This window comes from Stegodyphus dumicola, chromosome 9 (assembly GCF_044657685.1).
Source record: "Stegodyphus dumicola isolate Sdum_Otavi_A_Nest chromosome 9, ASM4465768v1".
NCBI lineage: Eukaryota > Metazoa > Arthropoda > Arachnida > Araneae > Eresidae > Stegodyphus > Stegodyphus dumicola.
The window spans coordinates 158,612,518-158,684,606 of NC_140776.1; positions in this window are offsets into that span (position 1 = coordinate 158,612,518).

Here is a 72,089-nt window from a genome sequence, read left to right on the forward strand (position 1 = left end):
TTAGTAACATTGATGGATATTTTTCCCTTATTAGAACATAGTATTTGGATAAAGCAACATATTCTGTTAGTAAAATTAACAAATACGTCATAAACCGTGTTACTGAATTATTCACCTACCATTGTTTGAAGCTATTAAATGATGGATTGCTTTTATTTTGAAGAACACACTAACAAGTTATTGGATTTCCCAAACACAAAAGAGTTTACAACAAGCGTGAAATTTTATTCAAGCTGTTCCGAAAGCGAGCTAAAAAATAGCATATGTTGTGCTTGTAACGGAAATTAAAACAAAACAATCATGAAATCATTCTTTTCAAAAGCAGTGTAATCCTTCATTGTCAACTGATCATCAAACGCTTTTGTCAGCTCAGACACCTGCCGTGTGTGACAGAGATTAATAGCACATCTAGCATATATGGTAGCTGTCTGAAAAAGAATGTGTTTTTTGCGCTCTTCAAGAACCTACCGTCGAAACATTTCCGCTTATAAATATTTCCTCTTTGTAGAGGTTAAGAAATCATTTGTTGCCAAACTTAGAAACAAATTATGTTGCTTAGCGGCAAGTAATTTTAATACATTTACCGTAAGATAATTCTTTCCAAAACATACTGTTACGTTCTTTCTCTCTTCACGTATGTAAGGATACGGGTTCATGGATGGGGTAAATAACGACGACACTTGATGAAGTATAAAAACACAATTTATTGGCCAGTATTATTCAAGACAACTCCAAGGGCAAGTTTATAGTCGTCGAAGAATTACTATAAACAAGCTCACACAATCAGCGACACAGCCTTCACGCTATCATGCTATAACGGTGGAGGCAGCTTCACGGCAAAAGCACCAGAGTACAGCTCCCGACTCTCCTCGGTCGTTCTCGGAACTCCACGTACTCTCGAGACTCTCCACGCTACAACTCGCGATGCACTTGATGATACACTAGAGTACAGTTCCCGACTCCTCGGTTCAGGCGTTCCCGGAACTGAACAGTCTCTAAGACCAAACTCGACGATGCACTAACTCGCGATTCTCTAAAAGACTCTCTCGATGCACTCGACGACCAACTCGGCACTCGCTCACTGACTGGCTATTAATTCGCTAGACGAGACACTACCTACGCACGGATTAACTCTTCGCGTACCAGCAGGGTTTATACAGCTTTTGGCTTGTGTCCGAGCACATTCTGGGCTAAACGAGTAAGAATTCGTAACAGAGGTTTTCCATCCGTCTATGGCATATCGCCAATTTTGTCGCCAAATATCGCCAAATGGACAATTTTTCGCTAAATGTGGCAACTTTCCCTTCCCTTGCATTTTCCTCGCAACCCTAGACCTGCTTTGCCGGGAAGCTATCTTATCGCGCCTTGACATTTCGTAACAATTATTTCCCGTCTTGTAGTGCAAGTGCTTAGCACGTCTAAAACGCAGTCAGTGGTTGGAATATTGACATGAACACAATCCATTTTCCATGTCCTGCTTTGAAAAGCGTAGCAAGTTTTACGATGGCTCGTCTGACCTAAGAAATTCTGTGTGCGATTATCTCGATTTCTTTTTCTAGGTCTCGCATAACTTAAAAACGAGTAGCCGCAAAATATTGAAATTTTGTGTACGGGACTGTTACAAGGTGTAATTGTTCTCTTATCATTTTCGTTGCAATCAGCAGAAACGTTTGATTAATATAATAAGAATAAAATGAAGCACAGTGATATATATATACTATATTCCCACCCTGTAACCCGGCTCAGTATTTTAATAGGTAGTTGAATTATGTTGTTCTTATACTCTGGTTAAGATTTTTATGCCTTTAGATTATTTGCCTGCAATAGTTGTAATATGAACAATTTAAACGTTTAAATGGCGCAAAGTCTAACTTGGTCGCCTTTTCTTTACATTTGAATATCTTAGTAGAAAAATTAATTCAGTCGGTTCACTAACTTCAATATCATTTTTCATAATGGGACCAAATGTTAACTTTCTATTTAGTGCACCGGAAAGGTGATCTTCTTGCCATTGGCAGAATTACTCGTTTTCCGCAGAAATTGCTAGTGCTAGTTTATTGTAAGCAAAAGAAATTTGACGTTGATATCGCATGAATTCCTTGTACAGCCTAATAATTATACAAAATTTTTGCTGCATTTCAGTTAAGCATTTTCTCTTGAATTTCATTAGAGATATATTTCTGATTTAATCAGTTCAATTCTCACTTCATTGAAAGGAGGAAACACATAAAAATTCGAAACTACTTCATTAAAATTTGTAAAATGTAGAAAAATCTAAAACACGAAATACAGTTTAAAAAGTTAAAGAAACAATTTTTACAATTAAAATTAGAATTTCTTTGGAAAAATAAGTAATTCTGCGAACAGGCAGGAAAACCATATTTTAGGTGCACAGAATTGAAAGTTAACATTGGGTCCCATTATCCAAAAAGGCTCTGAAGTATGTATTAAATTATACTGGATCAAAGGAAGAATATTAAACAGAGAGTTTTTCTCTGCAACATTTATTCACAAATCCCAAAGACGGACTACTATACATGCATAAAAATGAGGACATAGTTTCTTTTACAGTTAAACACTGCCAATATTTATTGGCAAGCTGAGAATACATAATCAGAAATTTATATTTAACATTGTAGAGACATTATCTTATTTTAAAGCAGGAAGACGTGAAAATGTGCAATGCCTTCTTCATGACTCGAACTTGGACCTTTCGAATACGCCCCAAATATTCTACTGTTACATCACGAAGGCATGCCAGAAAGAGGGAGAAAACACCTTATATATTCCTCCTTTTTAAAGAGTGATTGGGGATTAGGAGACCCAATCGCAAGATCCTGAAGATGAGGAATTATTTTGCACCACCTTTTAATTCGGAATAATTTGCGAATGTTGCTACTGTAGAGTCATTAGGTTATTTCGATGCAAGCAAATTTTATAGGACTCGAACCTGGACCTCTCAAATACGCGCCGAGTGTGCTACCGTTACTCCACGAATGCATGCTGGTAAGCGGGACAAAATACCTTATAACATACTCATTTGGAAGGCTGGACCTGATAATGAGAGCATTATGTGGGGAAAGGCGATATTTCCTTACATTTTGCCCCATTTAAAAATTGCCAGGAGAAAGTCAGGAAAACTAGCCGACAAAATTTAGGTGCCGATTAGTTATCGTCTACCACGATTTTTAGCTATGTTAGTATATCTAGAAACTTTGGAGTTGTCACAGTGTGCTTTTGAGAACTGCTGCAAAATTTAGAACAGATTGCCAAGTTATAGTATACAAAAAAGGACATTAATACTTAAATTTAATTTTAATTTAAAAATGTCATCCAGCTTCAGAAAACGCATACTGAAATATATAATAAGCATATCCTTGCCTTTAAATGCTTGTACGTTATTCTAGCATTTACCTCTTACAAAACACGGTGAAAACCTCTATAAAGAATGTTGTTTTTATTGCCCATTAAAGAAAGTATTACAGCAAATAAAAGTTAATGCAGCATATGAATGTTGACTTTATCTAGAAACACTAAAAGCAAGTTCATGAAACGTTAAATTCTTTATTGCTTAGAAACTTTCTAAAGGCACTGTTGATATTCTAAGTTTACCTTTTCTCCGACAGAAATAAATCACAGAGAAATAAAATTAAAGTAACTCCTATCAAGCAATTGGGTGAATAACTGACTTATACAAGAAGAACTACGACGTCTTTACTTTGCTGAGAACTGAAGGAAGTTTTCTAAGAAAAATAACTTCACATGTTACATAGACATACTCAATTAGAAAGCTTCACCACTAAGGAATTCGTTATATGATACTTTTCAGAGGAGAATATATTTTTCTGAAAGGAAGAATTTATGAAACAGTTTTAAAAACGTTTCCTTTAGTTTGCAAGAATAAACTTGGGAATTTTTAATTACTTATTTCACGGAATCATTCTTAATAAGAATTGTCACAGTCTTCTGCACGCCGGTTTGGTATAAATGGTCTAGTTAGCAACTAAAGAGATACTTAGTTTGAACCCTGGCGAAGGTAAAATTGGTTTTTCGAGTTTCCCGATTCGAAAAAGGTTAAAAAATTTTTACAGCCATTTCAATATGTTATCTAACATGATATATTTTGAACAAAAACTAATTTAAGTATGTGAAAGAAAATATAAATTTAGGTAAAAACTCTCAGACTAATGTAAATTTTGCATTAAACCGAATGAGTTTCAAAGGTGATGGACCAGCGATCTTTCTCACAGCAGGGAAAACTTTCCGTTTTAAGGAATAGGGCTATATCTCCTAATTAACATAAAATATCCTAGCCGTTGCTGAATTTTGCGCATTGTAATTTGCATCTAACGCACTTGTTCTTTTATAGATTTTAAAAGCTGCTCACAACTGACTTGTCTTTAACTGAAAACACGTTTCTCTTGCTTTCACGTGCCACAATTGGGAATAAGATTGTGTTATAATAAATGGTGTGTTGCGGTGAGGATTAGCAAATGTAAATCAGACGAATAGCTTACTTAGTAAATCGCGTTGTGTAGCAATAACCCATAAATACTTACTAACGTGCAGATCAAAATGTGTGATCTAGAAGGAAATATGAAATCAAAGTACTTACCCCAAAGTATGACAACTGTTTGTTACCAAATCAATTATATTTTATTCTTCATCTTTGATATTGAAATAGGCATTATTATAAAAAAATCTATCAACCAGACAGACGAATAAATTTGAACATCAAGCACGAGTGATGGGCATCAACAGAATTAACGCTGCATTCAGAATAAAGTCAATCTTTCTGCATCAGCTCAAAACAAAGTCTTGGCGTAAAAGGAATAATTAAATTTTGATAGCAGTCATTAAGCGTTCTTGATTAATCTTGATATTTCTGCATTTTGTTCTTTCAATCAGGAAATTTCAGATCTCACAAACAAGTTCGCCCGAAGAGTTTGTATGGTTTATATTTATTTTAAATAACATTTATTTTAAGTTTAAACTATCTTTCCTGTCAAGCCTTACTTTCCCCTGGAATTGCCAATGCCAGAGTATGTAAATTTTAGTAGAACGCGCAAAATATTCAAAATTGTCAGCGGAAGTAATCTGAGTTAAATAGAAGGGAAACGAGTTCGAAAGTGTGCTTTCTTGCTTCACGAGCGTGGAGGTGGCTAGTTAGAAATTGAAGAACCACGCGTTTCGGCCTGTGTGCTTGCCTCAGTAGATAGTTAAATCTTTCAACGTAATATTCAGAAGTTTGCTGAATTGTCAGCGGTGTTTTAGAACGCGGTTAGGTTAGTTACGTTTAGAGAGCCTCGTAGTTAGTCACTTGTTATTATTCTTTTTTATTTTCTTATTTTTATTTTACCGCCGGATCGGCGTAGTTTGTGAGCGTCAAGAGCACGCATCTGTAATTTCTAAAGTTGAATAAAAAGATAATAAACCCTTCTCAAGACTTTGTACACTTTCCAGTTCATACCAGTCACCACTATTGTTGCGTGCAGGTTGGGAGCGCGCAACATTACAAGTTCTCGAAAGGAAGAAGAAGCTGAACAAAAATTATTTTCTGCAACAATGTAAAGGAAACAGGCGTAATTATTATCTAGAATCTTCATGTAAAAATCTCACTATAAAGGATTTTCATGTAAAGCAGACAGCATCGAAGGAACAGCAAAGAGAAGCAGGAAAATGGCACATCGCATTGGCCAGGGAGAGGACAGACCGAAGCCCGTCCTACACCCTCGAACGTAAGCAGCAGAAGAGCCAGAAACCGGTTGTTGCAATCTTTTTCGTTGTTGTCCTTGAGCGGTTGCGGACAGCACACCTGACGCTGAATAATGTGGAGGCTTGCCTGCACAGATTGTCAAACAGAACTTTTATGAGCATCTCAAGGGCAGGGTTTGTAAGTAGAAGAGGTGAAAAATATGTAATGACCTCACCGGGGCTCGAACCCTAGACCTCTCGAATATGCGTGGTGTGTGCTTCCAGTTACACCACAAAGGCATGTCTGAAGGAAGAAGAAAATACATCACATATCAACCCTTTTAATGGGTAACTGGGAATAAGGGGGGCCAAATCGCAAAACCCTGGTGGTGACGAATTATCGTCCACCTCTTAGTTCATGCGCCACTTGTAGAGTCATGAGGTTATGTTTGAAGTAGGAGAGGTGAAATATGTGCAGTGCCATCACCGAGACTCGAACTCTGGACCGCTCGAACACGCATGGAGTATGCTTCCAATTACACAACGAAGTCATGTGGAAACGAGGAAAGATTTGAAATAATGTAAATAAGAGAACAAGCCTGAAATGAGAGAAAGGGGATGGAGGTTAGAATAGGTGAACACAGAAATAATAATGAAGGATTAAAAGAAATTGTACACATCCATAATTAAATTATGGTATACAAGGGTAAAACTTATCGGATCATTTCGAAGAGTATTGTTTACTTTAAATTTATCTTGCTTCTTCTGTTCACTTTAAAAATATCTTTCTTATCTATATTTTCTTGAATATTCACCATATCAGTCTAAATACTAGGTTTTAACGATTTCCGATAGAATTTGCATATAATTGATATGATAAGCCGGATAAACATTATATGCGGCTTAAACACGCTTAAAATACTGATGTACAGAATAATCTTTCGAGAGATTTTGCTAGAAAAGAAGAGGAGTTAGAGACTTGTCGATCTGTCCTTCAAGGTCTTTTCCATCCAACTCTGAACAGAGCCTCCGCTTTCTTACGGGTGTAATTGGCTCGCTCGCTGTAGTGCAAGCAGCAATTGATTCACTAACTGACTGATAGATATGGTATTTTTCCGACGAATGCGTTATTTTGTACGTGCCCAACCATTTGAAACAACGGCAACAATAATAAATCCACGCTACAATAACTATATTCTACGCTCAAAGTCTTGAGTAATTTGAGAGCAACATAAATTCTTTCTGATAACTTTTTTTATTTTTAATAAAACAGTTTTCTTTATTTTAGTTATTTTCTTAATTTTTAATAAAACAGTTTTGATGCAATTTTTTTATCTCATTATGTCTGCAAATATTTGGATCATCAGAATAATTAATATAAGGTGCTTCAAACACCAAATATCATTTGTTTTGGTATGGAATATTAATTTATGTTTGTTACCTTAATTACTTAAATATATCTTAAATAATTTAGAGCAAATGCATTATTTTTCTATTTTTATTTTTGAGAAAAGAATCATAAACAGTGGTATTTCAAAGTATAGGTATGATTGTCCTCATAATGTTTTCTACACGGGGAGAACTTAAATACCAATAAAAAAATTCTGAATGCATTTTTGGTTAAAAATAATTTTTACGTCTTATTTCCTAATTGGGAACTTTTTTGTTATTATGATTCAAGATCTAATTAATAAGTCATTTTCAATCGAAAAATAAAACTTATTTTAGCTTAAAATTGTTCGCTTTGATTGTAAATGTTCGATTTGAGAAGCGACGAGAGGAAACAGAGAAATTTCATGTAAGATATACGGATTGTTATAATATAAAAACTTCAGAAAATTATGCACAAAAAGTGTAAGCTTTGACGAACGTTTAAAACGTATTTTACATTATTCTTTAAAAATAGTAATTGGTAGAGTTGCCAAATTGGCGTTTATAAGCCACATTCCTGAATTGTGGCTCTTTCACTCCGAGAGCCTCTTATAAATGTCTGGATGTGACACAAAAATCCTATAAAATATGCTTTTCATTCCATATTTTTCTAGAGATATTAGGTATTTTTGGACTTAGGCAAGATGAAAAATTAGCAAGGCCTTCGCCGGGAATCAAACCGCGGACTTCTAGAATACCGGCCCACCGTGCAGAACCACTACACTACGAAGGTACGCTAGGAAGGTGGGAGGAATACCTTATATAATCCCCCTTTTAAAGGGCGACTGGGGTTTTTAGGGAACTCAATCGCCAAATCCTGGGTGAGGCGAATCATCATCCAACACACTTTTAGTTCGTGCGCCACTGTACAGACATTACGTATTTTTGGAAGTAGGAAAGATGAAAAATTAGCAACGCCTTCGCCGAAAATCGAAAGGCGGACATCTGGAATACCGCCCCAGCGTGCAGAACCACCACACCACGAAGGCACGCTAGGAAGACGAGAGGAATACCTTATATTTGAATTGATTTTTTTAACAACCACTATTAGTATTGTCGTAATCGACAGGATATCGTGCTTTGCGTTTTCAGCTACAGAAAAAGCGAGAACGAAACTGGATGTATCTAAATCTTACAGTTGTATAGTAGGAAGGAATGCTTAAAAAGAAAACTTAAAAACTTCAGCACGTAAGAAACATCTAAAAGCTACTTAAAAGCATTAAATAAATCAAGATTTATGTGAAAGTTTTCATTCACTTCAGTGAGTATGCTAGCAATTGCTTTTTCGCTTTTGTTGAAAATTGGCATGGTATTTCCTGTTGCGAGACACTGAGAAAGGGAAAGTTATACATTCATAAAATTTTGACATAGCAGTCGGAAGATAAAGTATTTCTTCTGCAGTTGTCTACTTCATGGTTTATTTCAATTCTTTTGAGCTTATTCTCTTATACACCAATCCCTAATACCAGACTTCTTAGTCCTCCCTGATGTTTTCTCAAAATTCCTGGGAAATATTGGCTAGGAACTGTACTTAGGCAGTCTCAATTATGGGGACGCATAATTTGACTTCACCGGACTAGAGTCCTATTTCAGTCTAAGGCTGGTTCAGGCTTGGCAGGGATCGTACTGGTACTGTCCTGTCTGTTCCTGTTGCTGTTGTGGAGTTAGATCGGAGATCGTGGGCCAAATCCCGGGGTTTCTCAGTTCTCGTGACGGAGACTGACAGAGTAGTCAGAAAGCACATTTTTGGCGGTTGATGGCGATTAAGTGGTGCCCGGAGGCAAAATGACCAGACTTCTGAAATTTAGAATTTCAGATACCATTTTGGCTCCCGTGAGATTATTGAGCTTGCTTTTGCATACTCTCTTTCCTTTGTATCAGACTTCTCATGTCCCAGGTATCAGATTCCTTGTTTATTCCCAAACGTTTGTTGAGCTGTTCCTCCATACGCTATTTCCAGTAAGTATACTGGATTACTGATAATCTGGGTTTTACGTTTTTATGGTCTTCATATTTATACTTATTTTGACGGTTTTGCCATTGCTATATATTATGTATGTGGGAAGAGGTTAGGTTTAATAGTAAAGAAGGTAGTGGCATTTTATAGCGCAATAGTTAACAAGATGATGATATGCACAGGATGAAATGAAGTAAGAGGAAACATGAGGTAAAAGGTTCAGTTCATCATAAAACAAAATAGCATTAGGTCATCGAAGAAGCAGTCACAGTCCTTTTTGTTCAGTCACGTCGAACTGCATCGTAGTGCTTCCTACGTAGCGGCTCAACCCAACACCTTCTAGAACTAACTAGTTCTAGGAGGTGTTGCCCAACCTCATGTCTCTCAATCCTCTCACGCGGAGAAGGACGAATTTTATCTCACAGCTTTCGGAGTCATCTAGCTGCTGCTACCGTTGCCAGATGTGGGATGATGGAAGAAGTTGTAGAAGCGAAGGACCTTATGTATATATTTCATTTTTATTTTTCTGAGGTTGCGGCTAAGCTACCTAACATCGTCTCTCCCACCCTCGAGAGACCTCTTAGCTCTTTGAGCGGTAACCACTGCCCTTCAAAGAGCCAAGTACGGTAAACTCCTTTCTATTGAACGTGTCTTACTCACTCGTGTGAGTTGTTTTCAAAACTGACCGTTTCTGAAGTTCTCTTGTAGCTCACTAAATGGCAGTCAAGAAACATAAGCCAGTAGTTGATGCAGCAATTCGTCTTCAAGAAAATAAGCATCAGCCATCGAAGGCAACATCACGATGATGATGTAAACTCTGCAGCACCAAGAAAAAAGCCTGTATAAACAGTGTGGGAATGCAGCACATGCAAAGTTCCACTCTGCTTGAAATAAAAAACGTTTTCCATGAATACCATAGAGACTGATTTGTAGGAATGTGTTCTGTGGGGGATGGTCACTGACACTAACTTCCAGAAGTGGTCATTTTTTTCACGCGTCTTGAAGAAAATATGTGTAAATGTCGCAAATAATTTCATATGAACACCTGATATAGTAAATAAAACAAGAGTTTCCCTGAAAAAGTTAATTGCCTTTTCCTGGCCCCTAAAGAGTTAAGTGGTATTCTTCTCTGCCAAGGGAATACGATACCTTGGGTCGACTGAGTTTTACGTCCGATATGACCACGTAGGAGCAATATATATAATTCCTTTATATCTCACAGTTGATGTTTCGAATATCAGGTTTCTTTAAGATAGGGTGATGGCGGTACGTTGCACCGATGGCACGATTCCATGTATTGGTTGTGTTTGTTAATGTAGCATATTACTTACTAACTACACATAGAACTAAAATTCATTTAATATAAACCTATGAAGAGTTGCATTAACAATACATGACAACATTGAAGGTATAGAAACAATTATTGTAGGTTATTGTCCTCATTATGTAAGGATCTTGCTAATGGCAAGAGTTCCTGTCGTTCAGCGTTTAGAACATTTTGAGTTTTTGCTTTGTCTCAAACAGTTTGCAGACTGAATTAGTCATGCTTACTTAATTTTTTCATTTGTGCCTTACTTTTTCTGATTCATTAAAGCAGAAACGGTATTTAGAGGAGAAACAGGATTATTGGTCCTTCAGCCTGCTTAAAATCAAGAGGCTTTGGTGGCAAACACAATGTAGTGTTTTGCTAAAATCACTTGACACTGCCCGTGAAATTCTGATTCTTTAATGCCGAAAGGAACCGTAAGTAAACACATTATTGCTTCTGCAATATCAGAGTCTGTCGTTTCACGCCTCGTAACAGCTCAAACACTGGGACCTGTGGAGAACGCACCCATGAATTTCTTATCCTTGTGTGATGCAAAGGTTTCCATACAAAGGTTTCCGTATTAATATGCTCCTACAGCTCTTACGTTCCAGATTCATAGTTGGATCTGATGATTTTGCGATCAGGAAACGTTCAAGAATAAACATTCTAAAATTGCGAGCTAAAAATTAATCTTTCAGCTTCATTATTATAAATGTATTGTAGGTTTCAGTTGTTCAACAGCACTCTAGTATAGTGAAAATTTTGTATTGAATCATAATCTTGTATGTTCATGATTCAGAATGTTTTAAGTTAACAGAATGGACCTACTACGCGGACGCGTAAGTCTTGTCGATTTAAGAGCTGAATATGCATTTTAAGAATTTATGAACTTTATTTATATTCTTCCTTCTTCCAACATGGCTTCATGGTGTAACTGTTAGCACACTCGGCGCGTATTCGAGAAGTCCAGGTTCGAGCCCCGGCGAGGGCACGGCACATTTGTCACGTGTCCACCATCAAAATAAACTAATGACTCTACAGTGGCGTCCGAACTAAAAGGTGGTGGATGATGATTCTTCACCAGCAGGATTTAGCAAATGGGTCTATTAATCTCCAGTCGCCATTTAAAAGGGGGGAGTATATGAGGTATTTTCTCACTTCTTGCAACATGCGTTCGTTGTGTAACGGTTAGGAAACTCGGCGCGCATTCGAGAGGTCCAGGATCGAGTAGCGGCAAGGACATTGCTCATTTTGCATGTCTCCTGCTTCAACGAACGTAATGACTCTACAAGGTTTAAGAAAGTGTCGATATGAACAATTACAGTTTCTTAAGAAATTTTGTATATGTTTCAATATCTTCCGAATAATGTAAGAAACACACTAAAAACTGCATTGCTTTTTTTTCTAGTTTTATTAGTGTTGTTCTGATTTAATGGGACATTTTGTTTGGAAGGCTGATAATACTTTTAATATTAAATGTTGATTTCTTTACAAACTATACCTAATTAAAGGAAAGTCTTTGAATAATCGTCAATAGAATTTAACTTATTTGATGTATGAAAACACCTACGCTTATAAAAAGGATGTGATATGCTAAATGTTTCCCAACTGCAGTATTTTATTCCTTATATAAATCCCATTTTCATTTCAAAATCTAAATTTCAAACACCTCTCTCTTAAATTTGGATTTTATGGGAGAAGAAGCGCAACTTATTTATCTCTTTTAACAGAAACACTGAAAAACTCTTATTTCTTTTTAGTTTGATGTTCAATCGTGGTCTGCATTTTCTGCAGTAAAGCATCTTAGTAACAGTGTTTTCGCTGGCGATATTTTTTGAAGAAGAAAGTGTCAGGATGAAATTCCCTTCTCTGGCACATCGAAATAGTTGTTAAATATAAGGCTTGAGTAGTCGTAGTTCGGTCACGTATACAACTTATAGTAGAGCCAAAAACATTCAAGGAACGTAATAAGTATCTTTTGAAAATAAACACCTGATGCCCAACTTTTATCAAACTTTGTTCTTACTTTTCGTTTAAAAAGAAAAGAAAGCTTTCAAAATATTTTCCCAAAGATTATGTTCCCAAGAGTGATAACAGGTCAGGGGAATTAAAGTTTGCATTTTGGAGATCAATAGTTTCTGCTTCATTCTCAGAAAATAGGATTTTTACCGACTGAAATGTGTTATTTCGATACGTAGGCCGCTTCATAAGAACTGGTGATTAGGCCATAATCCTTTGCAAAAGAAATCTTAATGTTATTTCGCTTTTACAAATAGTTTCATACATGTATACTCAGTCAAATGTAACATAAAATGGCTGGTTTACTCCTATTTCCCACGTAATTTTAGCTCTCAAAATTGTGCACAGAAACCGACTTATTGCCTTGAAATACGTATTGCTTTTATATTATTTATTTCAGTGTAAAATTGTAGCATGATAGTTCTGCATTATTCCTCATTCTTATTATAATTTATCATCATCTTTCTTATTTCCTTGCATGAAGTGTAACCGTGAAAGTACTGTAACCGTGAAAATTTCGAGTATCATTTTTCTACAGAAATAATCATTTTGACCGTTCCCGAATTCATTTAGACATATTTTAGTACCTTCTGTACACACGGGCAGAATAAATCTTTTTTCCATAACGAATTGTAAAATGGATTTAAAAGCGATTTTTTTTCTGGACGTCTGTACGTAGCTATGAATGTACGTACGTACTGTTATAACATCTAGTTGTGCACCTCCCTTTTTTATTGCAATCGGCAATACAAAAAATATATCTCTACATATTAGCCCGCTTACATGGCTTTATTTTCACAATCGTTGGTCGTAGTAATGTACCTCAAATTAGAAAAGTGTTTTAAATGATGTAAATATGAATATTTTGGCAATGTCAAATTAAAATTAATAATTAATTTTTGACAAATAATGAAATCTAAACTTAATGCGATCGTATGATTCCTATACGTATATTTGGAAAAGTTGTATTTAAAAATTTGGAACTTTTAATGGCATTTTCAACTTACCATGAGGAATCTGTTAATTTAGAGAAACTCGAGGGAATAAGTTAAAACTAAGAGCAGCAAACAAATTTAACATGGGATAGCTGCTAGTTTCATAATAAATATTTAATTGTATAATTTAATAGGTCATTTGGTATCCACATGAGTTTCTTTAATTATTATAATGATCTAATTTCATAATTTACACTATACAAACGATATTATTGTTAGTTTCAAGATGCTTTGAGGTGAATGACATAATAATTGAATCACCTACGTTTAAGCTTTATTCTTATACCCAGTCTCAAAATGCATATGTTACGGTGAAACACCGAAATCTGGAGAATGTCGTCTTTCACCGGTGAATGTCAACATTCACATAGTCTCTTGGTGTATGTCCGAAATATTTTCCAAATACTCTTATTTCGGAGCGGTCAATGTCGATATTCACCATGTACTAATTGTGAATGTTGAACATATAAAAATATTATATTTTCTTCACCGTAATTCAGTCGAGAATAAACGCACTTGAGACTTGAAATAAGAACTTAAGAACATGAGAACCTAAAACGCACAATACATTCAAAATGAGAAACGAAAGTAATAGAAGTTAAAAACTTACTTAATTATACAGTACGTTCTAAATGAGAAAATAAAATAACAGTAATAAAAAACTTACTAAATTATGCGATTCAAATCTTATTTATTGCAACAACTTAAACTATTATGGCACTTTATGTTCTCTCTTTTCGATTTTCATCAGAGCATATCTGTGATTGTCGACATACACCAGTGAGATTCCGAATATACAAGAATGTAGTGAAATATTCGGTCTTTCACCGACGTATTTGGTGAATGCTGATATTCTCCGGTGAAAGTTGACATTCTCCAATCTCGGTCTATCACGGTAACACATATATAACTTTAAAATTGGAATTATTCTGTACTTTTTAATTCTCCTATCGCATTATGATCAATTATTCTCATTATCATCTCGGTTCAATCTCCAAATTCAACAGTAATGAGTTTCACGTGTTCGCGTATTCTCTTCTTTAGCGAATGGTGAGATTAGTTCGCTGAGATGCAGCTGGAAATATTAAATATTAGCCATTGCTTTTATTAACTTAGTATCTTTAAAAAGACATGTTACTCTTTCTGAGAAGGCTTTTCTATCAGTCATTATTCACAAGAAATATATAATTAACTTATCCAATGAAACTTATACATTTCTCAGAAAATCTCTAACTGTTCTCTTATCCAATGAAACATAGATATTTCTTGTTACAACATGCTAAAGGAATCTTTTAGGGAAACAGCTATCTGTTGGGAAGTTGAAAACTGTAGTTTCTTTTTTTCGAAGTGGAAATGGTGTCTGAAACCTATTTCGTCAAAAGAGTCTCCCTATAGAACATCAAGTCGCATTTGTAATACTTAATTCACATGCTTCATTCTGGAAGTATATGCAAAATATAACCAGAGTTATCCAGCAAAAAATATGTAAATGATATTCCTTGCACACACCTAAATATTAGAAATAAAAAATTCAAATTTATATATGCATATGAATGAAATTTTCACTATCTATAAGTCGAAAATGGAGATAAAAATTGTACTTCCACATACAATATTTATTAAAAAAAACTACTGTCGATATTAAAAATGCATTAAGTCGTCACATATCTTACATTAAATTCAAAGTATGGCTGAAGATTTTATTCGAACATTTTGCGGTATTTCTTTCAACTTCTCCCATACTATATCATAATCATCTGATTTTTGTTATTCGAATGTAATATTTACCAAATTGAAACTAAGTAGCTTATGGAAATCATATTTTTATACATAGCTCTTTCTACAAAACATTTCATACACAATAGGAAATACACTTGAAATGCAAAGCCCTTTTCCCTAAACATAAATGCAAAATGCACCAGTACTTTACCCAGTTATAATGGCCCTCCAGCGGCCGAGCGGTAAAGTCGCTGAACATTGGTAGTTCGGTCCGAGGTTCGAATCCCGCGAACGGGCTGTCTGCATGAGCGTTTTTGTGGTTTTCCCCATGTGTAACGTGTTATACGAGCCAGTTTCCCTTAGAACGTCCTCTACGAAGGCATCCCCCTTAGGCAGATAGCCCTAGTATGCTTTGCCGTAATTAAATAAACCAAACCCAGTTATAATGAATTGCAATATAAATCGTTAATTTCATTGAATAAAGTACTTGCAATGATTTCGATATGGCATTTAGTTCCTAAATACGAGTATAATCTCATTTAAGTTCTCTGTAACAAACAGTATAAATAAAAAATCTGTTCCCAATTATGATTCAAACCTCGCGAAATTTAATATTTTCTTCTACTTTAGCATTATTTTCATTATCATCGCGTAGAAAAAGCACAGATTTCATGCCGGAAAGCTGTAACGATTTCCATGTTGTTTATTAAACAAAAATTAAAATAGAGTTTTAGTTAAAAATGGGCAGAATTACAAGTTATATGCTATGATTTCAAATCCAATATTACTTCTTTATGTATTTATATTACAGTCTCATTTCTTGTACTATTATTAAAATACACGTTAAACACGACTCACTAATGTTACGTCTTATTGCTTATTCTAGATCTTCTAAATAGACTGGCGACACGAAGAGAAAACGTTCAACCTTTATTGTAGCCTTAATCAATAATAGATTTTGTAAATGTAGACAGTCAATTGTATCTTAAATAGAACCAAACATATCTTTCCAATTGTGCTTACCTCCGAAACGATTATTTCCCAAGGATATACCCAAGGATATACTATAAGAAATTTAAAGTGACCTTTCTAATTTTACTTCAGGCCAAGGAACAAATATCTCACAAGATCCCAAATTGGCATTATAAAATTGCATTTTTGTGCATAAAAGTTTGTGAATGCAGCAAACGTTGTCATATACACATATGTGTCGCTGAATATGAAGGCAATCTGATGAATAAAGTTTGCCAGATTTAACATTGATAAAGAAAACAGTCAAAATATAGTTATTAAAATAAAGTTGAATAAAGAAGATTAAATAATACAGAATTTATTTGCTTGAATGTTGTTAATCATTGATGATACCTATAAAAGGTATTTCTCTAACTTTATTTGAAACGGTTTTCATTAGAATATGCTCCCTGTAGATATCATGCTGCTAGAAAAACTAAACAGTGCTTATCAAAAACTAAAAAGTGGTTCTAAAAATAAGTTGCTCTGAATTTCTCAGCAAACAACAAAATTAACTTTTGTTTTCTAGCAAATATCCCATTGGTTTAAGAAAATATATAACTATATCTACACTCATGTCCATAAATTAAGGATAATTCCGAGTCACGCGGAAATCGAACTCTAAAATAAATATATCACCTGTAAAATCACTACACACATTTTCAAGAATCATATGCAAATTCCATGAAGTAACCAGATGACACCGATGGTACGTCACAATGACGAGAGTGTAAGAGAGTGATATATAGGGAATACAGGCAAAGAAGTAAAATTGTTCGCAGGCGCTTTATAAGTATTTCAGTGCAATAACCGAATAGTTATGACACAAAGGACGCATTTGGATGATTTTTTACGTGGTAGAATTATCGGCCGTATGGAATGTGGGCGTACCCAATTGGAAGTATCAGACGAACTTGGAATTGCCCAGAGTGTCATCTCCAGGCTTTGGAAACGATTCCAAGATGATGGTAATGTGAGTAGACGTTACAGCACAGATCGCCCAGAGTTACAACGCCGAATGAGGACCGGTATGGCAGTTACTGCCAAAAGAACCAGGCGGAGCACAGCCTCAGACCTGTCTCGTCAGCTCTCTTCAGCCCCTGGTACGACAATTTCAAGGCAAACCGTGTACAGACGCTTAGGGCAGATTGGTCTATATGCTCATAGACCTGTCAGATGCGTTCCACTTACTGCAACTCACTGTCGCCTGCGGTTAGCCTGGAGTAGAGAGCATGCATTGTGGACACCGCAACAGTGGGCTTGTGTGATGTTTTCTGACGAGTCCAGGTTTAGCTTGCAGTCTGATTCTCGCTGGAATTTGAAATGGAGAGCTGCAGGTACCCGTTACCACCAAGAAAACATCATTGAGCAACACCGTTGCGGTGGTGCAGGAGTGCTCGTTTGGGGGTGGAATTATTCTGGGTTCCGGAACTGACCTGCATGTTCAAATTGGAACCATGACAAGCCAAATCTATCGGGACGTCATTCTGGAACAACATATACGTTTGTTTCGGTACGCCACGGGCGCACAATTTGTGTTTATGGATGACAACGCCCGTCCTCACCGTGAAAACATCGTAAGCGAATGCCTTCAATCGGAGGATATCGCCCGTATGGACTGGCCAGCATTCTCACCGGGCTTGAATCCAGTAGAGCACGTGTGGGACATGCTTGGCCGACGAGTTGCAGTTCGTCAGCCTCCTCCTACATGTCTACCGGAACTTCGGAGAGCATTGCTTTTTGAGTGGTGTAATATCTCCCAAGATCAGATCGATAATTTGATACTCAGCATGCCTAGGCGTTGTACGGATTGTATTGCATCGTCTGGGAGACATACAATATATTAACAATCATACCAACCATGTAATATTGGTTTTTTGTAAATAGGTGTTTTTTGTAATTTGCTCCAGGGAGAAAAAATCGCTAATTTTTTTAATAATATCAAACATATAGCATCTTTTTTTGCTCTTTACCTTTTGTTTAATAAATAAGCTTTACAAATAAGTCAACTTTGTTTTGCTTCTAACTCTTCCTTTGCCTGGTTTTGCATTATCCTTAATTTATGGACATGAGTGTATATCTGGTTATATGGTTTAACTATATCTGATTTTATATCTTTTATTAACGGGATTAATTTAGCAAAAATTTAACGTATTTTTAGGTTTGCGGTACGTTGACTCGTTTGGGGCTTGCGATACATTATTAAGCAAAGAGAGGTGATTTATTTTCAGGAAAAGCGTCATCCTAGTGCATGATGACGCTCTGATATTACTGCAGTTCAGAAAAGAGAGAAGCTAGGAATATTCGAATGAAAGATCTTCCGCTTTGAAACCAATTTTCTTTTCTTTTAGTGTGCGAACTTTTCCATCTTCAATCTTCTGAGAAAAGCCCTGGAAAGATTGGTTCAGTGTTGAAAAATGAAAGAGAAAAGGCTTTATCGGACTTTCTTCAACAGCCAACAATTTATCAAAATTTTATACATAGTAAAGAGATCTATAATGTACTTTCACAAATGGATAATTGCTTTATAAATGGCGGCAGTACCTGTAAAGGTAGAACGAATCTCTCCGAATCTATTTAAACATTCTTATCATGCATTAAATCATGTTCTGAATATATTGTTATAAGTTTTTAGGAAGATAAAAGTTCCATATAGCTTATTTCTGATTTCGATTATGTTCAGATATTTTGATTCAAAAACAATTTGTTAGAATCTTCTTATTTGATAATGTATACTTTATTGCCTTATAAGAAAGCCACTAATAAAGGGCTTTGAATTTATAAAAAAATTAGCTTACCCACAACGATTTAAGAAAATAATTCCTACTTCTTAATAATTTGAGGTTATTTTATCCTCAAAAACAATGAATAGATTTATTTTAGTGAAATGTGTAAAATGTGATTTCATTGTCTAACCTTATCAAGCCATCTAATGTAGAAATATTTTAATACAAGAATGCAGAAAAATATAAAAATAATGAAATAATGCAGAATACTGTAAACCCTATCAGAGAGAGTGTGTAATAAAAAACTGAATTTCAAGGATCTATTTCATTTATTTATTATTATTATTATTATTTTAATTTCAGAGTAAACGATTTCCGCTGAATCGTTCTTAGTATTTTTGGTAACACAGATTCCCCTTTTCTAAAACATGTTGGCATTCCCAAGTCCCTTATGTAAGTTTTAGTTCAAGAACCCAAAATGCCCTCCCCCTGTTTTTTAAAGAAAGCGACGTTGGTTAAAAGATTTGTTCCATTGATGGACCAAATTAAAGAAGCTTTCCTGATAGATCCCTGATGATCCCTGATAGATCCTGATGGATATCTGATGACCCCCCGGATCTCCCCCCGGGGTCTCTTCCTCAAGATTGGGGTGGAAAATAGAAGTCCAACCTCTCTTTGGAGTATTGTTTGGCAAAAATTGTTCCATGTAATATGGACAAGACAACAACAACAACATGTCAGTATCACTTGCTGTTTAGGCTTAGTTTCCAAAATGGTCTTCACAGGCATCAAAACGTTGAACTAATGCTTTAGATGGAAAAAAATCGTTTTGATGGAGGACTTCGGATTCTCCAAGATCGATTAGACCAAGAAAGGAAACGTGGACAATGAAAACACGGTCGATAATTTTTTGTCATTGTAGGAATCTGCTACGAGAATTCATTTTATGAGATCAAATTGTGAAAGCGATACTTTATTGTGATATTCTGAGGTGACAGACGAGAGATAATTTTCAGAAAACGAATCTGAGTGTACCAAATAAGAGAGGATTATATCACAACAATGCTCCAGACGATACTGTACAGTAAACGTCACTGTGTTTAGCAAAAATAAAACTTATAATGATCCGTCATCATCAGATTTGGAACCTAAGCTATCCGTTTCCTGACCTGAAATCCAATTAGGAAGCACATTGTTTAAATTTCGTATACCCAAGTCCATAAAGCTTCAGAATATATTTTAGTTGTAGATTTTCAAGGTCTGTCTTCATCATGGGGCAAATACTGGGATTCGTGTATAAATAAAATTAGATATAGACCAATATCCTTGATGTAACGCAACAAGCTTTTGAATGACTGACATTAGATTCTTCAAAGCAAAAAAGGTCGAGAAATCTCAGAATACAGTACAACAATATGGAAAGTTTTTTTCGACATGAGAAGTATTGTGCTCAACATTATTATCTACAGTTCTAATAAGTAAACTCGGATATTGTCTGGCGACTGAGGTTTCGCAAAATAGCTCACCTGTCTGAGAAAGGAATTTTTTTTTTTTTACACGACAAGCCATTAACTTCAAAAAGGAAATAATTCTCGGCAGAAATACTCGCATTCCAAAATCTTATTATTGTATCGTCGCCGTTCATGCTATCTAGAATTTCCGAAAGGCAAGAGCATAATTGAAATCTTGCACCATCTCCTGGAGCCTCATCTTGGAACGATAACCCATCAAAACGATGCCTACAAAATGACGGTCTATTAGATCTAATGTAGCCTTAGTTCCTTTAGACCCCTCTCTTCGAAGTAGCGATCGAAGTAGAATATCACAATTCTTATTTCATACCATGTTTCTCCATCTCTGCATAAGGGTTTCTGCCAACAGTCTCACATTACAAAAATCCATCTCTTTTACTTTATTGTACGAAGTAAAGGTGGTATTTTAGTTTCGAAAAATTACGGGTGTAATATTTCAAAGAAAATATCCATTTTGACAACTCTTGAATTCATTTAGACAATCCATTTGTTACTATTTGTTTACATTTTAAACCCTGAGTAGTACAGTGAATTAAGTCAGTTGGTAAACCAACTTAAATGTCTTTTTACCGAGAGGGACCAAAAGATAAATTTAAATTTGTTTACACCAAAAATTTTATCTTTCTTCACTTTGGCCGAATTGCTTGTTTTGGCGTAGAAACTGTAATTTTAATTGTTTTTGAATGCATTTGGTGATTTTGGTTTTTCTGTATTTTACAAGTTTTAATGCAGGTATTCTGAGTTTTTGTGCATTTTTGCCTTGTCGCGGAGTGAGAACTTAATTTATTGAATGAGAAATTCGATGAAATAAGTCTAAATGAGGTGCAGAAAAAGATGTAGGGTTTATATTTATTTTAACTAACATTTATTTTAAGTTTAAACTATCTTTCCTGTTAAGCCTTACTTTCCCCTGGAATTGCCAATGCCAGAGTATGTAAATTTTAGTAGAACGCGCAAGGATTCAAATTGTCAGCGGAAGTAATCTGAGTTAAATAGAAGGGAAACGAGTTCGAAAGTGTGCTTTCTTGCTTCACGAGCGTGGAGGTGGCTAGTTAGAAATTGAAGAACCACGCGTTTCGGCCTTTGTGCTTGCCTCGGCAGATTGTTAATCTTTCAACGTAATATTCAGAAGTTTGCTGAATTATCAGCGGTATCTTAGAACGCGGTGAGGTTAGTTACGTTTAGAGAGCCTCGTAGTTAGTCACTTGTTACTATTCTTTTCTTAGTTTCTTATTTTTATTTTACCGCCGGGTCGGCGTAGTTTGTGAGCGTCAAGAGCACGCATTTGTAATTTCTAAAGTTGAATAAAAAGGGATTAAACCCTTCTCAAGACTTTGTCTACTTTCCAGTTCTTAGCAGTCACCACTATTGTTGCGTGCAGGTTGGAAGCGCGCAACATTACAATGTGATAATTTAATACGCTGTGCAATGAAGTCATGTTGTGTTCACACCAGATTTTGTTTTAATTTCACAATTTATCGACCTTTAAAATTCGTTAACAGGTTATAATAGCTTATTTTTCTGTCGAGATAGGTTTCTATATTCTTGCAAAGCCATACCAATAAATTGCATTCTGTACACTTTTTAGAATTTCCTTTTTAGGGCAGCATTTTTATTCATCATTTGCATTTTTTGTAATGGATAACCTGCCTGCCGAGTTTTTATTCGATTAGATAAGTCTTTCCTAATGTTTCAGTTTATATTATATTATTCATTTTCATCTTTATAAATTTTAAACTAAGCTTCATGAAGCTAATGCATTTAATTTCGTTTGACTTGCCATAGTCGTGAAATAACATTTATTTATTTTAAAGAAAGAAATGATAATATTCGTATTATGTTTACCTTTAATAAAGCATTTGTGATGTATTTTTTTGTTGAAATTCATTTTCAAGTGACTAATTAACGCAGATTTTATAAAAAACCATTTAACAGAATAATGCTTCATTAAAATGTTTGCTTAATCTATATTTATTGCTTTTGAAAGGAAATATAACTTTCTTTAGTTGGTTATACATTCAATACACGTTTTTGAGGTATTTCTTCTTAAATACGGTTTCAAAATGAATTATATGACAAAATGTGTTATCAAAGAGGAGGAATTTGGAACCTAGGTATAAAAGCATTTGCCTTTATCTCTTCAATGTGCTGTTAGTTAAATAGTATTGTCCGGCTTAATTAATAGAAAATTTAGAAGACTGAATGAACAAATGCATTATAACTGAAAGGAAAATTTTCCTAAGACTATGAGGAAACAGGAAACGTGTCTCATTATCGTGCAACTCTCACTGATTGCTAATTAATTAACTCCGTTTTAAAAATTATAAGTTAAAATGAAGTTTAAATTTTTATTTTCGTAGACGCTTTCTTTATCCTCGAATACATTTTCATTACGCCAGTCGAAATGATTACTGAATTTTTAATTCTTACTATTCAAAGTGGAATTCAAAGTTATTTAGTATCTTTGTAAACTACAGCGCTATTTATTGAATTAAACTTTGATGAAATTTAAATCAAAAGAATTATTTAATTTCATAGTTGATATATTTGTATCATAGTTGATCAAGCGTAAAAAGCAGACCTCTTGAATGACTGCTACTATAGAAATTCTGACTAACTAAATGTTTCTAAATTTTAATTTTGTTACTCACAAACTATTGCATATAGGTATGTTGTTACACCATGAAGGATTTAATTTACACCAAGAAGAAGAAAGACATCCTTAGAACAGAATTTTATTTATAGTATATACACAAAATAATTTGATGATAAATGATTAAATTTTCAGGCAGTTTGGAGTATACAGCAAGCAAACTTCAACAAAACATGTTATTGGTTAGTATATAACAAAACTTTATTAGGAAAATTATATTAATACATTAAAAGTATTTAATTTTTTAAAAAGTACGGAATTAAATTTTCCTAAGCTGCATATAATTAAAAGTTAAGCTACCACGATATTTATTTTAAAAAGTCGCACTTGTTATATTTAGACTATTATTTTCATTCTGCTGAAAGTGATTATGCGTTGCCAGATTTTGCAGTTGTTGCAGTATTTCCAAATTCTGTTAATTTTTTTTTTCATTTACATTTTCCTCCGAGATCAAATATGCTCAGTAATGAAACATCCAGGTACGTAGCTGGGTGGGGGGGAACAAGGGGAACACCTGTCCCCGAGCGTATCATCCAGAGAGAGCAAAATTGATGTTAAGAAATTTTAGAATCAAATGCTTTCCATTCTTGGCAAATAGGAGGGGGACGCGAAATCTTCAACTGTCCCCAGGCGCCGGAAACCCTAGCTACGGCTCTACAAATTTCCTCGAATTCCTTCAACATTTTCCAGGGTGCTGGGACATATATGTCTCACACATTCAGTACTTTAAATGAATCTCAAAAAATTTCAACAAATTATGGAGATTTAAAATTTACTCTTGAGAGTGCTGGGGAGTATATGCCCCGCACATTCACTACTTTAAATGAGTCTCAAGAAATTTCAGAAAATTATGGAGATTTAAAATTTACTCTTTAGAGTGCTGGGAGTATATGCCTCGCACATTCACTACTTTAAATGAGTCTCAAGAAATTTCGGTGTGGAAGACCCTCTTGATTTGTTTTTCTGTTCCATCCTGTAAAAGCAGCCGATTAAATGGACCTAATATATAAAATACTGGTCTATGTAGCCCACGGGAAACGATTAATACAAAATAAAGATGAAGTTTCCAAGTAAAATTTATTTCAAATCATACACGATGAAATAGCAGGGCGTCTTTCATGGAACTGTTAAGTAACAAAAACATGTATAATATATGATAATTAGACATAGTTTCTTCAAACAGGGCTTATTCCCAACGCATGCACTCCATTATCATTGAAACGTTAGCAATGCATTAGCTGCTACTAATCACCAATGTCGTCAGCTCATCGCTCTTAGTTATGTAAAGGAATAAAAAAGGATAACTAATAGCGTGGCTTCTATGATGATAAATAGCATCGAATTCTTTAATTAATTGGCTTGGACAGCAGACAACAAAGATGGATTATTCTTTCTGTTGCAGATACGTAAGTACTGTAGTTGAAGCTGAAATACTTAACGTAACTATATTTTTATGAAGACAAATGGGATCTAGATTGTATTTGATATTCTAGATAGTAGCATGCTTATGATAGACTTCACAAATTAAGATGAGTCTTTGAAAAAGCTGCTCAAGTACAATAATATATTACTTTAATATGTTTTTGTTTACTAATAGTTATTTTCCATAATATACATTTTTGTACAATTAAATACAGACATGAATTACGAAAACTATAACAAATATTTGAAAGCTAGACAAGAAATTCTGATGGTCATGTGGGAGTTTTGTTTTTGAATGCATTTCAGCCCTTTAAACTTTGGGTTGGGTCATTCATGCTTTATTCACAAACATTTTCACTCTTTTTCTCCCCACTTACGTTTTGTTTCCTACCAAACAGCGCTTTAAAATTTCTGCGCTTACTTTGTTTTGGAAATCTTAAGAAGTTATGCCTTTCTTTGAGTCTTCAATTTATTTAGCTCTTTTTTTCCTGCATAGTTGACCTTGAAAGTCAGAAACAACGTGATGGTCATCTTGGAGGATTTTTTAAGGAAATTTCACTCATATTTATTTTTGGAACGTGTAGAGAAAATAACGAAAACATCCAAGCAGCTAGTTCGACCGCAATTACAAAAACGCATAGAATTGATGATGTCGTGTCTATGACAAAGTGCAATTATATAGCTTCGAAGCTGTCAAAGACAGCTTTTGCAACCTCGGCAGCTCTATCAGTATAAAGTAGGTCCACTGGGTCTTCAATGCCGATGTTAAACAGTCTGGCCTGGATTGCTGGGCAGCTGAAGATGTGATGGTGAGACAATGGGATGTCTTCTGGGCAATGAGGACAAATGTTGGTGTAACTACGCTGTCCGTCTGCAGAAATCCTCATCCCTTTTAAGTGATTTGTCCTAAGTCTGGTTATGATGTCGATATGGCGCTCTGTCACAGTTCAATTCCGGGATGGAGTTTCCCTTGACCGATTAGTCTCTGGCTGGCAACTGCATTGGCATCAAACGAATAGAAGTAATAATGCTAAAAGGTTTTAATCATTCGACTGGTGGAAGAATCAACTGCATGCCTTTTAGTATCTGTGCCCATTGTTCTCTACATTCAATTTTAATTACATTTTTTTATTCTTTGTTTTAGAGCTCCTTTTTAGTTGCTCATCTTTCTACTAAATCACGACTTTAAGAACTTTTTTACATCTTTCAGTTTATTATTATTTAAAATACCAGCAATTTTTTTTTAAAAAAATTATACTGTGATAGCATGCAATTCTTCAACAATCTCAAAACTTTGCTGAAAAGCGAAAAGAAGGTTATTCATATTAAAATGCCTTCTTAAATCTTTGGTTTATGTATTTTAAAACTTTTCTCAGACTTAAATCATTATTTCCTTATTATGCTACTAAAATCTCTTACACGCTTTTCAAAGCCTCATTTCTACTCGAGAAAAATAATCTGTTGTTGTTATTGTGACTAATCTCACTTGTCTGAAATCGGAGCAAGCCCATGAAATTCATCGTAGCAGGGACGCAAGATTGCACCTGTCGACAGCAAGAGCCTTGGGCATTCCCGGATGTCAGTACGACTTTGTTCAGTTACGCCCTCAATTTTGAAGGATAGCAACCCGGGGGGACAGGTCAGAAGGTCTGCCACATTTCTTCACCTACCACCAATCTCTCGAGAGGACTTTCGGCTCCCCACATATTTGAAGTGCGTGCTCCTATGCCACACAGACACTTTACATTTCATGCTCTCTCCGGGATTCGAACCCGTACCCTTCGGCATGGCAGTCAGAACTAAGAACCACTATCTCGGTTGGGCTGCAAGGAAAAGTAACTTTGTGCATTATAATAGCGAAGAATTGAGAAGTTCTGTTTGACAGTTAGAAGTGAATCCCATTATTGAAATAAAGACAATTAGCCCTCAATTTGGATTTTTTAGAATCTTCTGAAATTTCTTTGCGGAGGAAATCTCATTAATGACTAAGCATTTTCTATCGGAGGCATGGGGAAATCTGCTCCATTTCTCATTTCTTTTCTGTCGGCCAATTTCCCCATCCAGCATTATACTTCTACAACGTTACCACCGTAACAGCAAAGCTTTGGCAATATTGTAGTAAGGTCTAACAAAACTTCAATCAGCGATAACATTTTTGTTTAATTGGGCTAATTGTTGCTTTGAAATTTCTCATTTTGAACTAATTATCCTCATTTCCTAGCAGTAAATAATACCATTCAATCTAACAGTTTATCAGTTGTAAATTCTAATCCCGATGTTAACAAACCTAGGTGTATTCTATCGGAATCTTAAAAGGACTTTTTATAATATAATTTAAATTCTTGAGAAATTTATTGATATTTTGTACCTAAATTCAGTGCATCTAAAGAAAAAGAGTTTAATACTCAAAAACATATGAACGCATGGTTCATCAAGTGCTTACAGTTTTACTATACAACGCTCCTGTCAAAGAAAGGCAGAAAACACATGGGCATTGTGTTACGATGAGTGTTATTATCTTAAATAAGTAAAAATTAGTAAAAAACAAAATCTGAAATGTTTCAGATTTTAAATTACGTCCAAAGGGGCGTTTTTTAACATTTTGTGTGTTACCTTTCTTTATTAAATATCATGTTCCTCGCACTTAAACCATAAGATCCAGTGCAACAGCAATATCGCAAAATAGTTTTAAAACGAGCATATCTTTAGAATTTCCGATACAGAGACTCACGCGCTGGAGATAAAAATGTTTTTTCTGCACAACGTTGCCATTGCTCGCTTTGAAATCCTTGAGTTTGTTAATCAAAAATTCGTCAAAGTTTTAAAAAATAGGAAATCGATCATAAAACAAATTTCAAATTTCAAATTTGGTCTTCCACATGCTCATATTCGTTGGAGGATTACGTTATTCAAAATTCGATGACTCTATGTACCGTTGTTTTATCACAATACGAGAAATATACATACATTTATGCATATTTTTCATTATTTAATTTCTTCAAATATAATGCAGGACTCTAACATTTTATGGCAACAGTTTGAAAAGTGAACCGACATTTATCCGTCCGACGCAAAATGCCAAAACGAAAGTAATAGTCCTTCGGGACTCAAGTCCCTTTGGACTAAAAATATTTCCCTGAGAGGGAAAAATATGGACTCTCTAGGAACTTAATTTTCTTTTAGCTTGGCCGAGAGATAAAACAACTAACTTCATTCATTTTTAACTGCGTTTTCCTTCCAAATGAGATACATTCCGATGACCTCATTTATCACGTGACTTATGTATACCTTTTATAAACAAACAATGCAGATGATCTCAGAGATCACGTGACTTATGTACAGCTAATGCAAACACGCAAGGCCATTCTTCCTCTTCTTCTCTTACGGAATGTATCTCATTGCCACAATAAATGACACTTATTTTTATTCTTTGAAGAAGACAGACTCAAGCTTTATTTGAAAAATCTGAGTATTTTTTAAAGTGGTTTCTGTATAAGGTTGAATTTTCGCAAATTTGAAATTTCTCTTTTTCAAAGGAAATTAATTTATTTTAATGAGAAATCCTTTAATTATGACCGTGTCACGCCTCCGCATTCTTTCATGATATTTTAGTAAAGCTTTGCTGATATATACCAATAAGTTTTAAGTGATAATTTACAAATTTTTAATACAAAGTTTGTTTCTTTTCAATTAAACGTAAATTTCTTAATGCAAACAATGAAAGTAACTTGTACTAAAGAAACTTTACATCGTAAAGAGTCCCTGGAGGGCTCATAATAAATGTAACAACAGAAAGTAAATATTAATAAAAAATACATTTTAACTGCAAATAATCTTTCGCGAAGACAGTATAGCTTCTGGGCATCTAAGAAAAATAAGATCAATATATCATTGCATTTCTTATTACTGTTTGCTTATTTCAATATTGTAACTAGGGAAAATAATTTGAAATTTCACTGTAAGTGCAAATCTTAAGGTATCCCTTAAGTATATATGTTGTCCAGAAGGATCGAAATTGGAGAATGTCGACTTTCACCGGAGAATGTCAACATTCGCCAAATACGTCGGTGAAAGATCGAATTTTGTATTACATTCTTGTACATTCGGTCCCTCACCGGTGTGTGTCGACAATCCCAGGTATGCTCTGATGTAGGTCGAAAAGAGAAGAGTATATGTACACGCTGTAATTGCAAAAGAAAGTGTCCCACAAATAAATGCAGTTGTAAAAGCAAGCGCCTCTTGTGCAATTCAAAGTGTCATAATAGTTTAAGTTGTTGCAATAAATAAGATTTGAATCACATTATTTAGTAAGTTTTTAACTTCTATTATTTTCCTTTCTCATTTTGAATGTACTGTGTGTTTTAAATTCTTATGTTCTTAAGTCTTAAGTGTGTTTTTTCGCGACTGAATTACGGAGAAGAAAATATAATATTCTTATATGCTCAACATTCACCATTAGTACACGGTGAATGTCGACATTTACCGGTGTAAGTCAGAAATAAGAGTATTTGGAAAATTTTTCGGATCAAGCATTTGTATGTGTTTACGTATCAATCAGGTGCCCGCTCGTGGTGCGCTACACTAGAATATCACTGTAAACCATTTTCGAACGCATACAGTCCCTAAGCTGGTGCTGTGTCGATTAAATGTTGGAAGTTGAGGAGATATTCGTGGTGGTGATAATCCATGGGAACCTTAGAGACTGAGCTACCGCAGTAGCTAACACGCCCCATCAGGGGAGGGTAAGTGCGGAGTAAAACAGAAATGCCAAATCGCAACAGAGTCCAAAAGTCCAGTGTGATACATATAGATATTGATATACATATGTTTACAACACAAAAATAAAAGCAATAATAGGCAATTGAGTACATCAGTGCAAAAATGAAAATTAATATAATATATTATACATGAGAGACAATTGATGCGGTTACATATAAAACAATTACATAACAGAAAAATTACAAATCAAAGAATACATATCAACAGGTTATTTAAGATGTCTGAGCACAGCCCGCGGCCTTTTTTTGAAGGCCTGGATATTGTAATCTAGTACTGGAATGGTTCGGTTAGAGACTTTGGGAATAAATTTGTAAAAATAAAGTTTGTTACGCCCACCCAAGGTCAGAGCCAGCTTGCACGTTATCCTAATTGTGCAGCCGTTGTGTTAACCTTTGCTAGTTTTAGTTAATCCATTACCTTTTTTTTAAGCCATAATTGTTGGCTTTTGGAAGCACGAATAATGCTGTCTGTTAACTTTTATTTGCTTCAAATAAAAGGGTTGTTTAGACCCTTTTCCTGTCTTTGTGGTACTTTCAAGACATAATTCACAAATAGTCTGTACAACGTTTCGTACATTGTATCTTATCCAAAGAAGACGAAATATCACAAGCATAAAAAATAGCTAAATGAATTTAAATTCTAGACTTCTTTCATAAACAAGTGTTTCTTAAAATATTGATTTACTATAACACAAACACTTTGCGTTATATGAGCACAAATAAAAAATCTAAAACCAAATAAAAAAGTACGGAATTTTAATAGCTTAATTCGTGCAAACACGAATAAGAATTTCTACTGTATGTAATCAGATTTACGCTTATATCATTAAATATTTTAAAAATTCTCCGTAAAAATCTGTATGATTTTATCATTCTTAAACAAGCGTGTAATCTTTTTGACATTTATATGGTATTTCTCCCGCCTTCTTGGCATGCCTTCGTCGTGTGGTGGTCTGCACGCTGGGCGCGTATTGCAGTGGTCAGCGGTTCGATTCCCGGTGAAGGTGTGGCATATTTTTCATTTTGCCCGCTTCCAGAAAATCCTAATGTCTCTACACATTATTTAAATACTTAATATGCTAATGGAAACTATTGGAAACATCTGACGAGAGAATAGTATAACACTTTAAATAAATGCTTTTATAATAAATTCTTTCATGCCGTTTAAAGTTTTGCGCTGTAGGAGGTGCAAGAAATTTCTTCGGGCACAGGACGTGTCCGAATCTATGACGTCATGAAATAAATTAATATCTATCATAGCCTTACAGTTACTGATAAATAACAAAAGGCACACTACAGATGATCCTCCCCCTCCACACCGACATAAATGTTAGGAGATGACGCACGAAATATATGACCTCACAAATCCGCTTCAAGAACTCGTAAGAAAGCATGAATGATTCGCGTAGAGCAAGAAATTACGACGTCATTTACTTGACGAAACATGCTTTTGTAAAAGGTATTTTTTAGATCTTCATCGTATCTCTTCGGTACTCTTTTGGATAGTTTCCCCTTGATATAACTATTACCATACTATGTCATTTTATAAAAGTGATTTTTATTAACATTTTCTACTGAAGATACTAAATTTAACCTTATTCGGTTTGTTTGATATTATGTTGTGGTGTTGTTGGCCGTGATCGTATTAAAGTAATTATACTAAGTAATTATATTAACTATACTTATGCACATTAATTCCACGTAAATAGTTAAACTAAAATATTAGTGGTTAGTACATTGCATGGTTTTTAATAATAAGAATAAAATGACTTACCCATATAAGGCATGCATGAGTCAGTAGCTCTCTTTTAAATATACATTTATTAAATCACAAAAACACACATTTCTTGATTGGCCTAGATAAATCACAAAAACACACTTTTCTTGATTAAGCCTATATTCGATATATTATATATAAAAAAAAATAAATAAAAATAAAAATAAAAATAAAAATAAAAAACCCACATTCATGAATGCCCTTCGGCATGTCCTACTCGTTAGTCCTACGGGACTGTCACAGCGTTCATTTTTTTTTGTATACTGTAATTCCTAATCCTATAGCATCGCTGGCCCATTACTTATCAGCATCTTGCAAGAAGCTTAATTAATACGCAGTGCAATTACTCGCGATAGAAGAGAGAAGATTTCTTATAGATAGGCTTGAATTTGGTGCACTTATAATTCACTAATAGTCTCTACAACGTCTCTTCGAAACATCCAATTGTCAGGATTATACACGTTGATTCACAGCAAAGGAACAATTTTTTACCTCGCAGCCTAATCAGTAAAGTTTACCTGAGTTCTTATATTCTTCGTACAAGAACATATTTTCTCCTCTTATGCAAAGGAACATCGGCTCGAGTACATTATGTTTTACCGTGGACGATGGCGAGAGCTGTGTGTGTGTGTGGCCCGAAGGCCCACACTCTCGTTAACTCGACGACAGGCAGAAAGAGAAAGACAAAACCAGTCCTTCCAGTTTTTATCCACCGCGTTGCACGTGGCAGAGCGCGATAACGATTAACAAATCGATACAGCCACCGTGTTCACTGTGAGAATTCTGTGTTCTCACATACGTATATATTAATGTTGAAGTACCTTTTTAATCGAGAGGAAAAGATTGCAATTTCCTGAAACCTTAATTCAATTTTTGCACCTTTTTTTTGGGACTAAAGTGACAGAATTAAGCTCGTAATATCTTATTTTCTTTTTATTTTTGTCGAACACCCAATAATTAATTAGCACGGGAATAGCTAATTTCTTTCAACTCTGAGATAAAGATTTTAACTGCATAGCAGATAAGTGTTCATGGGGCGCCAGAGACTTCCGAAATTGCTTCTAAATGTATGTAATAGAATTTAGCATATTATTTAAATATGGATTTACAAGCATTATAAATAAAAATGACAGTTTTGCCGCTCAGTTTTTTCATTCAGTCAACTTTTTGTTTTAATTATAAATGCAGTCAAGAAGTTGTTAAACTAAAGGAATAAAATATAAAGTTGGCATGTTTTCCTTTAAGCGAAAAGCCTTTGAATTTTAACTCTGCAAGCACAAAGATAGTTTATAAAAATGGAACACATACACTGTTAATGAAGTAATTAACACTAAGTATCTTTTTCGAATATTGAAGATAAAGTTGCCTAAAAATTTCCACCTTTATTCTACATCTATTCTGGCTCTAGATATTGAGGATTTTCTATAAACAAAAAATATTTTTGCACGACTTTTGCCTTATCTTAAAACTGCATAAACCTACCAATGGGAAGTTGCTGAGACCCTCCAATCATAGGTTAGGTTAGGTTATTTAATTACGGCAAAGCCTCGAGGGCTATCTGCCTAAGGGGAGGGATGCCTTTGTGGAGGACTTTCTAAAGGAAACTGGCTCGTATACACGTTACACATGGGGAAACCTCGAAAACACCCATGCAGCCAGCCCGTTCGCGGGCTTCGAACCTCGGACCGAACTACCAGTGTTCAGCGACTTTACCGCTCGGCCGCTGGTGGGCTCCGATCATTGGTAATATTCTTCCAGTGTCAAATATCAACAAAAGAACTGACTGTTAAAGTATTTTCCCTCGGGTTTCCTCATGTGATATGAATATGACTCAGTTGCCCTTAAAAAGGTTTTTCCGAAGATATCTCTTCCCGTAAACATCTCCCATTACTTTCTTTGTTATAATCAACTAAACAAACGAACGACAAAAATTGCACATTAAATATTATGATTCGTCCTCACATCAATTAATGTACTGTTATTTTACAAACTCATGTATAATTTCATGTATAACTCATGTATAACTCATGTATAATTAACTCATGTATAATTTTTTAGGCAATCATTAAAGTACCGCTACTTTACATTAATGGATGCAATTTCATTTTTCATGACATTTTTATTTTTTAATTTTATCTTAAATTATTTAAATTTTTATTAATGACCTCGATTCAAAGGTTATGCATCATTGTTCTGTCATTTAATATATATTAAATTACACATATATTCTGTCCAATTAACTGTGGATAATTAAATTTTAATTACGAGTCAGTGATGAGTTTCCTGTTCATTTTTAATGTGTTCTAAATCTTTACCATTACATCATATTCTACAAATTGCTCTGTTCTTAATTATTCAAGTAGTAAATATCAGTTGCACTCTTTTTTAAAGAGGCTATTAAAACGTTTAGACCAGTAGTTGTACATTATTTTTTCCAAAACTTTCCTTTCTTTTGTTTCTTTCCAGAGCATATACACGTATGTGAATTGCTAACCTGAAAATTGTGAAAAGCATTGATGTCTGCAGTAGTCTAAGTTAAAATTAGAAATTCTTGATTTCGAGATGCTAAGATTAATGTTTGTTTCGTTACTTTCCAATATCATATGTACTATTACAAAGAGTATAATTTAAATTGAAAAGCGTGCGAGGACTATCTGTCTAAATAAAGAAAAACCTCCTAAAAGGGCTTTCCAAGGAAAACGAACATTGGTTTCTATTCACGTTACACGTGAAGAAAACTGTAAAAATAAACTATGCATTCAGTTCTTTCGCCTGTGATCAAACTCATGTTAAACTCCCAATATTCAGCTATCGTAATGACTTGGCCACTGGCGAGGGTTAAAAATGCGAAAGCTGAGTGAATATAAGTAAAACTGCAAACCGGTATGGCTAATTTAAGAGAATTTTAAGGGTCTGTTATTTCCAATTCTGATATTCTATACCACATACGAATCCAGCTGGTGAATATTTTTGTCTTAAAATTTCTCACATATTTTAAAATTTCAATACCCTAAGCCTTCACAGATATGATGAAAAAGGAAAATATGCTTAACTATGAATCATTCAAGAATGGTGGAAAAAATAAAGTTGCGAAAAATGTTTTCGTAGTATTACAATATGTAATTCAAATTCCAAAATTTAAGCCTAAAAGCTTTTGGATGTATGTAATTGAGCGCTAGAAATTCACCGAGGCGATCATGATAGCGTAAACGCTCCCTATAGTCCTATCTGTCTTCGATGAACTTCACTCTGAAAAGGAAATGATACACCAGAGGATGCTGCTGTTTTGAAATTATTAGACAGCTATCCAGACAGCGTACTCCATTGGATAAAGAATGGTATTTCTTTTCCCCAAAATAATTCGTAAAATATTGATCTTAAAGGTTTTTCATATAGCTGAACGTATAATACACCACGCAATTTTGATAATAATAATTTTCCTCTTTATTATGTCAAAATATGGCAAAAAAACCTGAAAACTTAATACTGTAGTAATTAATTCAAAAACTGTGAAATCCTTTCTGCCATTCATTAATTAAGTCGTTTCTTTCTTCTGCAAAGTTTAATTTCAAATTTTCTCTTTAGTTAATATGTGTGTTTATATGTAATATTTTAAATGCAGACAAATGGAATATAAGGGAAACTATTTTATACAATCAGGCAGTGGAATAATAATACAAGTAACAGAATATAGTATAATTTATTTGTTATTATATTTTTATTTAAGTACAGTTATAAAAATCTAAATCATTCTGCTTCGAAGTTAGTTTTTGTTTTCTGGAATGAACGAAGTTTGCACATTTTAAAAACGTTAACGGACGTGTCCTAGTATTTTAACATAAACCATGGATTTTGTGGCGTCGGTACACGAATCAGGCTCAAAATGCGATAACACTTTAGATTTCGATAAGCTGTACCAAATATCAAACCGACTGTGATCAGACACAACTTAGTATAACATACATAAGCTATATAATAGTGCACAGAGTAACAAATGCATTGTAATATACATATATATAATAAAATCTTGTATATTTTGACTATTAGCAAATCGCTATTTATTTTATTTTGTACATTGGCATTACCAGTCCATTGTCTATAGTTATTATTACACCATAATGTGTTTCTTCAAGCGGAAGCGTCGGGGAATTGGAACAGAGAATTGAGACTAAGTTTATGGCGAAATTATGTCAATTAAATTATAAAAAGTGTTTCGTATACAGATTCAGTTGTCTGTTTCGGCGAAACGCGATATGGAGTTAGCTGGATTCGAAAATCATTAAAATTATTTTCCCTGAAGAGCCTTTATGAGAATCGAATTGGGCTAATCTACCATTTACTGCTTCTTTGTTTTTGCTTAAGTATTTTGTCGCAGTTTAATTCTAATGTTTAAAATATGCCTTTCTTTGATCAGCATATTGCTTACAATTAGTATTTAATTTTATTTGTAAATATTCAAGTGTTTATATTGTTTATTTAATCTTTTTTACACATATCATTGCACTTCATTTTATTTATGTTAATATTTCACAGAGCCACAGTATCTAAGCAACTTTTTAGCGTACGAACTAGGAATTTATATATATATATATATACTCTATTGCAATATTCGTTTTTAATATTTCCTTAAATTCGTAATAAGGTACATAGGCCAATAAGTTAGAACGTTAGATTCTTTAGAAAGATATTAGATCATAATAAAAAGCTTTCAAGCAATGGAATTACTCTAAACTTGAAAAAAAAAACACCTTTATAAACGTTGGCAAATTAAAAGTTTAATTTACACATGCAGTTATAAAGTTCGATGAACTCAGTGACCCGTCTAGAAGAAAAAAATGTCACGTACATGGACTATCTTCAGTAGTTCCAGGGTAACTTTAAACAAGGCTGAAATTTATCCTATGGTGGGGAATTACTCCGTTCCAAGAAAGAGCACAAATGACTTGATACCCATTGTCGTTCACCTCGCATTTTCCATAAATCTTCAAGAAAAATATACCTAACTTATTTTTTCCCTGTCTTTCGCATAAGACGAAATTCAGTATAACCAACAAAATGTTTCTTAACAATAGGCCTCGTAGGCAGTCTTCCTGCATTTTATTTCCTTATCATTCGAAAAGCTAGTGAACAATAAAATGGCGCCATGCTTAATGAAGGAATGCTGAATAAATGGCGCCATGTTTAATGAAGGAATGCCTTTTTTCCAAAGCTATCGCTCATTTCCCCACCTAAATCGAATTTAACTGATGTAAATTTCAGTTTTCCCTGATTTCAGTTCTTTTGGTTAGTTTGAAAACTGCACATGAAAGAACATTTTCCTTCAGGGCGTAAGCTCACAGCGGTTGAAAGTTAATATCGCTAAACACTGGTGGTTCGACCCTAGTTCTAATCTCGCCGAAAAGGCTGGCTGAGTTGGAGTTTTCGTGGTTTTTCCATGTGTAACGTGGATATGAGCTAGTATCCCTTAAAAACGGCATTCAAAAAGGCATCCCTTTCCATTGGCAGATAGTCGAGTTGATTTCCGTAGATGGTTAAGAATTTTCTTTCAGAAAAACGATTCTTTCAACACAATCTTCGCACCGGGCCCTCCCCCATGGGTTATGAAACTAGTTGGCCCATTAAAATGACAGACAGAGGTATCTTTTATTCCGATGCATTTGTTTACGTGTTCGCCAGCGCTTACAACGTATCCATTGCCACACTCACAATTCCTCGCCTTTTCTGACACGGAATCTAAACAAGCAGTTTGAATTATCTCTGAAGCATTCAATTTGCGTTACAATTTCGGAGAGGGATTATCAGAACAGAAAAGATTGATCAATAAAATAGTAGTAGTGTAGCCATTTTATAACGAAATCCTTAATACTTTTTTTAAACGTCCAATCAAAAAAGGTATTTGATTATTAGAATCAACATTTAAAATCTTGTCGCTATGTCATTAATTTATTTTGAGTTATAAAAGTGCTCAAATTTTCTGGAAGTTTAACTTACAGATCATTTTCTCACCTATTATGAAAATTCTTTGTTCCATTATCAAAAATATTATCTCTCATAATGATTCTTGGAAAATTTGCACCATATTTTGTCACTTTAGTTTTATTTCTATCGGCTAATCTAAAAGCGCTTTAAACATTCTCGTGAAATGAGACAAATAATGATGTTCTGAAAGTATAAGTAAACATAATTTCGATAACCAATCATATTCAGACATTTAACCATAATTTTTTGAAAGTTATTCGTAAAACTTCTTCCGTTAGCGAATGGGATTTTCTTGAAGTTCATCTCTTTCACAACGAAATTAACGTCTTGAACATTAATTAATTCTACTCCTTCCGGATGCTTTCAGACTTGTAATTTTTCACGTTATTTTACTATTTTCATAGACAAATAGTACTTCGTACGTATTCTCTTTGGTAATCATTTTGCTTCTGATATAAAATGGTTACATTTTAACCATCTCGCGCATTCACAACCATTAGATTCTACGATAAACCAATTTACAATTTTGTATACTTTTATATTTGCGTGGTTTTTTTATAGTTGAAAACCTCTAGTATTTGAATTTGATAATAAATTAATAAACATTTCCACTAATCCTATTTAAACAAGAGATGCATAAATATCAGTAACGAGAAGAAACAATGTTTGGTTTCAAGACACAAATGTCGAAAACGAGAAAGTGTTGTTCTAAGAGTGGTTAACATCATACATGAAAACAATAACCATAGAAAAAAATTAAATGTGATAATCATAAACGGAAGCCTTTAAAATGAAACGCATACACGCTGATAAGGAGAGCTGAAGTAAAAAAAAAAAAAGTTGTATTTAGTTATACTGTTATATAGATTTATATTGAAGAACATGAATGCTAGTCATATATAATTAAAATTCTTATAACTGTGCGTTCAAAAACATGCTAGATGTTCAAAAGAAATTAAATGAATATAATATACAAATTTCTAGACAAGGAGTTAAGAGGAAATAAAAATGCTGGAGACAGACTACTGGGGACATATCATAATTTTTAGCAAAAAATATATCTATAAAATCAAATATAGAAATATAACATCACATTTTATAAATTTTCATAAAGAAAAAAAAGTGAAGTTTAATAATTCAAAAAATAGGCACACAATGAGAAATGATGAATTTTTAAAGCCAGAAATTAACTAGTTAACTTATTAAAATTAAAAATCCAAATTAATTAACAAAATAACATCCATTAATAATTATGTATAAAAATATATATAAACGTACCTAATTAGAATTAAATTGCTTATCAGAGGAAAGTTATTCTGCAAAAACTGAAGAAAATTAAAATGTCTTTGCAAAGTCATTAAAACGTTCATTAAAGTATTATAAACATGAAAACTCTTATGCAGTTTTATCTTAAAAGCATATTACTGGAATTTTATCTTCAAAGCCATTAAAAAAAGTAATTAAAATAAAAAAGTATTAATTCTTTCAAGATGACTGCAATAAAAAATTCAAAAGCACGCAGAACCTTAAAAAGGATTTTGCTATTATAAAATAAGTTAGAGGCACTCTAATAAAATATAAAATATCAAGACCGTTAGTGAATTAAAATGCAAAAAGAATTATTAGCGTGAAAGAAATTTTTGTCTAAAGAAATAACGCTAATTTAATTTTCAATCTATTTACTGAATTCAAGACAAATTAAAACCTGTCTTATATTACATAGTTAATAAAAAATGCCATGTATTAAAACACTTTTACATTTAAGTTATTTAAATAAATTAACGTCCAAATGTTTATATAAATTATGCGCAATTATATATGAACAAAATATAAAAAACATCATAAATGTCAAATTATTTGGGAAAAAAAGGCAACAGAAATTTAAGAATAACGTAACTTATAAGGGTTAAATTCCATACATATAGCTATTGCAAATAATGAATAATTAATGAATAATGATATTTTTGAATGCAAAAATTTATTTTAGTTTTAATTGTGAATAGCAAAACCAAAATAAATAACTATATAAATTAAAAAGCTTTCACTGCTTTTTAAGAAAAATTTTTTAAAGAAAAATTAGATAAAAATATCATTTTGATTAAAAAATGTATATTATTAAGAGCTGGATTTTCGTATTACTTCATTTTATTTGTACACCACAAGGAATCGGTAAGAGATGTTTGGAGTCAGGAAAACATATTCGTTCTAAAAAAATAAGCAACGAACACGAAAAAGGTACGAATGTACAAAAGGGAATTAAAACATACAGTTTATATATGAGATAGAAGTGGCATCGCCGAATGCAAATAGGCGACCAAAAGTAACATAAAACTCTATTCCGCAGTCACACCACAACGCCTTAAAAAGACATGTAGGACATGTAGGAGTCATTTTACAAGCAGCGATAGTTCCATGTAATCCGAGATAGCCAAAGCGAAAAACGGGAGTCTGAGACATCATTTGCTCGATGAAGTGTGTTAGAGGGCTGTTGGGTTGCTGCAAGTTGGTGCAAGACAATCCGCTGTTGAGATTGAGATGAATGTCATTAATAGCTTGTGAAATTGTTACCAAAAGAATCAAAACCTCTGTAAAAGACGTGCGTCTAGACGCCGGAGGTTTACCACAACGGCAGACGATCGCTTCGTGTTACTACGTGAAAGATGCTATAGATCACAAACAGCACTACAGTTGGCGGCGTATCTCTCTACTGATGCAAGCCGACCCATATCCCGCTAAGCTGTGTCGCTTCGATTACATGAAGGTGGAACGTACGCCCGACGACGTGGTTTGGGTTCCAGTTGGACACAAGAGCAATGGCGCCCCTTACGTTTTACGGACAAATCTCAAGTTAACATCCAGAACGATTTCCAAAGGGCAATGATATGGTAAGAGCCAAAGATATGCTATCGGGAGCCAAACCGGACCTAAATTCCATACACCATGCATGGGACATGTTGAGACGACGGATATCAGGTCACAGTAATACCACCAGGCATCCTCCGTGTGCTCCTGGCGGACAGGCAATTACTACAGGAATAGACGCTACTGCCACAGCACTATTTCCAGCTTTCCTTGCCTCTGTTAAACATGCATTTCAGCTAGAGGGTATAATATCCGTTATTAGCGTTCTGTTTCCATTGCATATTTTTCCAACCCGTTTGGTCTTTGGCGATGTAATTGTCGTAAGACATGTAAATATATGACAAAACACAAGCAAAGGCATATAAACGCAACCAAAGACATATAAAAACTTGTATGACTTTGCTCCATTATTTTGTGATCCACACCAACCTCTTGGTGATCCACACCAACCACGTATATCCTTTAAATAGGTTTTTATTCCGTGTTTTGCCTTTGATGCTTATTTATTGAGCAGGAGTATAGCATTGGATAATTTGCAGCAACAACAAACACTTTTAAGCAGCTTATTTTCACTAACAATTTTCATTAAAAACAAATTTAGGAATTTTCCAGGAACCCGTTTATGCGTATTTCTTTTATGAGCATTCCAGTTTGTGTAAGTGTGTTTCCAGATTGTGAACTCTGTCGTATAAAGCGATTGCTATATCTCTTAACAAAATATTAGGGCTAATATGAAATCGGAGTCTTCGATGGATGGGGGGGAAAGAAGAATTGATCAAACAGTACAACATCATCTGCTTAGAATGAAATAATGCTAAAATTATACTAGTATGCAGGATTTACAAATTCCTCCCAAGTTCAGGTAAAAGTCAACTGTTTGCATGCCTGTTTCAAATCCAAGGTCAACGGTCGGGCAAACCAACAGTCGCTACTCTCTACTTCTTAGGGAATAAAGAATTTTGGGAAGTTCAAAGTTATAGAAGATAGGTATGAATGAAAGGATGCCTGGGCAACTACACCGTATGCAGTTCCGACAAACGGATGTTTTTACGAGGCATCAAAATGAAGGTTGGCATTACTGTCGAATTGATGCTGACACGCATGTAGTTGTACCCACTGAGCACATAATGTTTCTAGATGGATCGATGAAGGAACTATTAGTAGTTGCAAAATAACAGGTTCATCTAGATGTAGTACAGATCGCAATGATTGATGCATACGGAGAGAAGTGCTGGTGGCCCCATATTCGAATATTATGGCTATTTTACGGAATGTGCGAGGGGCTTTGGATACACTAATACCTGGGAAAGTAGTTTCCTGACGTATGTGAAAGCGGACTGCACGCAAGCTGCTCTTCGCGAAGATTATCATTGATGCCAAACCATCGACGCGGAAGTCTGCGATGGTGTTGTCAACAAGCATCGTAAACATCTGAATGGCACAATATTATGTTCAGCGACAAGTCTCGATTTTGCTTCTCTGATGACAGTCAGCGGTTTACAGTCCGGTGGCGTCGGGCAGGTAGAGCCAACCCAACTATTAGTGCTGAACGCCAAACTTCTGGTCAACGTAGCATGATGGTTTGGGGTGCCGTCAGTAATGACAGCAGATCACCCCTGTTGCGCATCAGCGACATATTGAAGGTACGACTATAAGTTGATGAGGGTCTGCAGAACATACGTAGTGCCACCTTACTTACAGTGGCTGCAAAATGGCATTTTACAGCAGGACAACGCGACACCATATTCGGCATTCGTTAACGGATAAGCCTTCCAGCATGTCCCACTGCTTACTTGGCCTGCAATTTCTCCTGATCTTTCAGCGATATAATATATATGGGACGTGGCTGGTCTCCGTTTGTGTGTCTGCCTCATCCGTATAGATTGGCAGCACATGTTGCCCAGGCTATCATGCTGTTACATTTCTATGTCGAGTAGTGTATATGATGGGATTACCTGCAGTGTCACTGATGTCTCCCCATGCGGCAGATAGCTTGATGGTCAACTATAGAAAATGCCCGACTTAATTGTAAAAATGAAGGGTAATAAAAGGTTCTTTAAAGTTTTTTTTTTCTTTTGTTAAAAATATACTTTAGATGTGCATCACAAGTAGCAATAATTTATTTTAAAAAAAATTCTGCCAGAAAATGCATGTAAATCAAAATATAAAAAAAATAATTCAACTAAAATACTATAATATACACTCCACAAAACTTAACCAAAAGCAATTAAATTTGTACGTAAAATATTTTAATTTATGATAGCAAAATATAGTGGTCTCGGGTTCAAACTGCATGTGGGCAGAATGCATGACCTAAATTCTAACAGCATGCAGTTGGAATGCATGACCGCATATGGTTAGAATGCATGACCTAAAAACAGCTGACGCGCCAGCCTTCTTTTTTTAACAGAATGAAAATTTTACTAATAAAATAAAAAATATATTTTAAATTTTCTTTCTAAATGTTTATGCGCCTCTAAGAAATTCTCTTGATCGCAATTTGTAATTCCAATATATTGACAGCTAATTATAAAATTCTTAGTCTGAGATATCTTTCAAATCTGAATTATGTTTAGCAAATGATTAAACAGCTTACATTAATTTAAACTAAAAATAAATAAATTCTGAAAAACTTAAATTTTCTGAGAAAATTTTTCAAGTGGCACAGAGCTTGAGAATAAATAATAACAAACTGGCCTCTTAAAATTGTTTTGACGCATTAATAAAAAAATATATATTTGTATGTAATTAATCATAAACTTCTTTATTTTGCTATAGTTTACCACTTGATGGCGTTTGGATTCAGATAAGGCTTTGAAGAGAAATTATTAAAAATTTTCATCATCATAGATCATCACCATCATTCGTCAATTGGTTTCTTTTATTTTAATCTGAATTCGCAGGCGGCCTTTTCAATTTCTGACAAGTACGATGAAAGATAGTATAATGTGTACCTTCAAGTCCTTGTCTAATATTTATTTCACGTGGTATCAATTCATTAGCTCCGTTTACAAATTTTTTCGTGAGTTACTCATGTCTGTTTTTAATGGGAATAAAAAAAAAATAAATTCAGACTTAACGATTGGCATAATAATTGGTAAGAAAAATTTGTAGCAACGCATAAATACATAAACTAGAATAACTATATACAAATATATTTTAAAATCTTCAATTGTCTTATCCATTATATCATCTTCATACAAGTTTTAGATCTGTATGAAATAATAGAAGAAATAATACCTAAATAAAGAATCTGATGTGTATACCACATGACTTCCTTGCGCGGATCATTAAATTATACCCATTTTTTCCTGCATTTCATTTAAACGTATTGAATTGAATTAAATCTATTTCGTTCATAGCGCATAAACCACAATAGAATAAATTCGCTATATTTTTTTACCATCACGAGACTCTGGCGTAAGGTTCATTAACAGCGTTACATCACATTCATTTTGTAACTCAGAATGCAAAAAAAAAAAAAAAATTATCATCTGAAGAATTATCTAATCGTTGCCACATATGTTCTATCCAACTACTATAATAAATCTAAAACGATGCACAAAGGAAATTAAACAAATAAAAAAGAAACAATTTTTCACAGACGATTCAGTGCCGCTTACCTATTGCTCATGAGCTACTCGTAAACCTTCTCCTTTGTCCGAAAAGCAGCAAATAGTGTCGCAGTATTTACGTATTTCCGTATTTCCTCGAATTTTATTAAAAATATAGTTCTCATTCAATTAATTAAGTTCTCACTTCGCGGCAAGGCGAAAGTACATAAAAACTCAAAATATCTTCTTTACAAATTGAAAGATGTAGCAAAACATAAAACACTAAATACAGTTAAAACAGTTAAAAAAATTCGCAATTAAAATCAGAGTTTCTGCTTAAAATCGAGCAATTCGGCCAGCAGACAAAACGGCAACTCACAAAACTAACAGTTCCCTTTTAGCCCTACTCGGCAAAAAGACCCTGAAGGTGCGGGAAGACATTCTGCTAAGTTTCAAATGTAAACAAATATGGCTGCTGTGATAAGAAACATTAGGCTTAGCTGCACTATAATAACTTTTAAATTGCGGAATATTCTACAAATATCGCATGAAGATTAACTAAAAGTATAAAACCCTTATCCGGAAGATAAGAACAAAAAGTTCAATCATTTTTAAAGCAAATTATAGTTGAATACAATAGGTTCTATTTTAAAGTACGACGTTATCTTAGGCAAATAAGCAGCAGCGTGGAAAAGTAGCATGTAGAAAAGAGTAAGCGAAATAAAACGCAGCAGATCAAAGGAAGAAGGGAGGGAGTCAAATAGTTTCACTTCGAGTTAGAAAAAGTTTTGGTTTACAATTATTTGATTGGGCAGGAGGTATCTGCATCAAGCGTTACGTAACATGGAATGGTCTCGAATTTGGGAGAACACAGGAATTTAGGGGGAGAGCACCAAATCTAAAATGTTTATTCTGAGGTTGACAAACAGACAAACAGATATTGTATATTGTTATATCTTACATATCCCCCCTTTAAAAGAAAGTTTGAGTGAGCAGGGTGTCAGAAAAAAAAAAGCATTAGAGCAGCAAAATATGAAAGATATAATTTTGAAAATAGGAAGCATAAAATTATCTCTCGAACAATTAAAAAAATGATAAGTCATAAAATTTTGACTGAATTTCACATTTCACTAAAAGTCGTAGGATTTTGAATTCAATAATAATTTTAAGCACTATAGGCTTTTAAAATAACTGCACATTTTTATAGTCCTCAAGTTGTTACAATGTTCAATGAAAATTTTGTAAATTGACCAAAATATTTCCACAAAGTAAATGTTCAAATTTTTTCACAAGAACGTATCATGGAAGAATCTTGAATTTGGGAGTACAGATGAATTTAGGGGTAGAGAACAAAACCTAGAATGTTAATTTTGAGGTTCCTAATTGTTTTTGCTTCAAACAGCTATTTTTAAAACAGCGTATTTTGTTACATCTTACACACACACACACATACACAAGTAGAGTATATGTAATAGATTCCGAAGTAGAACGCAGGCGGTTGTGTCCGTAATGAAGAACGAGAATTTTTAATGTCGTAGAATCCTGAAACGCCGATTAAAAAAGCATAAAAGAATTGGCAGTTAAGGTATATTCAATCCAACTTTTATTTCAGTAAACATGTTGTGGCCGCAATCAAGTTGGCACATTAATTGAGCCTATTACCAGCGATTTTCAATTTTGATAAGACAGAAGGAGCAGACAGACAACAGTCCAGCTAAGCCAAAGCGTAGAATGCAAGTACCTTATGTTTAGTGTGAAATCTTAATTCAGACTGAGTTAGTTTCGGTTTAAAGCATTTTGATTGGATAGTTAATATTGCTGTAAAATTACTATTGACTGCTTGAGTTTTAGTTTCATTTACATCATCAGAATTGTGTAAGAGTCATATGACATAGATTTTTTTTTTCGAAACGACACAGTTCAAATAGAGGTTACTAATTTTAGAATGCAGAAGGGAATTAATTTTCACTGTTAATTTAATCTTTTACATATTCTTTATTTTTTTTTGTGATAAAAACGAACTTAGAAGTAATGACTAGCAAAAATTTTGATAACTAAGAAGTAATTATCCATAATGAATAGGAAATTGGACGACAAGGCAAATTAAATCTTCATTTTTTTGTTTCAGCAAATATGTTGTGACCACAATCAAGCTGTGTACCTATTACTAAAAAGTTTTCATTTTTTGATAAATCTGCAGTAAAACAGAAGAGGTAGCCAGATAGCAGTGCAGCTAGGCCAAAGAATTGAAAGTAAGTATCTTAATTCAGACTGAGTTAGTTTCGGTTCTTAATGCATTTTGATTGGATATTTAATGTTGCTGTAAAATTACTATTGGCTGCTTGAGTTTTAGTTCCATTTACATCATCAGAATTATGTAAGAGTCATATGACATAGATTTTTCTCAAAATTATTCAGATAGAGGTTACTATTTTTAGAATACAGAAGAGAATTAATTTTGGCATCTAATTTAACCTTTTACATACATTTTATTTTTCTTAAATATATATATGTTATCGTGAAACACCGAAATTGGAGAATGTCGACTTTCACCGGAGAATATCAACATTCACCAAATACGTCGGTGAAAGATCGAATATTGCACTACATTTTTGTATATTCGGACCCTCACCGGTGTATATCCACAATCACAGATATGCTCTGGTGAAAGTCGAAAAGAGAGGTCATGAAGTGCCATAATAGTTTAAGTTGTTGCAATAAATAAGATTTGAATCACATAATTTAGTAAGTTTTTTATAACTGTTATTTTATTTTCTCATTTAGAACGTACTGTATAATTAAGTTTTCAACTTCTATTATTTTCCTTTCTCACTTTGAATGTATTATGTGTTTTAGGTTCTCATGAAGTTATTATTTCAAGTCTCAAGTACGTTTATTCGCGACTGAATTACGGAGAAGAAAATATAATATTATTATATGTTCAACATTCACCATTAGTACATGGTGAATGTCGACATTGACCGGTGTAAGTCAGAAATAAGAGTATTTGGAAAATATTTCAGACATTCACCAAAAGACTATGTGAATGTTGACATTCACCGGTGAAAGTCGACATTCTCCAGATTTCGGTGTTTCACCGTAACATATACACTTCTGGTGCGGTCGATTGCAACCAAACAGGAAGGTGTATAACTACTTATTATAGCACTTCTGTATATGAAACTTCAATGTTTTGAAGCTACGCGATTTTGAGATATGCGAGATACATACATACATAAGTACGTACAGAAGCCCCGAAAAAATCTCTTTTTAATCCATTTTAAATCAGTTGAATAATTCGTTTGGGGAATAAGAGGCCTTTAGTCAGTTCTTAAGTAGAAATGTCACGCAAAATCATCGTTAAATTGCATTCAATAGACGTCAAATTGGATATTTTTGTTGAAATATGATACCCGGAATTTTTGTGATTACAATACTTCCTTTATTCATACTTCCTTCATTCATTAATACTTCCTTTATTCATACAAGTAAATAATGATTCCTTTATATTGCATTAAAGTCTTTTATACATGGTTTATAATAGAAACTATAGAAATTTCTAAGTGTATAAAACCCTACTTTATTAAAACTTCATAATAATAGGTAAAATGTGTTGAATCCAACTTATCTCTTAACATTAATAATTTTAATGTTACCTTTAATAGCGATAATACGAACTGAGGTACTTTTGATGCATGATGTACTTTTGCCTTTAATGTAGAATTTTTATATAAAACGTAGCGTACGCCTTTTTGAAAGCAATGGATGAAGATTGAAATTTATTGCAAGTTATATTAAAAAACCTTTATAAAGCAATAAAATACATCTGATATAAAAAATGGGAAAAGTGAAAGGAAGGATAGCCAATCGGATGTGGAAGAAAGCTTTTATCAACTCTGATAGTCATAGAACCTCTAAAACAAACAACGAACAAAGACTACAGGAAAGTTTAGCAGACGAACATAATTAAGAGAAATTCAATACAAGGCATCCTACGGAAAGAAATGAAACAGCCAGTATTGACAAAATACCGTTTCATATTAGACTGCAATAAAGACTGCACTGTAATGATAAAAGGATGGATATAAATGTTTTTTAGCCTAAACTGCACTCAGAGGAAATATTTTTTGACGGAAAAAATATTTAGCAGTGTAACGTTCTATAAATACTAAAAGAACAGCCATATTGGGAAGCTGCAACCAATAAATCCATGCATAGCTATAGCAAGTCTGAATAAGCTTTGTGTTTTATGAACAATATTAAAAGATAGAACCGGGTTAAAAATAATAAGGAAGCCAATATAAAAGTAACGAATAATAAATTAATTTTAAACAGGCTTATTTCCATTAGTTTCAAATGACAGTTTAAATAGCTAAGACAACTGTAGTGAAAGAATAAATTCTGTAAAACATCATTTCTGAACGAACATAATAATAATAATAAAAGATTTGCAAAGCATAACAGCTGTGACCGTAGCGCGGCTCACGAGTCACGTGCGACTATCGCCGGCTCGCTCTTATGCAAATAAATTAAATGCATGAAATATGATAAACTAAAATTACTTAATGTCTGAAAGAGAGTACTGATTTTATTTCTTTTCCTTTTACAAAGTTATCGGATGGGTATTTCTGTTTGAAACCTTTTAGAGTCATTAGGATTTTTGAATTAGAAATCACGAAAAATGAGTAATGCCCTTGCAGGAACTCGAACCTGGACCTCTCGAATGCACACCATATATGCTACCGTCACACCACGAAAGCATACAGAAAAGAAGGAGAAAATACCTTATATACAGTGGTGGTCAAAATTGTGGACATTTTTGGAAATTTTTATGTTTCTGAACTTTGTATGCTTATAGAAAATGTTACGTTTCGCAAAATGCAAACTAGTATATACCATTTTAAAGATAATTTATTACTGAATTCAATACAAAACATAAAGCACAATTATTTGCAATATAAAAAAGATATATGTACTTTAATGTAAGTAAAGAACACAGTTATGAAGTGGTTTGTAATATCTAGCTTTCCTGGCCAATCACTGTTCTTGTTCTGAGAACCAATCAAATGTTAGTAACTGCCAGTAGAAGTTACTAACATTTGATTAACGAATTGTTTCATGTGTACGCTTGAAACAATTCATTATTTTGCTTTGTTCTGTAGAAGGAGGACCTGCAATTACAAGTAGGAATTTTTATAAAAATTTTTAATATTTAGTCAAGAAGCAATGACATCAAATAAAAGAGTAGATTGGACACCTATAAAGAGATGTAATATTACTGTGTTACGAGAAAGTGGTCTTTGCTATGCTGAAATTGCAAGACAGGTGGGTGGTTCAGTGACTACATCTGGAGTCCGAAAATTTTGTTTACGATATCAGGAGACAAATTCAATAAAAAACAAAGAAGGAAAAGGCCGAAAAAGGTGCACCACATCTATTGATGACAGAAGAATAAAAAGACTATGTCTCCAAGATAGAAAAATGTCATCAGCGGCCATCAGAAGTGATCTGAATGATGCTGGTGTTTCTGTCAGTTCAAGAACAATCAGGAGAAGATTAACAGATGTTGAACTGAGAGGTAGAATTCCACGAAAAAAGCCTTATCTTAATTTTCAGCAACGAAAAAAAAAAAAGACTATAGTGGGCAAAGGGACACATTAATTGGACAGATGATCAGTGGTCACAAGTTATATGGAGTGATCAAACTAAGATATCGTTATTGGGTAGTGATGGGCGAAAATATGTAAGACGTAGAATAGGAGAAGAGCTACATCCTGACTGCATTCAAGCAACTGTGAAGAACTTAGTTAGTGTTATGATTTGGTCATGCATGTCGGCAGATGATATTGGTCGCCTTCATGTCATCGATGGGACACTGAATGCTAGAAAATACATTGACACTATTCTAGAACCAAAACTTCTACCTTCCATCAGAGATCTCTTTCCCAACAATGCTTCGTTTATTTTTCAGCAGGATTCTGCTCCTTGCCACACGGCCAAAATAACGAAAGAGTGGTTTCGTACAAAAAGCATTAAATTGTTGTCATGGCCAGGAAACAATTCTGACCTCAATCCTATCGAAAATTTGTGGCACCCTTTGAAAACTTTTGTCCGAATGAGGCGCCCATCAAATAAAAGGGAACTGATCGAGGCTATAATTGTTTCCTGGCATCATGTAATAACGAAAGAAGAGCTTAAAACTCTTGTCAGCTCAATGAAACGTCGATGTGAAGGTGTAATCAAAAATAAAGTGTACCCTACTAAGTACTGATAACTCACTGCAATTATCACTATCTAATGTATATCGATAACTATTATCGTTTAACTTTTTTTGTATTGCAAATAATTGAATTTTGTGTTTTGTATTGAATGCAGTAATAAATTATTTTTAAAATGATATATACAAGTTTGCATTTTGTGAAACGTAACGTTTTCTATAAGCATACAAAGTTAAAAAATATAAAAATTTCCAAAGTGTCCACAATTTTGGCCACCACTGTATTTCCCCTTTTAAAGAGCGATTGGGGATTAGAGGACCCAGTCGCCAAATGCTGGTTGTGAAGAATCATCACCCACTACCTTTTCTTAGTTCAGGCGCAACTGTAGATTTATTAGGTTAATTTAAAGCAGAAGACATGAAAAATGAGCATTGCTCTCACCAGGACTCGAATCTTAGAACTCTCGGATACGCGCCGAGTGTGCTACCGTTGCTCCAGGAAGTCATGCTGAATGGAGGGAGAAAAAAACTTATAACTTGTTTCACTACTTTTAAAATGATGTAAAAATGGACTTGAGGCTTCTAGAAAATTTAGTTGTAGCTTTCACACTTTCCTTAATTCCACGAGGTAGCTTTTGCTGACACGAAGTTTGGTTGCTGCTGATATATAGAAGACCATGTAATGAAACTTTTAGTGCAAATGTGATTGCACACTTTCTTAAATGAATATTAATTTGTTTCCCTTTCTTTCGAACTCTCATCTTTTCTTTTCATTTAACCATGCTAGTTGTATGTCTTATTTCATTTGTTGCAAGCCATTAATATTCTATTTCCATCAGAAAATACACGAACCGTTGCCACAAGAGTTTTGCATATTTTTTTGAATATTTGTGAGGCGGATTTCAAAGCGTCACTACGTTGCACTTAGGCGAACGCAGTGCGGTGTAATACCGCATGGTGAATTTGTAATGTTTGCTTGAAATAAGAAAGGCGGAGCTCGCATAAGATGTCTTAACAGGAAAGGAGATAAAATTAAGCCATTAGTACGATACCACTATACATGAAATTTTCTGGTGCTTTCTAAGAAATCCAAATTGGTAAATCAATTAAAATAACAATACTAATAATTTCAAATAATAATTTTGGTTTGTGGGAAACCAAATTTGTTGTTCATTTCAGAAATAAAATGTTAGTTTGATGAATAGAAGTTCCAGAATTCAAAGAAGTAAAATGTAATTAAGTATATTTTTTAAAACTACTACGTCTTGTTCAAAATTTTCATAGCTATTTGCTACGGCATAAAAAATTCCTAAATCTATATAACACGCCAAGTAACTTCAATACCTGCTCAGCCTCGCTTCATTTATCTACTACTTACAAAGCACTAGAAAATTTCACAAAAGCAGTCACCAAAAACAGATTAGCACATCTAACGACGATTCATGGAATAAAGTGAATTGTATCACAAAAGGTCTTCCTCTAATTCATACATTCATGCCGTTCAACTTGCACCTCACTGCCATTCTGGTGAAGGCTGACAGGGAAAAAAAGTTACAGGAGTTAACACAAAAGTAATGTGTTGGCTGAAGTAAACTTTACACAGTGACTCACAAAGATGCAATTATCCAAATGGATGACTAGTATATTTATGATAATATTATATTATTATTCATTGTATATTGTGATGTATGATTATATATTGTAATGCATTTGCTATGCCTAACATGATTATTTACTAAATGCATGCTAAAAGGAAGAGAACGATTATATTTTACCTGTACAGGTACTTCTAATCTGACGAAAGGTCACATCTTGAGAGAAGTTAGCAAACATGCTACATTAGTAATGTTCTTTTATAAACTGTATTAGTTGTTATCTATAAATGAAGCATTATATTAAATTGTTAGTTTACTTTTTGTTTTACTTGATGCATAAAGGTAAATATGTAATAACATTTATTTAATTTACAGGTAGCATTATACCTAAACATTATACCTTAAGAGCTAAGAAATTATCACTTTCTAATCAGTAACTTTCGATGATGCTGGAAGAAGACTGCGTACACCCCTCACTGTACAGATGTTTAAATGTTTGATATCGTTGCTGAGACTAAACTGGACTTCATTTAAAAAAATATTTGAATCTTCTATTGAGCTCAAAAGTTCTTTTGAGGCTGGAACTGGGTGCCATAGGAAACAATGTCTTTGGTGGATAGGTATCTGTTGGACGCATTGTACCGTGAAATGCTACGTGGAACGTCCAGTTCATTCGTTGTCCGTCACTGATTTCTGGTCCCCTGCATGACAAGATACCGCTTTTTCGTGATGGTGATTATTCACGAATGTCTCCAGACAGCTTGAAACATGCATCGTACAATTCTTTTAAGCATATCCAAGTAATGCAATGCATTTTACTTGAGCTAATGTAACGCTGAAAGGTTTAGGAGTGCCGGTGATATTGCCGGTGGTAGCATAACTTGTAGTGTTGGCCGGAGTGTTGGAGTCACAATTGCATCACGACTCGAGGACACCGGAATTTCGTTGTTTTTCTTTTTATTATGTGCATTATTATGTGTAAATCTGTTCAACTGTATCATACTTAAATTCACACGACTGTTATACATGAATTAGCAGGTAACTTCTATGTAAACATTTTATGTACTTTAATGGTATTCATGATGGCATCACACAGCATTAAATATGTCAAAATTATTTAATGACAAGTACTGTATGTATTATTATGTGTACATTTGTTCAACTGTATCATATGTAAATTCGCACGACTATTATGTATGAAATTAGCAGGTTACTTCTATGTAAATATTATATGTACAGTAATGGTATTCACGATTGCACCCACAGCATTAATTATGTCAAAATTATTCTTATTTAGTGACAAGTACTGTATGCATTTTAAGTGTAAATTTGTTCAACTGCCTCATACTTAAATTCGCATGAATGTTATGCATCAATTTAGCAGGTAATTTCTATGTTAATATTTTAAGTACTTTAGTGGTATTCATGATTACAATCCCACATCATTCATTATGTCCAAATTATTCATATTTAATGACAAGTACTGTATGCATATTATGTGTAACTTTGTTCAACAGTATCATAAATAAATTCGCATGGCTGTTATGCCTGAAATTAACAAGTCACTTCTATGTAAATATTCTATGTAATTTAATGGTATTCACGATTACATCCCACAGCATTGATTAGGTCAAAATTATTTAATGACAAGTACTGAATACATTATTATATATAAATTTGTTCAACTGTATCATACTTAAATTCGCATGACTGTTATGTATGAAATTAGCAGGTTACTTCTATGCAAATGTTATACGTACAGTAATGGTATTCACGATTGCAACCCAGAGCACTGATATGTCCACAGTATTCTTATTTAATGACAAGCACTGTATGCATTTATATGTAAATTTGTTCAACCGTATCACACTTAATTTAGGTGTGTGTCACTGTGATACATACCATGTCAAGTATGAATGTAGCAGGTAATCACGACAGCAACTTAGTAATTAAGACACAATAACACGCCGAATAAATACTAAATCAGAAGTCAAACAACAAAAATCAGCGTTAATTTACAAAAATTTCACAGGACTAGTTTCGATGGTTTTACCGAACCATCATCTTCAGCTGCAAAACCGCAAATGAACAAGATAGGAAATAATGTTTAGATAAGATAAGAAAGCCTGGACAAGAATAAGCAAGCGGCGCCATCTGTTGGCGAAACCAGAACTAAAACATAATTTGTCTAAAAGCCGAAGGCAAATTTGGATTGGAATTAGGATCGTTAACTAGAACAGAAAGATTTTTATGAAATTATTAATCAAGCAGTTAAAAAATTCTCATCTCAACACACTAAAAGCCATACTCTTATTTTAGGAGATTATAAAAATTCTGTTGTCATTCCCTTCTTTCCATCAATTAGCTATAAAGTTGCACATATTTTGCAGAAATTTAACTTTCGGGTTGTTTACTCTCCCATGAATAAAATTCCAACTTCTATACTCAAGGACCCCATTCCGGATATGAATTCCTGGGGTATTTATAGGATTCCTTGCCAGTGCGGTTTAATTTACATTGGCCAAACTAAGAGAGCCTTAAAATTTCGCGTCAAAGAACATGAGGCATATGTTAGAAAAAAGGAAACACAGAAGTCTTCTGTTGCTCAACATTGTTGGTCCGGCTGCCAAAATTATTCAAAAAACATCTTCCATTGGAGAACTGGATTTTCTAGAGGCATTTCACATTCATAAAAATCTTTCTGTTCTAGTTAACGATCCTAATTCCAATCCAAATTTGCCTTCGGCTTTTAGAGAAATTATGTTTTAGTTCTGGTTTCGCCAACAGATGGCGCCGCTTGCTTATTCTTGTCCAGGCTTTCTTATCTTATCTAAACATTATTTCCTATCTTGTTCATTTGCGGTTTTGCAGCTGAAGATGATGGTTCGGTAAAACCATCGAAACTAGTCCTGTGAAAATTTTGTAAATTAACGCTGATTTTTGTTGTTTGACTTCTGAATTAGCAACTTAGTAATTAATTCTCTATTGCACACATTTCAATGTAACCGTATCATATGTGTCCTTATGTGTGTATCAAACTCAAATATTTTAATGTAAGTTTTGATATATATTACTACGCTAGCACAGCGATAAGCCCTTGTATGGCCATGTATTGTTTTATTAGAATCAATAAATACTGGGCCTGGGCAGCTGGCTGGGAGTGCACCCTTGCCGGCGGATTGGTCAGCAACACTGCAAACGGGACGGTCCGGGCGTTGGGTCTGGGCACTCCGTGCGAGACCCCCACGTGGCTCCAAATGGTCAACTCTAGATAAGGGCGGATGTGGTGCTACTACCTGTTAACCTTAACGGTGGAGGGATGATGCCTAAGTCCTCCATCACGTGTCACTTGTTTTTCGACTTAGGTTTGTAAGGCTAATACCTACTTACAGCAAATATTACGTAGCCTCTTCACTTTTACATAGCATATTTTTATCATCATAAAAAGCTCACAATATTTTTATCGATAGGAACAGGCTGAACTCTTTAGTCACATCAACCGCATTTCGACTTTCCTTCAACTTTCCAGTGATTCAGTCATACATAAGCTGTCTATGAAATAGTCCGTGTGACAGACTGAGTATGATAGCGGCTCGACATCGTTCACACTGACGAGAACTGTTCGATGTCTTTCATTTGAATCCCACAGCTTAAATGAACTCATGCTTTGTATTCTTTCCATACATTAATAGAAGGCTATATTCACATAACCAGGCGATCCCCTACAGAATGCCAAGCGATCTCCTGATTTAACTTTCAGTAGGTTATGTCTACTCGTTTTTCGGTTATGTTAATTTACCACTTTGACCTTGATATTTACCACTTTGACCTTGATATTTGCGTGCGAAAGTAGACCTGTAGTAGAAAGATCTGTAACACTTTATTAGTGTAATAATTAGTACTTGTTTCTACTTTTAACTCGCAAGAATGGCGCTAGTGTTTATATCAAAGGAATTTAACACTAAGAAGTTTCAACGCTAAGAAGGTTTACAGAAGAGTATCATATCATTATCTTTAGAAAAAATTATTGAAAAAACAATGAAAAAGAAATTAATCATTAAAAAATATAAGACAGAGCTTTTGGGATACGAGAACCAACTGTGATTAAGAAAAATGTAAGATTTCCATTCCTACTTTCTTATTCTCGAATCATTTTTTTTTACTCACCTGGGATCGGCAATTCTACGAAATCGACTAGAGTAGAATATTAGTTGCCCACAGTAACTGGTTTTTCTGCTTTCTAAATACAGTACATGTTTACTATAATGCATATGAGAACATATATTTCAGGCAGCTAATAATAGTAATTAAAATAATAAGAAATAACTTAATTAAAATATGTAATAATAATAATAATAATAACAATACGAAAAGGTAAGGAAAGCACATAAGTAAGGAATAAGAAAGGATATTTTAATAAGTATATTTTAATAAGTAAGTGTTTATATCAAAAAATATCAAAGGAATTATTTTTCGTTAGAAACTCTTTGTAATCTACGAATATTACAATTAAAATAAAATAAAGCGTAAAAAGAAATTAAATTTACCATTTCTATTTTTATTTCTGAAGTGTCCAATGTCTTCCTGCAGTACAAGAGAGGCTCGCTTCATTTTACCAAAGATAGATAGAAAATGCTACAATACATAACACGTTTTCCGTTATGTTTTGCCCGAGGTAAGAAAAACATAGTAAACATGCAGCTGGATTGAGGAAGTAATAAACAAACGAATGAATCCAACGTTGTCAAACAACCTAATATCCCCTATCCCGTAGATAATTATCTCCATCACTGCTCTCAGCATCTAGGTCTCATCAGCAAACTTTCTTCCTGTCCCCCACACGCACCAAAAAGACAAAAAATAACTGACATAAAAAATTGCCTTATCTCTGTCAATTAAATAAGTCACCCGCTTCGGAAGTTACCTCTAGGGATAGTCTTGCTTGATGCTGAGAAGTTCCTTTCACTTTCTTAGCGAAAAGTGGGATAATCTATAAAAAGTAGGTAGGGAACTGGAAAACAAGGAGGATGTTAGGATTAAGATGTAGGATATCTTCAGATATATAAAAAAACAGAGGAATGGAAAAAGATAAAAAGTAATTTATTTTATTTTTTTGCCAAAATGTTTCAATTAATTCTTGGAGTGCAATAAATGCTTCATAAGCTTGCGGATGTTGAAGCTAACTTACAGCTTAATGATGTAGCAAGGAATAAACATTTGGTAACAGCGCTATGACTTCGGCAAAAATTATTATCTGTAGTTATTTATATACTGCAGGATAGAGGGTTCTAAAGAAAATAAAACAGGCATTTAACATTCAGCTGTCGCATATAAACGTATATTTAAAATTAAGACAAAACAAAACAAAACAAAAATCTGAAAGGTTTCAGAATTTAAATTACGTCCAAAGGGAATTTTTGTTAGCTTTTTGTGTGTTACCTTTATTTATTAAATATCCTGTTCTACGTACTCAAAATATAAAATTCAGTTTAAGAGCAATATCTCAAAATAATTTTAAAATGAGCATATCTTTAGAATTTCCGATACACAGTCTCATGCGCTAGAGATAAAAATATTTTTCTTCCGTACAGTGTTGCCATTGCTCGCTTTGAAATCCTTGAGTTTGTTAATAAAAAAATCATTGAAGTGTTACAAAATATGAAATCGATAATAAACAAATTTTAAATTCAAATTAGGGATTCCACATACCCATCTTCTATGGAAGATTACGTTATTCAAATTTTGATGGTACGTCTAGGTACCGTTGTTTTATCACAATGCGATAAACCATGCAGAATCTTCGTTATTTAATTTCTTTAAATATAATATAGGGTTCTAATATTTGGTGGCGACAATTTGAAAAGTGATTCGTTTTTAGTATTCAACGCAAAATGCCAAAACGAAATTAATAGCCCTTCTAGTCTCTGTGGACTAATTAAAAATCAAATTCATTATAACAACAAAATCATCATCATTATTATTATTATTAACATTCTTTTCTTATCATAATATCCTATATTATTCCTTACTTATGTGCTTTCCTTAATTTTCTTATTGTTATTATTGTTATTATTATTATTACATATTTAAGTAAGTTATTTCTTATTATTTTAATTATTATTAGCAGCCTGAAATAAATGTTCTCATATGCATTATAGTAAACATGTACTGTATTTAGAAAGCAGAAAAACGCAGCCCAATTACCCGGAATGTCTTGATTTCCCAGTTACTGTGGGCAACTAATATTCTACTCTAGTCGATTTCATAGAATTGCCGATTCCAGGTGAATAAAAAAAAATTGTTTCGAGAAAAAGAAAGTAGGAATGGAAGTCTTACATTTTTCTTAATTAAAGTTGGTTCTTATATTCCAAAAGCTCTTTTGTCTTTTATTTTTTAATGATGAATTTATTTTTCATTGTTTTTTTCAATATTTTTTTTTGCTAAAGATAATGATCTGATACTCTTCTGTAAACCTTCTTAGCGTTGAAGATAAAAAGAAAATACTCCCACACATCCTAAAAATATCATTAAGGCGTACCTTAATAACAAAGCTGCTAACAAGAAAGTTTGTGTACACTGGTATCTTACCTGCCTTTGTGGCATCACTTTGAACTCATGTAAATAACAATCATATAACAAAATATATTATTGCGAAATGCCCAGCTGCGGTAAGATAGCTTCCGCGCAAAGCGGGCTTAGGACTGCCAGATTTGGCGTGAATTCTCCCATTTGGCGACAGAATTGACAATATGCTATAAACGGAGTGAGAACATTCCAAAACGCATTCTTAGCGGTTTTCCTCGGGAATTTTCTAGAAGGTAAGCTAAAAGCTATACTTTGCCAGTACCCGGAGTAGTAGTATGATGAATTCAGTAGTTGTGTTTTGAGTTCAAAGAGCAGCTTGGGAGCAACCAAACCGAGTTGAGAGCTGCACTTTAGTGTTTTGCAGCGAAGCTGTCTTTACCAAGGTTACCTGAAGGAAACCTTGTAGATTTCACCTTGTAGTCTGATTGTTTCAGCATCTTCGTGGTAGTTTTTAGACGACTGTAAACATGTCTTTGGAAGTCTCCTGTGTAATACTGGCGAATAAATTGTGTTTTTATTCTTCATCAAGTTTTATCGTCAGTTACTCCAAATCCATGAACTCGTAGAACGCAACAATATTGCGAACGCTCATTTGTTTTAACAGAAAGAGTTTAACAAAATAATTCATATGGGTGACTATTCTTGAGCTTTATTTGGTTTTTGGTTTGGTTTGGTTTACTAGATTACGGCAAAGCACTCGAGGGCTATCTGCCTTAAGGAAGGGATGCCTCCGTGGAAAGAGAAACTGGCTCGTATATACGTCACACATGGGGAAAACCACGAAAACACCCATGCAGCCAGCCCGTTCGCGGGATTCGAACCTCGGACCGAACTACCAGTGTTCAGCGACGTTACCGCTCGACCGCTGGTGGGCTGAGCTTTATATGAAATAAATAATATACATTCTCAATTTAACAATTGAACAACAATAAATAAATAAATACAAGACCAACGTGAATTCAAAAATGAAGCACAACGAACTGCAATGGGGTTTTATAGCATGTACCTCTGAATTCCTTTATTGTTGTACATCAAAAGGTTGAATATTTTAAAAATGCCTTATCTGAAAAGCGAAAATAGGCACTGTTAACCGTTTTGGGTGTTGTCCCTGCCTTTGGAAATAGCAGATGGTATAAAAGATGATGTAAAAAAAAGTAAATATTGTATTTCCGAGCAATCGATAAAAAATATGGTGATTTATTCTGGTGACACATAATGCGAAAATTTTACACAAGTTTCTAAAACATCATTCTTCATTTTTATAATTAATTGTAAGATTTTTTAATTAATTTAGCTTTCATATCTATCATGTAACTGTGTTTCCGCTTCAAGAAGTTTATGTAATCTTAGATAATAATTGAAGGACTCAACTGTTTACTGAAGGAATTAAACGTACTGTTTGCTTTTCAATTCATTCACATAATACTGCCTTCAATTAATAACAAAATTAAGATTTTACGTAACTTCTGCTGCTATATTTTCATTATTGTCAGATAAAGGAACATGAAACATAAGCATTATTATTTCTGTTCTCTTGCATATGTAATCATTGCTTCATTCATTATTAATTCCCCAGGAGGTATGCAAACCTTTATTGAAATTTTGCATGGCAGTTGATAAATGCGTATTTTATTTTGTAGTCTTTAGAAATATTGTACATGTAATCCAGAAACAGCAATTTAAATTTTATTAGTTCTACTTCAGTTAATTAAATACAAATGCCATCCACTATATTTACCTAATTGTCATAAATGTTTCGGCAGAAGTTCGAAACAACCTCGGAAATGTTGAAAAAAAGCTCAGAACATTTTTATTCTTTAAATCATCTATGAATTCTCAAAACAATGTTAATTCCCTTACTTAATTACATAGATATATGGTACCAGGAATTCGTAGATATGAAATAGACCCAGATTTATTTTAATTTGGAAAGGGATAGGATAGGGTGGATGTCTGCAAAAGCAAAATGCTACAATCCTTATTTATTCGCCACGTAAAAAAGAATTATTGAAATTATGCAGTTTCGCTAAGATTTTCACGAGAAAACCCACGTTTTTATTCTCCGGGTGAACAAATGCAAAACCATTTTAATTTCGCCTTATTAGCATAATAATGAAAACTCGGAGTGAGAGGCCGCAGAATAAATTCCGATTTATTTTTAATCATGTGAAACATTCGTCATGTTTTAACTCAGATTTTATTTAGAAGAGGACAACCGATTTTTCTTGAAAAATATAAATGTCTCTGGGTTTATTAAATTATTAACGGTAAAATATATTTCTATTTTATAAAGAAAAGAGAATGCAAATTTTGGTAATTTGCTTTTAGCAACGGACCTCATATGAATAAATATTGTATTGTTAGATAAAATGATTTTTTTGATAAATAATACTTTCGTGAACAATTTTAGAAAACTTCGGGAATAAATCAACAGAATATAATTTGAATAACTTTAGCAGATTCCAGGCGGTTAAAGTTAACGAGCCGAAAAGTGACTTAACCCTCGTGGTTTCCTAACTTCTTTAGTTAACCAATAAAGAGTAAATATTAGTTAAAGTATTTAAGCATAATACCACGGGGCAAATATTTATGAGGCTAAATATTTGAAACTTCGAATATTTATTTTCTTCTTGATTTTCCTTTCAGCTTAGAAATGTTCCATACTTATAAAACGAGCTGTAAAGGACTGAAAAACTTCAGCTTTTTTAAAAAATGTGGTTAATGAGATACTGAATAAATGGAAGATTTAGACTGAGTAAGCTTTAGTATGAATTCCATTTAAGGTATGGTTTGAGTGTCTTGCGATTTTGCAACAACTGCTATAGAATTCTTGTTTCAGAAATAATTAAACTGGCTTAAAGCTTTTACTGCCACTGTAAATGCATTTATTCTTGAGCTTTCACTGTAAATGCATCACACTGACTTACTATTATACAACTATACACTTACTACAGAGGCTGTTCACAAATTTTTTAGACGATGTATATTGTATTCCCAAAACTAAATTACATAAACTTCTTGTGTTTTAAATGTTCTATTTGACATCCCTTATTCTGAACTATCTTTCGACACCGCAATTTCCAGCATAATAATGCCTTTTGAAGTGGCAGAAGAGATATTCTATCCCATTCCTCCCGAACAGCTTTCCAGAGTCCTGTTAGGGTTTTGGGACAACGTTTGGATAATGTAGTTTTTAAAAGTCCGAAAGCACAAAATTCCATAGGTGACACATCGGGATATTTAGTAGGGATATCACTGAAGTGTATGGCCTTGATACCAGTTTTTTGTTCCATTTCGTTTAGGAAATTTAGAGTGGATTTTCATATGTGACTGCTAGCTTTGTCCTGATGGAGTCTCACAGATTGATGGCACTGTGGATAAAGCGATGGTATTTCATTCAGAAAAATTGGCGATAAAATATGTTCCTGATAGTATTTGGAGTTAAACTTCACATTCTTTTGCACTCTCTTTATTTTTAAGTTGCCATTATAAGAAAAACCAGCAACAATCATGAATCCCTTAGAAAAACTTTCTTTCGATTCTTTGAACCACGTACTTAATTTTTTTTCTCTCCTTTTATGATAATAAATGGCTCTTTTTTGTTACAATCATTTAAATACACCCATGCTTCATCTATTGTGACAATTTTTTTTCCATTTTTCTTTGGATAAGTGTTTCTCATATAGAAATTCTGCAGCGTGTCCTGCGTTGAGCGATATGCTTCGGAAGAAGACGATGGACATTGCGTTTTTTCGCCTTCTTAAGATTTAAATCAACGTTTATCATTTTGTTTACAGTAGACACCAAGCATTTTAATGAATTTGCAACTGTACTTTGACTAGGGGATTTTCTTTTAACATTAAACAACGTACCTTTGCAATAGTTGAAGATGTCCTTTTTTTTCTTGGATATATTTTTGGAATTTTTGTCCCACTTGAGGCTCCAATTTGACGTTTTCTTCCTTTCTTGTTGATGATATTACCCATCGACGCTTTAGATATCACAAAACCATGAATCTCAGATCGTTTTTGGATAACGGAGTATACATATTTCTCTTCGAAAAGAGCGTAAATGTAGCCTTCGAACCACTGCTTTGTTAAATTCGCCATTTTGAATAAAAACAAAACTTTCAAGCCACAGAGGATAATTTTGACTTTTAAAAACATAGTACAATTGCAATTACTTCTTTTGCAGCAAACGATTTTTTATTATCGCTTACCAAAATCGTCTAAAAATGTGCGAACAGCCTTTGTATTATTCCGCACATTACTAAAAATATTATGCAATATATTACTAGAATACTGAACAACACACTGACATAGTAAAACTGATACTACAAATAAAACACCATATACACTGCTGGTATGAGAAAAGTTGACAATTCTGTATATGATGCTGTACTGTAACGCTAAAGCTAATCAAAAGAACAGTAGATAATAACCTTTGGAAGCAGTCACTGTAAAATTTGGGAAGATAATATATTGTAGCAGAGTTTGAATGCTGAGACAATTCAAAACATTAAATCCAACAATACATTTCAATACGTATTTACAAAGTTCTACAACCAAGAAAGTCTATTTCAATACTACTATTATACATCACACTTACTTACCATTATACAACACTAAACTAACTATTATACCCCACTTTAATAGAAAATAAATTATACAACATAATGGAATACTGTACATATACTGAATGAAATGGCGAATACTACAAAATAAAAATCAATATACAATGTGCTTATTAGAAAGTTGGCTCTGCGACTACGAAAATTTGTTAGAAACTGTTACATTTTGCACAATTCTAGAAACTGTAACAAAACATTTGTAGAAAATATTTCATGGTACTAGCCGAGAGCTCTGTATATGTATTTACTATTATATCGCGAACTGATTTGGAAACATAAACAACGCATTTACTACTTAACAGGTCAATAAACTAAAACAATATGTAAATTGAAATACACAGAATACAATGCACAAATTATGTAAACGCAATAAAATTTAAAGATTAATAATGAATAGAAGCGACGCTGAAGTAGAGATATGGAGATAAAAATGTTTTTCTGTACAATGCTGCCATTGTTCACTTTGAAATCCTTAAGTTTGTTAATCTAAAGTTTTACAAAATATGAAATCGATAATAAAACAAATTCCAAATTTCAAATTTGGGCTTCCAGATGCTCATATTCGCAAGGAGGATTAAATTATTCAAAATTCGATGGCTCTAGGTACCGTTGTTTATCACAATGCCGGAAACATACATACATTTACGCAGATTCTTCATCACAATGCGAGAAACATATATACATTTATGCAGATTCCTCATTATTTAATTTCTTTGAATATAATACAGGGCGATAGTATTAAGTGGCAACAACTTGAAAAATGAAACAACGCAGAATGTGAATCAACGCAAAATGCCAAAACGAAATTAATAGTCTTTCTGGGCAAATTTTCCCTTTGGACTAATAAAGAATGAGTCAAAAAATTTTACACAGAATTACCTTTTACTCGGAAACGATTTATGTTATTCAAAATTTCCTCATTACATGATGGAAAATTTCATCAATCTTTGTTTTTCATCAAGTGTTGTAAATGCTGTTGAGAAATTGTTAAAATCTCAATGGGGTGTTTTATTATAATGTACGTATTTAAGTAATGTGATTTGAAACAGAAGTGATAATTAAAAATAATGCAGTAATATGCATATATATTTATAAATATGCGTGCTATTTGTATAATTTTATAACGATATCTGTGTTAAAGACTAAGTCATAAATCTAGATTGAAATGAAATTTAATTCTGCATTTTGTTTTTATAGAAGAAATTATTAAAGAGTTATAAATTTGTTTCTACCAAAGTAAATTTAATTAATATAATATATCGGAAAAAATATTGCATGATTTTACCTATCTTGGAAAAATACTTTTTGATAAAAGTATGTAGGTAATAAAATGAACAAAAAATTATTGACTCGTTTGATTAACTACTGTTCCCACATTCTAATTCCGCTAATGTGTTTAATCCGCAAAGAACGTAAGACATACATTACGCGACTAAAGAACGGAACATCTAAACACATTAAGCAGAAGTATCTTCTACAACATTAAAAAATACTTTTTTATCATCCAGTGTCTTTTTCAGAAGCTTGCATTCTTCTTAATTGCAAAAACATTTCGGAGACTTCGTTATGAGGATACTGTGTTTTAAAGTGTAATAGTTGCTACTTGCGCTCTCATGTAAAGTTTCGTTAATTTTGTTAAAAGGAAAGAAAACTTTTTATGTCTTTCCTTTTTTTAATTCTTTCTCGTGTTTAACTTAAAGATATATACTTGAAGATATCTGAGCAACAAAGATGGCAAAAAAGAGAGAGATTGGCAGTGTGTTAAATTGTGATTCCTCCGCAAGAGGAAATTAAATAAGAAGGCAATGGAAAACAGAAGCAATTTTAATTATCACTGTTTTGGAATTAAATAAAAATTCGATAGATATTTCTGGTGTTTATGAAGCTCTTGACATCTACCGGCTGTTACAACTAAAAATCAAATTTGTTATACTTACATAATTGCCGTTTGAAAGCGATTATGATATTAACACAGTGTGCTTACCTGCAAGAAAAAGAAAAAAAAAATATATTATTTCGATAGAAAATGGACTTATTTACTTATTACATCAAATAGTTATTAATATTGCACTTTATAACTATAATATCGAAGTTATCAATTTTACAAAAAACATAGTTGCTTTGTAGAGACATTAGGTATTTTTTGGAAGTAGAAAAGATGAAAACTTAACAAAGCCTTAGCCGGAATCGAACCGCGGACCGCTGGAATAACGCCTAGTGTGTAGACCACCACACCACAAAGGCTCGCCAAGAAGGTGGGATTAATACCTTATATACCCCCCTTTTAAAGGGCGACTGGGGTTTTTAGGGGACCCAATTGCCGAACCCTGGGTGGGGAGATTTATTTGGAAGTAGGAGAAATGGAAAATTAGCAACCGCCTTCACCGAAAATCGAACCATGGACCTCTGTATACCGGCCCAGCGTTCAGAACCACTACACTAGGAAGGCATGCTAAGAAGGCGGGAGAAATACCTTATATACTGCCCCTTTTAAACGGCGACTCGCGTTTTTAGGAATCCAATTGCCAAATCCTGGGCGAGAAGAAACAATCATCGACCACTCTTTTAGTTCGAGTGCCACTGTAGAGACATTATGTATTTTTGGAAGCAGGCAAGATGAAAAATGAGCCGGGAATCGGACCACGGACCTCTGAAATACCGGCCCGGCGTGCAGAACCACTACACCACAAAGGCACGCTAGGAAGGCGGGAGAAATACCTTACAGCTTATCTTTCAAAATGAAGCCCATTAAGGGATATTATAGTACATCAAGGGCCATCAAGAGAAAGCGGATAACAATATTGAGCTTTGTTAGTTCGACTTGAGACAACGTATCAGCGGAAGATCTGACTGCATGGGAAATTCACTGTTTTCTCCATGTATATTCTGAACAGGAGCCAATTTTTCTTAGAAATTCCTGCACGAAATTATCCCTGCTTTAAGGTTAGTGCTTTACAACCGAAGAGCCACGGTCCAATGGTAAGCCGAAAAAGGACTAAAAGTGTGTCATGGGAAGTTTAACCACAACAATTTGGGGACCACAAAACGAGAGCGTAAGGCTGATGAAATTTCAGATATTGTTATTTTAAGGAACACACTGGAGATTGTGATGATTTAAAACAATACAGCTTTCACGGTTACGATGACAGCAAAAACATTTTAAAAATTTGATTGGCAACATCGACCTTTTTTTCTACGAAAATTGATCAGCGCCCTAAAAAACCATAAATAGAGTTGGAAAAACCATAAATAGCGTTGAAACATGTGTTATGAAAATTGCTGGAGTAAAACATTTGCAAAAAAGAGATTTTTAAAGGGCCGATGAAAATACAATAGAAGAAAAGAAAAAAAAAAACTTGTATTTGAATTACAAGTTTTCAACGTGCCCACTTTCGCTAACGATAAAGCATTGCATGCGGTAGATTTTCGGCGATCATGACGAACGTGAGATCGCAGGAGGAATCTGTATAACATCACATTTTGTAGCAACTTTCAATTCTGACAATTGTCGCGGATTTAATGTGCACATTTTAAATTTCAGATAACAACAGAAACTGATATCTATAGGTGTGGGATCGGGTGGCCACGAAACTTCAAAGTTACGGGAGAGGACTCTGTCTTGAAATGCCGTACATGGAGAAAACTTGTAATTCCAATAAAAATTTCTTTTCCTCGCCTATCTGTTGTTACTGTCTTTGGCAGTGGTGTTCTTTGTAAATGCTTTAGGCCGGCCATTTTCATCATATGTGTAGCGTTTCAACCACATTTACGGTTTTTCAGGGTGTTGATCAATCTGCGCGGAAAAAAAGAGGGTGGGTTTTGATTATTCGACAGTTTTATTTTTTTTACTGTAAACGTAACTATGAGTGCTCTATTGTCTTTGAGTCATCACTAGCTCGAAAGCATACCTTTAAATAACAATATCTCAAATTTTAAATTCGAGAAGTTGAGCGCACAGACCACTGTCGGGTCATATATCGAGGAAGTTTATTATGACCCCCCAGTATATTCACAAAAAAAAAAAAAAAAACTTTCGAGAAATAAACTACATAAATCGATGTACTGATTGCGCACGTGCAATGACAGAAAAGCTCAGAGATTTGGCATCAGAAGTTAGGTCTGGAAATCCGGATGTTATAATAATGCATTGATTTGCACATAGAGAAGCTCTCATGCCAAATTGTTTACTTCTAAACGTCAAACCCATATCTAATGAATCATGAAAATGGTGAATATAGTCAAAAGTAGACAACTTCAATTTCTTCCTTTTACAAATTTATTTCATGAAATGAGATCACAGCATCAGTTTTTTTTCTTTTTTTGTAACTAAGTTCTTCGGCTGTCGAGTGGAAGAGTTTTTTTGCAATGTTCATTAGTTTAGAGAAGAAATAAAAGTAATTTTTGTTTATTATTTGTGTAACTTCGAAGAGAATTTACTGATTGCAAAAGTGGGTTGTTTAGCGAATATATTTGGATGCCTAAATGTATAAGATTTTGCACTGACAACATTAATGATTTCACAACCAAAATTCAGCTTTTTCAATGCTGCAGCTTGCAGAATTGTCGATTTGTTAAGTAATATGGATATTCACTACCGTGGAAGCATAATACAAATGTTCGCTAAAAATGAAAAGAAATAGATATTAAGATACCAAGAAAATGAAACGAAATACTACTAGTAAAAGATCGTTCTAATCTTAAACAACTTCGAATGATAAATACGTGAGTGTCCAACGTCGACAAAAGACAATATGGTGCCCCTATTTGAAAAAGCAAAAGTCTGAAGCAAGTCATTAGGTAAGTCACTGTCATTGTCATTAAGTAAGTCATTTCAGTAAGCATTATGTGATAAATAATTGTCAGAAAATAGATTAATGCATCTACACCTAAAATTGAAAAATCTGCATGCGGATATTGTTTTTCCAATATCCCGCATTCTAAAACCGTAAGTGGTATAATAAAAACAATTCTTCGATTTAGAAAAAAATAAATATAGAGAACAAATATTTTACACACGAATATATCTTACACGGAGCTTCAGGAACTGTCGATATATACTTACACTTTATTAGCACAAAGCAAACAAGACAGAAGTTTGCAGAATACAATTAATTGTACACGTAAAATAAGCGTATATATGACTGCGCCTGCGTATGCATATTTAAATTAATTCTTTTATGTATGCATTGTAAAATTATTTTTAAAGATGGATTTCAAGAATCTCCGTTTGATTTTTAGCCGTTTATACTTTATTGTGTAGTTAAGCTTTTACTTTCTAAAACTGTTTAGTTTTTGTGATATTCTTATATTCATTTTGAAACCGGTGATAAATGATAAAGCTGATGACACCGCCCAATCTATAGAGTGGTTAGCGTCACTGGCTGTCATTCCGAAGGGCCCAAGTTCGAATCACGCAGAAGGGTATTTGTAAACGTATAATGTCCATGCAGCATGGAGGCACCCTAAACATGCGGCGAGCCGATAGTCTCCTCGAGAGGTGAGTGGTAGGGAAAGAGAGGTAGGAGACGCTCCGAACCATACCCCCTAGTTGCTCTCTGCCAAAATTGGGGGCGGAACTGAGATAAATCGCTCTGTCACCTATATAATGCTCAAGTTGCCAACGAAAGGTCTAAACTTGCGCTCTTTGCAACGAGGAATTTCGTGGATATGGCCTGACTGTAGATCAGACAAGTGAGCATTAGCAACAACAGAACTACTGACAACTGGTAATTCGGTTCAGATTCAGATCTTGGCGAAAAGACTGGCTGAATTGGGAATTCACATTTTCTTTTCTCATGTGTAGCATGAATATGAGCCAATGTCTCTTAAAACATCTTCCAGGAAGGCATCCGATTCATTTCATCTTTGTTCTTCTTCTCTTTTGAGTTGCATGTTTTAATTCCTTTAAAGAATAACTTGTGACTTGTTCTTTTTGCTAAGCATGTAATCCAAATATCGCATCTGATTTTAAAAATATCTTTGTGATATCATAAAATGCAGTGTATCAAGAACTCGGAATACTGCATTAAACATTAATTAATAAAGTTACAATTTCGATAATAAATAACGGAAATTTGTGGATATCGGATGGAATAGTATTTTAAACTGTTTTAAATAATGTTTAATATTTAAATATTTTAAAATATATCTCAAAATATTTAAAGCTATTCTTATAAACACTAATGAGATATACTAGTGTCATCCTAATTGAATCTAAGCATCTTTCAGAGTGAGCTCAATCGGGTTAAATGTTGATTTATCTTTGGAATGCTTGACCTTTCCTGCTAGCTTGGCGAAATTCATTGGAAACACTGTAATAACAGAACTCATGCTGTAAAGATATTCTTTTTCTTGCTATCAGACATCCGCTGAAAACCAATTAAATTAACTCAGCCCCTAAACATCGCTTGCTAATTGCTTCTGCCAACAGATGACTCAGTTGTGCCTATACTTCCCGCGTTCTAACTAAGAGATTAAATTCTGTTGTATTTGCTCCCGAAACTTTCCCTGTATCTGATATATATCTGATATCTGTAAGAGTATGAAATAACGAAATAAAATAATAATTTCTTGAGAAATATTAACGGAATCGAGTAAATGTGTCTTACTTCTATGACTGCGAATTTCATAGGAAAGAAAGAAACTTCTTATCGATCTCCTAATTTAAATTTTTTCCTGAAACGAAGGGAAAAAAAGATGATTTATTTCGTCCATAATAGCTGTATTTTTTTAGCATTTTTTACCATTTTAATGATGAATAAGTATCCAGTATGAGTTTAATACTTTTATTTAAATTTTGCGTTAAAATTAAATAGTTTCATTTAAAAACTCTATAAATAATAACCTGCATTTCTGATAAAAGTAAATTCTGTAAATTCTTTTGAAATGAAGCAAAAATGCAATGCAAGTTGGGTGTACAATTTTGAATAAAACTTTCTAAACGTTTTATTAAAATTCTGCACCAAACTGGGGTTGCATTTTTGACTAGTTTTGTGACATGTTTCTTTCCCAATTTCTTTATATTCATATTCATTCTATTAGAAGACATTTCTTAAAACGTTACTGCGTTTTAGGAAAAATTCTCTTATGTTTTTTATTCTTTTTATATTTAATTAAGGTATTAAAATTATGTTGTGACAGCAATATACCTATTTTCAACCTACACTTTGGGATAAAACAATATCATTAAAGTAATTTGCACTTTCATCACTATTTGGTTGGTTTAATTTAATTACGACAAAGAAAAGGTTTATTTGCCCAGTCTGACTGAGAGCTGATGCGTTCTCCAGTCTTATATTGTTTTTCCCCAGTCACCTAGAAATCTCTAGTGCCTTCCACTTATCGAAATTACTCGAAGGCATATGAGGGCTGAATACGGTTACAGTTACAGATAGGAATAAATTGCAGTTATTCACTTACATTACCAATTACATTTATACAAACACCGGACCAAGACGTTAACAAATGTTCCCTAAGTTCGGCGACTTTTGGTCTTTACTTGTCAAATTTGTTGACAAAAATTAGTTACCAAAACCAGCCCCAGCTTGGCGATACCTCGCATATTCAGCGAGTTAGGCATTTACCTATATGTTAAATAGACTTGCCCTGCAATCTTATTTTTACGGCAGATCATCGAATCTTCAGACGTTTCACGTGACATTTTGCAAAACGTACTACAACTTCACATATAATGTCACTAAAATTATGCCTACATATGCAAACTTCGTAATAATATTTATGTTTATTTGCTTATTAGCTCAAAAGGCCAATTTGCCCTTTTGTTTTGCGTTTTTGCATTTCGTTGGCTCACTATAAATGTCCAATTCACTTTTCAAACTGTTGCCACAAAATATTATCGCCCTGTATTATATTTAAAGAAATTAAATAATGAAGAATCTGCATAAATGTATGTATGTTTCTCTCATTGTGATAAAACAACTGTATTTAGAGCCATCGAATTTTGAATACCGTACGTTTCCACCCGAGTATGGGCATCTGGAAGCCCGAATTTGGAATTTGTTTTATTATCTAGTTCATATTTTGTAAAACTTTAACGAATTTTTTATTAACAAACTGAAAGAATTTCAAAGCGAGCAATGGCAACGTTGTACAGAAAAAGCATTTTTATCTCCAGCGCGCTAGACTCTATATCTGAAATTCTAAAGGATATGCTCAGTTTAAAACTATTTTGCGATATTGCTGTTGAACTGAATTTTATGGTTTAAGTGCGAAAAACGTGATATTTAATAAATAAAGGTAACAGACAAAATGTTAAGAAAACGCCCCTTTGGACGTAATTTAAAATCTGAATCTTTCAGATTTTTATTTTTTTAATTTATTTATTTATTTGTTTTTACTAAGACGGCTTACAAAATTTTTTATCTGTTTTATTTTATTATAAATATTTAGTTTTTTAGTTTGTATTACATGTTGATTATATAGTTTGTGTCCATATGTATTCTTTGTATATTTGACTTGCGGATAATAATTCTACCTTCTTGTTTTTTTTGGTTTATTGTCTTACACATAGTTTAGTGCACATTGATTATGGAATTTTGTAAAATACACCTATAGAGCCAGAGATAGAATAATGCAAATTACAGTAGATATGATTATATAAAGAACTGTTAAGCTTACAACGTAAGACTTCAACTGTGATGTGGCATAGAAAAATCAAGATTTAGGAAAATTTTCAAACATTACTTAAATTAGTTGTCTTCGATAAACATAATTTATTTGTTCATATCAAAACATAAACTCCAAACATTTCTGAATTTGAAAATATTACGTCTAGTAAACAACAAAAGATTCATTAATGTCAATAATGAAAATTAATTACTGTTACTTAGATTGCCACTAAAACCATCACATGTTTAAATTTGCATGCAAAATTATTCATTGGTAAACAACACGAAGTTAAAATAATTGCATGATAATTGACTTTTACACAGCAAACAGAATATTTTTAGAATTTTCCAGAGAGTGAAGATCATTAGGCTGTAACTCAGTAATTGGTTGACTAAGTATACAATCTTCAAAAATACAACAGGAAAACAATACAACAGGAAAAGTTAAATAGAAGCTCTAATTGTTTGGACAATATTTTCCTTTTAAAACTGGTAATGTGTTTAAAAATAACTCAACGAGAAAAACCTTTGCTTGGGGGTTTGAAATAACCTGATGTCATAAATTTTAGCTATAAACAACTCGAATGAAGTTTTTTAATAAGTATGGTTATTTGTGTGGAGGTATATATTAAAAAGATTGCAGTTTTCTCTAATAGATGGATTTTAAAAGGAAGATATTTGAGAAACATTATGGCAAAAGAAAGGCATGTTTTTAAAACCACATTTTTTAAAGTGCAAGGATGCATTATGTTGAATGAAAGTAATGGCTTCTCTCTGCGTGCACTAATTCCAAAGATTGAACATTTATTTGATGGAGACATTGGTTTTCTCATCAGCAAAATTCTTATAGCAGTTTAGACAATTAAAGGGTCTTATAATCCTTAAAACGTAATGGTTCCATTAAGATCATACTTGCTGTCTTGCATAAATATTTTGCATAATACTTAATTATCATCTTTTGAGATGATTACGGTGATTTTTATTTCATTTATAATTCATTAAGAAAGAAAGAAGCAT